The sequence below is a fragment of the Eulemur rufifrons genome, chromosome 8 (genome assembly GCF_041146395.1).
Source record: "Eulemur rufifrons isolate Redbay chromosome 8, OSU_ERuf_1, whole genome shotgun sequence".
NCBI lineage: Eukaryota > Metazoa > Chordata > Mammalia > Primates > Lemuridae > Eulemur > Eulemur rufifrons.
Genome location: NC_090990.1, coordinates 96,227,425 through 96,283,169, shown reverse-complemented (window position 1 = coordinate 96,283,169; position 55,745 = coordinate 96,227,425). Strand labels below are relative to the sequence as shown.

Here is a 55,745-nt window from a genome sequence, read left to right as displayed (position 1 = left end):
GCACGCCCTGGTCCAGGGAGGCCGCCCTGAGGATTCTGGCAGCCGGTACCCACGACTGACTCTGGGACCCTGCAGAGCTTGTGTTTCAGGTGCTCCCTGTTATTATTAGTATCGCTATTACTAATGAGGATTGTTGTCAGTATTAACACCGGCACATGGATTCCAGGACCCAGGCAATACTACTTCTCCTCCTCTTTCTCCACTTCCTGGACTCCTTGCCTCCTCCCCCAGATGGTGAGCTATCTCCAGATTCAATCCCAAGGCTTCATTCTCCCTGCTCCATCTCCCTCCCCGTGGATCTCCCACTGCCTCAGCCACCACACTGCACCCCTGTGTGGTTAGATCTATGCTTCCAGGCCTGCCCTCTTGTGGGACATGAAATTGTATATTAGTGACATGGAGGGCTGAGGACCAACCATTTGCTGAACCCCTATTATGTACCAGGCTCTGTAACAGCCACATCACACAAAATAGCTCTATTACTAGTCCATTTTACAGATGAAATTGAAGTTTTGGGAGCTTATTGGATAACTATAAACCCAGGTCTATCTGACTCCAAAACTGACAACTTTTTCCTTTGCATATGTGAACAGGGCTAACCCATAAATATTTATTACAAGTTTTCTTCATTCCTCCCTCAAGAAACCCACGCAGGAGTCCCCCATCACCTCAAACTCAGCCTTCATGGACAGGAGCTCTGCAGTTTCGCCCCATCCTCCTCTGCTCAATTTCCTGCCTTTGTCAAGGCTTCAGTCTTCTCCCTAGTGCTCAGTGCCCCAACTGCCCAGGGCAGTGGAGGGCAATGGCCTCAGAGGGTGACAGAAGGCCATCCTGTCCACTCCACACTGCAGGCACAGTGACCACACCCAAGCGCCTCCAGATTTCCCAACCTAGCCACCATCCCCACATTGCCTGTGTGGTCCCATGTTTCCCATGCTCCTTCCCTGTGGCACATGCTTCCTAATCCAACCACAAGGAACTGCATGGAACCAGTTTTGTTTCCATGTACCAGGAATAGCTGACATAATTGCTCCAGATGGGCTAGATGGATGAAGAGTACAAAGTCCAGAGTAGGGGTTTCCCAGGTTCCCACCAAATCAGGGGAACAAGCCATGAGGAGGCACCCCTGGGAAGCTTCGGGGACAGGGCTAAAGTTCTGATCCAGCCCCTGCCTCCAGGCAGGGCCCAACCAAACCCACTGGAGTCGAGTAGTTTTACAACTCTGGGATGACAATGATTGGGTAATGCTCCAAAATCCCTTGTTTCCAATGAAGCAGAAAAAAAAAAACTAATCCCTCCCCAGAGTCACCACAGTCTGCCTACAATGTGATCAAGCACCATGCATGTAATAGTTACTGTAAGAGGAGTACACGGAAGAAAATCCCCTTGGATTCCACATGACTTGTAGTCTTGAGAACAGGAGGCTTAAAAGAAGATGACTAGAGGATGACTTCCTAAAGCCTGGGGAGGAGAATCAGAGAAGGAACTGAGGCAGTGAGGACTCACTAGAGTCTCTTGAAAAGATTTCCCATGCTGCATGGCCTGGGAGACAAATTCTGAGAAATTCTGTGGATGTCAACTTAGGTTTCTGATGGGTAAAAAAAGAGTGACCTGGAACCGAGGAAATATAAATTATCTAAATAATTTTTCAGTGACCAGAGGAACTAGAATTCAGCTCCTGCAACGCTGGAGAGAAATGCAAAAGATGGAACTAGGAAGTAGAATGGAGACAACTGACTCTGTGTGTGCTATTTATGTCTCTGTAGAAAAATAGAGAAAACTCAGGACTGTACTTGAGATTCCCACCCTTGAGGCAGCACTTGTGTGCCCAGCCTTCTGTTTGCCTGGTGACATGGTCTGCCCAATTTTGCAAGCCAGTTGTTAAATGCACCCATTATTAGAAAGTAAATTATGTAAACTTGCAATTAAATAAATTATATTAAAACAAAGATGATACCTAAAACTCACCACTTCCTGATTATTTTACTACAGCTCACTATCATCTAAGCAATTAAGGTTATTTACTTCCTCTTTTGTTTCTATCTTGTAGAAATACTATATATGGCATGCTGCAGAACAGTTCTCCCAACTTGTGCCCGTGATATCATGTTGGTAGGCTGATATCAACCATAGCCAGAGTATTAACATCGTGGAAATTGGCAAATGCTAGATCAGGGTTTCTCTGCCCCCACTCTACTCCCAAAGCCACTGTCAAACATTTATCACCACAGGTGTCCTCCTCCAGCACTGAACAAGGTTCATGCAAAACAAATGAAGAAAAAAGACCAAGGTGTCCCTGAAACAAAATCACTGAAGCAGAAACTTCCCTCCCTCATCACCCTGGGATGGTAAGTACATGATGACTGTGATCTCAGGCTTGGATTTAGGACTTCCCTGGCTTCCCTGTTGACTCACCCTAACAGGAAATTATTCTCAGAGTCCCTCTGAAATCTCTCTTGCTGCTTTTTAATGAGCTTTTTTGCCAGAGCCTCAGTGTTCCTACCTCTCCAAAAGTGGCTGTGTCAGCATGGCTCCCTGGTTCCTGGAACGGGGAAGATGATATCATTCAACACAACCTACATAGCCAGCTGGCTGCCTCTGTCGCTCACCACCTTGCAGGAGGCTGAGCTGGAGGCTCCTCAGACTGGGAGCGCCCTCCCCAAGTCATCCTACTCAGTTCCCTGCCTTTGGGCAAAAGTGTGCTAGGCACAATGCCCTGCTGAAGATCTAACTATCTGTGAACAAGTCATCTTATAGGTGCTCATAAATGTCACCAAGTGAATGAAGGGATGGATGAGTCCTGGAGATCATGCTGCCCCCCCCCCATTTAATCCCCTTTCCCCTCTACCTCTGCCCATCCCCAAGAACCCCTCCACCTCCCCAGGCCCCAAGTCATTTGTCTCTGTTTCCCTTTGTCTCATTATCATCTCTCATTTCTCCTCCCAAGCTCTACGAAGGCAGAGCTGGCATTGCCATTACCCCTTTGCAAATACCCAAGTCATCTCAAGGGTTTCTTAGGTATATATTACCAGTAGGGTTCACAGCTTCCTAAACCCAGATACTCTGAAGCCCATGCATACCCCATACTTCATGTGGCCCTGGGGTAGGAGCAGGAATAATTAGAAAGATGAGCTTCTCCTTAGGAGAAAAGAGACAAACACAGAAGAAAGAGTCTGGGCTCTCAAACAGTAGGTGGCTGAGGAGAGGTGAGCAGAACTTGTGACCTTGAAGTACTGTGCTCTTCTGAAGACCCCCCAACCCCTAGACCAGACCAGTGTTCAGTTGTGTGCCTGTTGCAGCCATCCTTTAGGGAGTACAACCACTTGGTTGTATTGGAAATGTGATGCTCTGGGCTCCCTAAAGTAGAACTTGGACTAAGAGATAAAAGCTATATGAGGGGAAAAAAATATATATGAGGACAAAAACTGGGTTCAAGAGAGGAAATAGTCTATTTAATATTGACAGTCAGAGGCCAAATGGCCTGCTTTGGGAGGTAGTGAGCTGCCACTGGAGGTATTCAAGAAGAGATTGGAATATCCTTTGTCAGGAATGCTGTAGAAGGAATTCAAATATCAGAGAAAGAGCCTGATGTCCTGGAGTTAAACATGCCTAGATTGAACCTTGAATTTACCTTTGTGGCCTTGGTCAAGATACCTAATCCCTAATCCCTCTGAGTCTCAGTTTCTTCATCTGTATAATGGTGATATTGCACAACCTCATAGGATTAAAGTAGGGAATAAATAAGACAAATTATCAAAAAGCATGTGGCACTTCGTGAGTGCTTAGTAAATGCCAATCCCCTTCCCAGTAAAAGGGGGGCTGGGTTAGATGGCCCTGAAGGTCTTTTTACCCACCAAGAGTATGGCTCTGAAACCCTCTCTTGCTGTTGAGAAGGAAGGCATACATCTGGGAGAGAGAAAGAAGTCAGGATTAGGTAGATGAGAGGAGAAAGAAGGATACTGAGAAAGTTAGGGAACATTTAGAGGTCATCCTTGATAGTCCCCTGTTTCTTCTCTTCTGACCTTCTACAATGAAAAAGGAAAAGTAGGATTTGGGATTTAAAGTCCAGCCCGAGGGGGTCTCAATTTCCCCATCTGTATAGTGAAGGAGTAAGATTTTTTTTTTAAGCTGGACTTCAGAGTAATAATTTTGAGCTTCACTTCATTATGCTCAGTAAACACAGCTCACCATAAATCCAGCCAAGGTCTTTCCCAGCAACTAGTATAACCATATAAACAGATTAACACCTGCAGGCAACATATTTCTACCCATGGACAATCTCCTGGCCTGGGAGAATGAAGAATCAGCTTTATGTGACAATGAATGTGAAACAGCAACAATATCATTCAAGTGACACAAAATTAAGGGGAAAATATGAAGGAAAAAAAAATCAAAGACACATATATACATACACACACACACACACACACACACACGCACAAACAAAAATCCAGAAATCTACCAGAAGAGTAATATTGAGATCTTGAGTTTCGTAGAACTAAATATAATATCTCATATTTCCAAAAATTGTCCAATGTATTAAAATGGAAATATTCCAATGTCACCACAGACAGATATAATATCAACAACTTGCAATTCTCCCCAATAATTCATTTAAACCAATTTAAGGACCTAGAGTACATTGAAAACATCCACCAAAATATTCCAGAGTTAAGTGTAAACAAATAGTATGGAATAATCAAGGAGGAAGGCCAAATAAAATCAAGACAGGCCAAACATATGAAGCACAAGTCCAACAAAAGGATTCTGAAGGAGATCTATGCTAATTTGTAACATCCCTTGTACAAGGAACCAAAGTGGAATGGTAACACAATCCAAATTTTATCATGGAAATAAGAGAACCCACACTGCTTTTCCTGATCCATGTCTCCTGCTAGACATGAAATTACTGATTTTAGGAACTGTATCCTTTCAACTCTATTTTTGCTACCAAAGCACAAATGATCTAACATAAAATATATCTTATATATAAGATGGGAAACAGACAGTCCAAAAAACTCAGATGTAAAAATACCTACCCCTCTCGGTCACTGTGTTATCCTCATCAGCTCATCAAATACAAAATCATTCACATTCATCAAATACTCAGTTGAACTACGGGGCTCTTTCTTGAATTTTCAGCACTTAGTACGGACCTCACTGACTTTTTAAGTTTAATCTTGCTCAGCAAAGGAAATAATCCAGCCAAGTTTCTTTTACTAACCATTTCTATTCCACATTAGAAATTCTTAAATCATAGGCAAGGAGGCATCGTTTTAGCAAAGCGTATTCCAGTGACCAACAGAAGATGTTGGATATGGAAAGACTAGTAGAACCGTTTCTTCTTGTCTGCAGCCCCCAGCTTCCTATACCACCCCCTCATCCCTTTGTCAACATGTACATCTAGAATACTCCCCATTTTAATTTGTTTGCTTAATAAATATATCACTTGCAACTTTATCTCAAATATTGTTGTTTAATTAAGCACTCCCCATCTCACTTACAAGAGACTTCTCACTCCTATTAACTCACAGTGCTTATTGTTTTCCACTTTTTTTTTTTTTTACCAGAAATGACTGAAACATCCTCAAAAATACGTTGTAAATATGACAGGTATTAAACAAAACAAGTGCTGGTAGATACTAAATTACTCAACTGACCCCTATCTAAGAATGGCTATTTCAGAGTGTAAGAGTATGGAGTCAGATATCAGATAGGCCTAGATTTTAATCACAGATATTCCATCACAAGGAAATAACTGTAAACTATCTAAAAACTTGTTTTCTAACATAAAAAATTTAGTAGTGCTGCCACATTCATTCACTTAGTATTTCTTAAACATCTACTGTGTAATGGACTCTGTGAAAGTCGATCAATTTGACAACTTGAAAAAAAAACCCATAAAATTAATTGTCCTAAAACACCAAGTCCACGTGAAGGGACTTACCATCCTAACCGTGTTCCATAATACATGCTCCGTAAGTACTATTCCGCCTCTTTCCTGGACATCACTTAGAACCCTAGAACTCTGGTGCTTTTTTAATGTAAGCGGTGGTAGTCTTATTTTAACATGTCCTTGTTTCTGTCTTGCCAGGCGCCTGCGCGTCTGTGATTCAAGGACAAGTTTCCTTTAAGCTTTCAACAACACACAAAGCCTCACTAGAGTTTCAGAGCACATTATTCTCAAGAGCAAATCTTGGCTTGATGTGGAAACTTTGAAGACTTAGAAATGGCAGGTGTATTATTGCACTTTGCCAGTTCCTCGAATATCCGTATTTTATTTTCACAGAAATTCTGAGCTAATTTTTTTTCTGTTTTCTACACTTCGTAGGTTGTTTAAAGGAGTCAGATTAGATGGCCCCTACCGGCCTGACCGCTAGGGATCTAAGAAGAGGAAGGTTGAAGATGGTGCAGGACTGTGGTAACAGGGGCAACCACCGCCCTCCCCACGGAGCAGGGCCCTCCGACCCGCGCCCAACCTCGTGCAACATGGACAGCCACCTCAGTCTCAAGTCTTAAAGTTTCTTTATTGTGCTAACACTGCTGCTTCAGAGCTCAGCTCTCACACACTGAACCATTCATTCCAGACCCCTACCCACCGGCCCGAGGCCCTCTGCTTTGGCTGGGGACACCGGGCTTCTGGCCTCAACCGCTCTAGGACACTGACTCCGCTTCCTCCACCCTCCCTCATCCCGGAGCCTCCGGGCTTCGGGGTGCGGTGAAGGCTCCAGACCGCCTTCCTCTGCCCTCGCCCACCCACTCCCATTTGTGGAGAGGAGGCTTTGCCTCCCCGAGGGAAATGCCTTCAACCCCCAGCCGCCGGAAGGCCGGGGGCGAGCGAGGTCGGCACCAGCCCAAACGTGTCCCCAGCTGCGGGCAGAGAGCCCCGCACCCTCCTCCCGGCCAGGGCGCAGCCTGGCGCGGCGCAGCACGCGCGCTCACACCAAGAGACCGTCCTTGCACTGCAGCGGCCCCTGGGCGCAGTCGGCCGTCTCCACGCCCTTAACCTTGACGTAGATCTGGGAGGGGCCAGCTTCGCAGGCGGCGGCGTTGGCTGTGGCTGTGCAGGACGCTAGGGCCACGTCCTCAGGGCCACTGCAGGGCGGAGGCGCGTACTTGCGGCGCAGGGAGCGGCTGACGTTCTGCGTCGGGTACCCCAGGAGGTGGGTGACGCGGCTGCTGCGCCCGCTGGCCTTGCACCCGGGCGCCACGGCGTCCTCTCTGTGGAAAACAACAGGCGGGCGAGTGAGCGGGCTCCTCCGCGGCGGGGCGTGGGCACGGCCTGGGCAGAGCCAGAGGCTCTTGGCAACCTCTTGTCTCCCGCGCCTCCCTCCCCTTGCCCTCACCTCTTTCCCTCGGCATCGACCTACTCTCCTTTCTGCTCCTTCCTGAGCCGGCGCCCACGCAGCTGTCCCCGGGGGCCACCATCCCCATCCTCCAGACAGGGCTGGTCCACACGTATCCGGACAGCCACGGCGGACAGCCCCATCCAGGTGCCCTCCGATCCCTTCTGATGTTCTGCAGAACCACCGCCTCTAATAGGCAGGGAGCCCTAGGGATCCGGAACAGCTGCTTTCCCTTTCCTTCTGTCCCTAACTAACCTGGCCTGGCGCGGGCTTGCGCTCACGCGCGCTCTCTCCCCTTCCCTTCTCACCTCCTGCCTTTCGATCTTCTCCATCTTTCCCTCCATCCCCGAGGCACTGCAATCATTAGCACTGCTAGTCCTGTTCTATTTTTTATTTCTAGTTTGCTTCTAATATAAATTATTAACACTATTATTATTAGCTCTTTTTAAATACGCTTGTCAGGTTCTTACCGGCACAATACAGGGGAAACGTGAAAAAACATAGGCCCTGCCCTCCTGGAGCTTACAGTCTAGACAAGACAGAGAGGTGCGTAGGCAGGAGGGAAACGGAGGGCAGGAGAGCAGAGGTGAAGACTGGGAAGGGGAGAGACAGAAAAGCCATGCGGCGGGTGGCAGGTCAACATGCTGCGGTCCCAGCAGTCCGTGGCGATGGCGAGCAGGATTGGGGCGGGGGTCCCAGCCGGCCGGTGGCAGGCAGGGGTGAGACGGGCAGGGCGCCGCTCCCCTGCCGCACAGCAGCATGCAGCATGCATCAGGTTTTACCTGATCTCATTAGCCAAGTCGCCGCAGGCCCCTCCGCCGACCCCGCCGCCGTTGCTGTAGCCGAAGGCACCGCGGGGGACGCCAGCCCCGGCGCCCCCGCAGCAGCAGCACACGAGCCCCCAGATGCCCACCGCCAGGCAGGCCAGCGCGAGCAGAGAGCCCAGCACGGCGCCGATGATCATGCCTACACGCCGGGAGTCTGCGGAGAGAAGGGGAGGCCAGTCAGGTTTCTCCCAGCCTGACCGGAAGGTGCCAGGGCAGGGGTCCGTGGGAAAAGGGGAGAGGGATTTGCGGGGTCTCCAAGCCCTGGGACACCCAGAGAGGAGGATATAAGGAGACGCAAGTTAACCCCTTGTGCCTGCATGTTTTTCCCAGGGCTTTCGGCTGCTCTAGGCAGAGGCCTATAGACCCATGGCAGTGGAAAGGCGGAGCCCGCTGAGGCTCCAAACTAGAGCCCAGGTGCCTCCGCCCCAACTCTCCCAGCTACCAGGCCCTCAGAGCTGCTGCACCCACCTGAGACCTTCACCTCCACCACACAAACGCTGTAGCCCACTTGGTTGGCCACTGTGCACTGATACAGCCCATCATCAGCTCTGGAAACATCCTTCAACACCAGGTCACCGTTGTTCAGGCCTGAAATTGAAGCAGAGGGGCCTGGTCTCTGAGATCTCCCACCCCAGCCTCAGCCCCTGTGAGGTGGGAGAAGGGACACCCACTCTGGAAGGAAGGAAGGTGTATGCATGCGTGTGAGTGCACCCACGTGCACACCCACACACAGGTCCTCTCCACTCTCAGGGTGATTCACCCTCCTCCTGCTAAGACAGAGACAAGGAAGGACCCCTCTCCCAGAGACACCATTGGTTAACTCTGTGACCATAGGGAAATATGTCCCCTCTCTGAGCCTTGGTCTCCTCCTTTGTGCAGTGAGGACAGGGTTAGACCAGAGGAACTCTAAGGTCCCTGCTAGCTCTGTTATTCTTTGTTTGACTGAGTGTTATTCAGCTTTTCTATGTGCTGGGAGTTTACACACCTGCCTCATTGAATCCTCACATGCCCCTGAAAGGTAGACATTAGTATTCCCTTTTCACATATGAAGAAATCAAGGCACAGGGAGGGTAAGCCATGCTCTTTCCATACTAACCACAGTGCTTTTGACTGACTCCCACTGTTGGCTTCTCTTCTTCCCTCAATAGCAGCTGCTGGGACAGGCCCGCAGGAGGAGTCTCCCACAGGGGTTCCAGGTTTGACTTGGTGCCACAGATAACCCAAGGAAGCCCCAGTAGGTCCCAGAGTCTCTGATCTTCTGCTTGTCCCCACTCTGCCCTCGCTGGGGCTCCCCTCACCTTGAGTCATGGAGCTGTGGAAGGACTCCTGGTAGGAGAGCTCAGAGTGGAAGCTGTGCTGGGAGGCGTAGGACCCGGCTCGGTAAGGGTAAGCGTGCCCACTGATCTTGGCCCACTTGTAGGAGAGGGGCTGGGAGCCCCCATTGGCAAAGCACTTCAGCACCACGTCGTTGCCATATGTCATGTGGCCCTCAGTCCAGCACATGGGTACTGCAGGGCGTGCTGCAAGGAGACAGGCAATTGTGAACCAGGGCCCAGCTGAGAGGCAGGGCTGAGCTCAGAGTGGCCAGGCTGCCTTTGGCTCTGAAGCCTGAGGAAGGGGAGCCCAGAGGAGTCTGGCCATACCTTGCACAGTAACGACGACCTTCCGGGTGGCCATGGTGGTCTTCTTCACCCTGCACTCATAGGTAGCTGTGTCAGATACCTGCAGGTTCATGAGGTTGATGGAGGCATCGTACTGGCTGGGGTCCGAGGCTGCAAAGCGGACCCTCTGCTGCAGATGGGGGAGGTTGCCATGATTGATCCTTTTGTCCTGGTAACTTAAGAACTGTGAAGAAGAGAGGAAAACAGCTGGTGATACAAGCAGAGCCAAGGAGGACCATGCAAGTTGGTGCTTTGGGAACTTCACTGAACATCTCTGAGACTCAGTTTTCTCAGCTGAAAAATGGGAATTATGATGCCCATTCTTACACAATAGGTGAGATCAGGTGAGGTCAAGCTCTTTAGAAAGTATAAGATCAGGCTGGGAACTTCTTGAGGAGCCATACCTCATCTTCCCTTTGGAATGGGGAGGGAGGAGGTGAACCGACCGGCTGGCTTGATTCACAATTGCAGACCTCTCATCCCTGTTGCCCCATTCCCTGAGAGGCTTTGGGGGAAGTTCAAGGTCTTAGTTTCATTATTTGCCCTCCTTCTTCCCTAAGGGTGCTGGCTGCCCAACAGGCAGACACCGTGAAGTGCAGGGTAAGAGGACCCCGTGCCCAGTACTCACCACGTTCTCCCGATGTGCGGGGTCCGAATTGACCTGCATCCACTCGATGTCCAGCCCACTGGGACCATAATCCTCAGGGTCCAGGATGTAGGGGCAGCCCAGCCTCACATTGTCACCTTCCGCCAGGTACAGGACCTCCTGGCCATCCCCGTTGATTCGCACAGCAGACAGCAGTGCTGGGGGCAGCAGAACAGCAGGGTGAGTGGGGGCAGAGCCAGGGCCTGAGGAGTCAGCTTTAGCCCCTCCTTCCCCATTCTCTGCCCCAGGGCTCAATGGGGCTTCCATTGGCAGGAGGGGCTGCTCTGTGTGTGTGTGTGTGTGTGTGTGTGTGTGTGTATGAATCGCTATAGGCATGTCTGTGTATACTTGTGTTGCATGTTTATTCATGTGGCAGTGTCTGCATGCTATGGACACATATATATTCTATGATTGTGGAGGTTTGCATCTGAATACTGTTTGCATCTGAATACTGAATAGCTGTTATATACGCTTATATGTATACATGATTGTGTATGTGCATGTATGAGTGTGTACACTGTGTGCTTATCAGTATTTGTGCCTGCTTATGTGTACTCTAAGGATATTCATGCACATGACCATGTAGGGTGTCTGCTTATATACTTACATGATAGTATGGGTGTGCTGGTGTGTGTGTGTGTAGGCATGTGGAGCACACAGAACTGTTAATGCTCTGGTAGAAGAGCCTGATTGGTCAAATGCCACTTGTCTGGGCTCTGCCTGGGCTGAGTGAAATGCTCCTGTCCAGAGGCAGGAGGATGGATACAGTGGCTTCTGAGGTTCCTTCCCAGCTCAAGAAGCAGAAGACTGAGTGAGCTGTGTGTGGCTGGGTATGACAGTGTGTGTCTGTGGCTATATGCCTCTGTGTGGTATTGTGTGGTGGTGTGTGACAGTGTGAGCCTGCCTGTGTAAGTGCTCACAGTGGTAGTGTGTGCCCGTGCATGATAATGGGCAGGTGTGACCGGGAGCCTAGCTGTGTTTGTGTGACAGTGAGTGATGGTGCATGCCTGGGACTATGGCCACAGGTATCTGTAGGACAACGTGAGCCTTGTGTGATGATATGTGGCATTGTGGACTGTGTGTCCTTCCCCTCGTGTGATTGTGTGGCTAGGGTACAGCCGCCCCCACACGCTCACTCCCATTGAGGCCCCTCCTGCCACTGAGTCAGTGGCAGGCAGCCCTGGGGGAGGAGCCAGGATCCCAGGATCCGGGAGCTCAGGACTGAGCTCCTCTCCCTCCCTACCCTGCAGCCCCAGGCAAGCCGAGCCCCAACCGGTTGGACCTAGAGAGGGATAAGAAGGGGGCTGTACCCAGGGCCCCACCCTGGGCACTCTGCCCTCTGCCTCCCGGGCCCCTCAGCCAGTCTCGCTCCCTTTCCATCTGCTTTCCTTTTTGAGTCAACATGTCCTTTGGAGTCCCAGCCCCAGGTCTCACCATCATTCTCTTCTGTCCTTCTCTGGCTCGAGACCATGGTCACACTTAGAGAACATCTCTCTCTCTCTTTCTCTCTCTCTCTCTGTCTCTCACACACAATTACACACCGTCATAGGCAAACAAATTGACACACAAACACACTGTTACAAGCCTTCAAAATGCAGATACATTCCTATGCGGCCCCACCTTCCTACACACACAGACACTGTCAGATCTATGCAAACACAGACACGCATCTGCACACAAACACAGGTACATATTAATCCAAAAGACATGCCCACTGCATGCTCATATAGTTTCTATGTGTGTATGTTCACGACCAGACATATCTGCAGAAGCCCTGCTTGGAAGGCTTAGCCGGGCTCTAGAGAGGCCAGCACAGACCCTTCTAACACCAACACCTCAGGGGTTACTGAACTTACCCCCTAGGAACCCTGCTTGGGCTGTCAGCCATGGCCTAACCCAGCTAAATTCCAGTGTGACCCAGAGCACGCAGGCGGCAGCTGGGGTCTAACGGGACCAGTGATGCCTCCTCCAGCCCCAGGCCAATAGAACACCAGCTCATCCCTGAGATAAGGATCCTGCTGCCATGTGCCAGATCCTGGGGCGGCACGGCAAGCCAGGGAGAGGTGAGCCAGAGCTCAGCTGGGAGCAGAGGCTCCACCCTGGGGAAGCCACTAGAAGCAGCCCACACAGGGAGGATTCTTTCCCCATGCCACAGGTAAGTATTCAGGGAGAGGGCTTGGGAAGAAGGGGCAGGCTGGAAGAAATGGGCCTCCACTCTGCACTAGGCTGAGAGTTTCTTCAACTGTCCCTGGCCAGGGAGCCTCACCCAGCTTTTCCACTTCCTTAGACGTTTTCTCAACCTCCTCCCAGAGTTCCAGCCTTTCTGCACCCCCTCCCTCTCCCTGGGAGGTTTTTCCTGGCGTCTCACCTGGCACTGAGGAAGTACTTCCAGGGAACCTGAGAAAGAGAGAGGTTGGGGAGAGGGAGGAAAGCCAGGGTGGAAGAGAGAACTGATGGGGAGACTTAGGGAAATAGGGGGACCGGGTGAGTCACAACAGGCTCTTGAAGGAAGAGGACAGTGGTGATTAATTGTCACCCCACAAAAGCACGAGGGCTGGACGCCTTCTACGAGGTGTCACCACAATAGTAGTGTCTGCTCTCGGCTTGTAAATCGCTTCTGAATTTTCACGCTGCCTCCAGAACTCCAGAGCCTCTCTCTGGGGCAGAAGGGGGGAGAAAAGGCGGCTTCCACAAAGGGTACTGGTGCGTAAAGCACGCAGCACTGAGTCTGTCCTCACACACCCGTGGACACACAACACACACACAGAGGTCGCGGGTCCCCACAGCACAGCCGGAGCTTCCTGAGTGGGCTCTGCCAGGCCGGCTCTCCCTAGCCAGGGAGCAGGTGCAGCTGTTCTGCCAGAAATGCCATCGTTCACACACACACCCGCACACCCACGTACACATTCACGCTCACACAAAGGCCGAAAATGTTCCCCCTTTCTGCACGCCTCCCCCACAAATCCAGACCAGGTGAGCACGCAGAGCACCAGCACACACCAGTGAGCCCCACAGGGCACATGGACACATGAGGGTCCCCCCACAGAACTCCACACCTCACACATGACCCAGCACAGGCTCTCCCAGGGAGAGGGCCCCCAGCAGCGTCCAGACCCTGTGGCAGCAGGCCAAGGGTGGGCAGTGCCTGCCAGGGCATCTCTGGGCACCTTTGAGGCTCCCCTGTGAGCCCTTTCTTCCCCTTTCCCCACCCGTCTGGCCTCGTGCTGGGGGTCCCGCCCACTGCCCAGCCCCGTACCTGGGCTCAGGCACACCAGTAGAAGATGGAACGCTCCTCCTCGAACTCCCATGTCTCTGGGCTCGGGGTTTCCTCCACCTGGGCTGGGTAGCCTGTGGGCTGCGGTGTGGGTGTGAGGGGGCTGGTGGAAGGAGGGGGAGCCGAGGGCCCAGACACGGCCCAGGGTGGCAGGAAGGTGCAATGAGTGCCGGGCTGGGGAGCAGCCGGAGTTATTTCTATGGAAGGGAGGGGGCCTGGTCCCGCCTTAGGGAGGAGTCCCAGGAACCCTAATTAGCAGGGTGACAGGGTGGCCTACCCAGGCATTACCCAGCCCTTACCCAAGCTCTTCCCTGTCCCAAGAGTGGCGCAGGGCAGCCAGCGGGACTTGTAATTAGGCACCTGTTAAACTTCACTTCCTCCTGACCACGTCCTGGGGGTGACAACAGTCACCCCATTTACAGCATCCATGAGCTCCCCTCACCACTCATTTCCTGCCTCCTTCCCTGGAGGAAGTGAGGAAGAGGACGGAGAAGCCAGGCTTGTGGAGGAATGGTGGCCACGCCTTGAGGAGTTAACACTGACCCCAGGGCACAGGTGCCTGCCACCCCCTTCCCCCGTGCAGGCTCCAGCATCCAAGTCCCACCCTTGCCAGCATCCCTGACCCTCCAGGGCCCCCCACTAGGTCGAGATCTGTGAGAAGGGGCACGAGGGAAGGAGACATTTCCCCCATGCTGAGACCTGGGGCTGGAGGGGAGGCCCAGGCAGATGAAGGGGACCCAGGAATGACCCACCTGCCTTTCCCCTGAGGCCTCTGGCCTTTCAAAGGGAGTCAGACTTCCTGAGCTCCAAGAGGAGGGAAGGGGTGTGTTCAGGAACAGTCTCCCCCAGATGTCCCCTTGGACTCCAGGTCACCCCCAAGTGTGAAGGACCCCTGGGAGCCAGGGGTGTTATGGGGGACCCAGGGTGTGTGGTGGGAGTGAGGTGAGTGTGTGGGGTGGGGGAGGGAATGTTGGAGAGAACAGTGCCAGGACTGGGGAAGGGCTGTGCCCGAGTGTGTGCACCCTTCACAGGGGTGTGCGTGTGCAAGGCAGGCAGGGTGTCTGTGTGCCAGGGAGTCTCTGTTGAGGAGGGCAAGCCTTCTGTGTGTACTTCTTTAAGGGGTCACTTGGTGTCCTGGCTTCTACGCACAGGAACAATAGCCAGGCCTTGAATGAACTGGGTCCTTGAGACCCAGGACCCTCATAACCTGGCTGGTCATCAGGGTGACTAAGCCAGCACAGTCGTGGGCAGGCTGGAGCTGGGGTGGAGATGGTCCTGGTGGGCAGGGGGAGAAGGTAGAGGGCCAGCCTTTGGTCAGCCCAAGGGGTACAGAACAGCCTTGTGTCTCCCCTGGACACAGTGATGGGGCTCAGGTCATGAGTGGCCCTGTTCAATAGCCCACCTTCCTCAAAAGAGTCAGAGCCCGTCCCCCACCCCTGACATTGGGCACAGGAAGGGCAGAGGGGGAAGAGTCTTGGGGAGTTATGGGCTCAGGGATGCTGCCAGAGCCCACCCCTTTGGGAAAAACAAGACAAAACAGTAAGGAAGCACAAGGAGTCCACACATCTCTGCATTCCAAACCCCTCCACCTGAACTCCCAACAATAGCAGGCTGCTTTGGGGCCAACCAGATGTACACGTGAATATCTTTATTTCCTTATTTATTTTGAGGTTTATGGGATTGTCCTGCACCCTCTGGAGAGCAAGGATCATTATCCCCATTTTACAGATGGGGAAACAGGAGTCTGGAGAAACATGAAGAGTCAGCCCAGGTGATGCTGCTGGGGCTAAGTGAGGGATACCCAGGCCTCCTGGCTCCCAGTCCAGAGTGGTACAGGAAAAGGGCTCAGTGATCCTGGGTTGCTAGAACCACTCATGAGAAAAAAGTGTGGGAGGTCAGTGGTGGGTGGAGGGGAGAACAGGTGGGGCCAGGAAGAGTGAGACTGAGAAGAAAGGAGTGAGGTTGTGGTACCACTAGACTAAAGTGCAGGCTTGAGGGTTGGGTTGGATTCTGGACTTGGCCCAATGTTAGAGCCAGGGTGAAGGCTGGAGCTAGAGTGAAGCTTGGGGGTGGCTGAAATTATGAATGAGGTTGAAATCAGATTTGAAGTTGGGATGAGAGTTAAGGATGGGATTTAGGGTTAGAATTACAGCTAGCACTGAGGCTAGGGTTTATGGCTGGGATTTGTGCTGTGATAACGAATAGGGTTTTGGTTTCATTTACAGCTGTGCTTGGGAATACAGCTGGGGCCAAATCAAAGGCTGGGTTAAGATTGATTTAGGAGCGGGGTTACAATTGGGTTGGAGATGAGTTTAAGATTCAAGCTAGAGTAGGCTGTGTTTAGGGTTAAAACATGGGTTAAAGATACGTGAGCAGGGGGACTCGAAGGGATCAAAGATGAGGTTTTATTTCTGATGTAGAAAGACCTGGCCTCCATCTGCTAAATGCAGGTTTGGCTAGAATTTTCAATGCTTAGCTCAGGGAGAATACCAGTGGCGCATGTCGATTAGGGTCCCCACATTTGGGGAGGGATCCAAATGTGCCCGAGCCCATCGGAAGGGTTTGAGGCGACATAATCCCATAACAAATGGACGCTCTGAAGTCCTGCTCCTCTCCTAAAGCTCAGCACCTGGTCAAGCTCCAGGAAAGGCACTTGGGGAAGGCATGCAGGGAGCTACTGGCAGTGAGTGTGGCTCTAACACCAAACTCAACTAGAGGATGGGGTCTGTCAGAGGGAGTCTACTCGGGGTGGGGGGTCTAGGAGATGGGAGTTGGGGGAAACTGAGGGCCTGCCTACATGCTCCTAGAAGAACATCCACTTCCAAGGGGACCATGAGGGGAATCTCTCCAAGCCTGAAAAGGCAGGGCACCATTGTTGCTCCCCCTTGACCCACTGAGGGTTAATTGCCACCTCTGTGCAATTTGGGCCTATAAAAGAAGCTGTCAGCCATCCTGCCTTGTGCCCTGAGTCCTGCAGGGTTTTTTGTTTGTTTGTTTGTTTGTTTGTTTGTTTTGGGTTGGGAGGAGGACACTGGGGTATCAGCTTAGTTCCCATAGCTTAGGACCAGCCCACAGTCCCCTCCCTCTGGGGCCAGCCCACAGCCCGTGTTTCTCTCTGGGCCTCATCTTCAGCAGAGGAAGCGGGCCCCCCTCCTAGGAAGCTCCCTAACCCAACTCCTTCCTCTCCTTTTTCCACACTCACTCTCCACCCCAAACATCCCATTTCCCTGCCCACTTCCTTTTCAACCCCATAAAGGCCGGGACAGATTCAGGAGACTACCGGGGCTCCCTCTGTGCTCCCAGGGAGAGAGAAGGGAGAGAGAGTGATCAGTTAAGGGACAGAGACAGAAACAGAAACACACATGGCATCCAAATGGCCTGTCCAGAGGTCCAGAGAGAGACAGAGGAGGCAGGGGGCCCAAGCCATGATCTGGGACCCTACACACAAATTTCCAAAGAGGCCTCTTGCTTTCTCCTGAGAAATCCATGACTCTCCAGGGAAGAATGACCCCAGTTTGGGTGGTATTTTCTTCTATTCTAAGATAAAAAGAGGAAATCAAAGACAGATGCCTAGAAAGGAGTAAACAGAGACAGAGGAGGAACGAAGAGCAGGCCAAGGACCCAGAGAAGCCCAGAGACTATTTCTGGGATGGGGTGCAGCCCAGCCCCAGGACCCCCAAAGTCCCCTCCACAGCAGCTCTACACAGCCCTTGTAAGTCCTTCCCCCCACCTGCCTGGACCTGCCCACCCAACTCCTCTCCCTGGGCTCCCCAGGCTCAGGTGCAAGCTCCCCAGTTCCCCTCCCTTGGCCTTTTCTGAACTCCCCACACACAGCAAGCAAGCTCCTCAGCCTCCTCCCCCAAGTACCTGCGTAGAGCCCGGCTTACCCCTTGTGACACTCAGGGAGAAGTTACTGTGTGGAGGAGACCTCTGAGGAGAGAATGGGAGCAGGAACTGTGAGCACCTACAGATAGACGGCGTCCTAGAAGGCTCAGAGAGGCAAACAGTCAGAGAAAGGCCAAGGAGCCATGCACGTGCTATCTTCCCCCGCAGCTGTCAGTGAAGATTTGGACTTGGAGGTCTGCCAGGTGAGGCCAAGGCTGTACAAGATGGGTGGGGGCTCAGAGTGGCACAGGTGGTGTGATGGGAGCTTGTAGCATTTTGACAAGGAAGTGTCAGAGCCAGTAACAGAGAGATGAGATCCTTGTATGAGGTTACATTTGAGAATGTGGGTTGGGGTTAGAGACTGAGGCTCAGATCAAGGCTGGCGTGCAAGGGCTTTGGACTCAGGCAACTCAGGGACTCCCTGAGCCCTGCTCAGGTTTCCCAAGCCTCAGTGGCTCCTACTGGTCCACATGAGGAGAAGGCAGACCCCAGGAGGGAGCCTAGATAAATCCAAACCTCTCCCATGGAACAATGTGCTGAAGCTGACCCAGACTCACAAGAGCAAGTGGCACAAACATAGTCCCCACCACTAAAAGGAGTGGCCCAAGCTACCACTACAGCAGCAAAGCACAAGAGCAAAGGGAGTTGACTGAATGTTATCAATGAAACTGTTAGACAAGAAGAAATATCTTGCAAAGAGTGTATGAATCCTGATGACAAACCTGAGGAGGAATGAAGAGATCTCGAAGATAAAATGTTGTCTGCACCTCACCACGATCAAGCACGTCCTGCAGAACCTTCATTCATTGGACAAACGGCTGGGCTTTGTGTAGGCTCCAGGGGAAATAGCAATGAAGGAGACTCAGTCTCCATCCTTGCAGAGCACCCCTTTTCTGTAAGGGGAAGGGGTACCTAGCCCACACCCATGGTGTGAAAAGATATGGTCATATGCGCAAAGCCCCTGACCTGGTGGCAACAATGTTTAAGCAGAGATCTGAAGGATAACTAATGATGTGCTAGATGGAGAACTAGGGACAGAGAGAGGTGACAGTGCTATTTCAGTGCTTGGGAAATAAGCCAGGCATTCAGTGACAGCTGATGATTATTTTTGGACTGAGGAGGGAAGATGCTTGAGAACTGAACCTCGGGACCTTCTACCCAGACCATCAGACCACTTCCCTGGGCTCCGAGCCAGGCCCTTGGGATGGATTAGGCAACTGAGATTGATGATCCTGGACTGTGTGTCTGTCTGTGTGTGGAGAGATGAACTCATCTCTCAGGTCAGCCCCAAAGCTCAGAAGTTTCTTAATATTGAGTCAATATATGTATTCCTGTGCATCCAGCATGTGGATGAATTAATCCACGTCCAATGGGACTTTGACCTTTGAATTTGTAGAAATAAAATTCGCCTTTGGGTTTTGCCATCTGGATTCCCCCGATACCTATCCACAGAGGGGAACTCTGGTCTCCTTTGACCCTCAGGGTGGCCCCAGCCTGCCTTGCCCCCATGGCTGTTGCCCAGGAAAGTGTGTGGGTGCTGGCAGGCATCAGAATGAAGCTGGTGTACGTCTGGTTCAGAGCCTTCCCCGCTAAGCCCGTCCCCGACCAGCCCTCGCTCTGCCCTCCGTGTTTGTTTCCTGTTGCCTGGACACAGGATAGAGAAAGGAGCAAGGGGAAGGTGGTGCCAGAGGGGGTGGGGCTGAGAGGCAGCACAGCTCTGTCTGCAGGGCTGGCAGGGACTGAGGAAGTATTAACCAGCAGGACAGCTACAGGCCCAGCCCGAGGAGTAAAGCCAAAGATTTCCCACTTCTCCAGTTTCCTCCCTCCAAGAACCTCTCCCTGAAATGTTCAGGAGAGCCCTGTGTTTCCAGGACGACAGGCACTTCCCCGCAGGGTCAGGCTGCACAGCAGCCGTTGTAGGAGATATCGGAAGGGGTGTCGTGTAAAAAGAGCCTGGACTAGGCCCACACATGGGATGCACAGGAATACATATATTGACTCAATATTAAGAAACTTCTGAGCATCAGGGCTGACCTGAGATGGTTTGGTATGAGGTAGTGAGCACCCTGTCTCTCAGAGTGTGCAAGCTCAGACTGTCCAACCATTTGACGAGTTTACAAAGGCGATTCAAGCAGCAAAGGGTCTTTGATGCCCCTTCCAGCCTGGAGATTCTGTGATTTGGTTCTCATCCCCACTAGCCCAGAAACACACAGCCTTTCCCCAGGGACCATGCAGAAAACGAGCTCATTAGCTCTGGGCTGTTTCTTCCAGACTCCAGGCCCTCTGCTCCCCACTCCCACTCACCCCCTTTAAAGCTACCTGACATCTTAACCCCATTCCTGTCCAGCCTCAAAGTCGTCAAAGGTCATTGAGATGATGGCCACCCCTCTCCAAGTGGACATGAGTGACAATGCAAAAAGAAAAGCAGAGCTTGCACCTCTGGGAGAATATCCCAGCCGGGAGGGGTGTGAGGTATGGGAGCTATAACAGAGAGAAGGTCTGAGATATTTAAAGCCAGCCAAATCAAGAATACCTCAACGATGCTGGAAATGAGGACCTTCCAGGTAACCCTGGCATGATTTCCCTGGACGTATCTCGGAGCATGGTAAAGGAGGCAGGTCACTGTAGGCTGCAGCCTAGGATGGGGAAGAGACCTCTGGTCTGGAGCAAGCTGTCCCCCTCTCGCACAGTTGTCCCCCAAGCTCCTACTCTGCAAAAGGCATAGTTAGGAGGGGCAAGAGTGAGAAAACAGAGTGAGGAACTCTGTTTCTGGGCCTCCATGGCCCCTGCTCCCAGACTTCTTGTCTGAGACTCCAGCATCTCCTCTCCACCATCACCTAAATAGCTGCCTCCCATCCTCACCCCAAAAGCCCTGTCTGTCTTTGAACTCTTTCAGCCCCTTTCATCCAAGCCTAATCAAAGTGATTTTACTGAGACAGAGTAATGCCCAGCTGTGACCCAAGTCACAGATGGAGGTTCCAAGGCTTTCAAGGGTGGGAGAGGACATCCCAGTACCCCACTGAGTCAAGGACAGTGTGGCTCAGCCACCAGTAAAGGCTACTGAGTCATACCCAACTGGAGCTGCTTCTCCAGCAGGTGCAAAGGTTCTGAGGCCACCCCCAAGCCACAGCAGAGTGTGGTGTGGGCAACAGGCACATGTAGGCAGGTACAGCATAGAGCCAGGGGACACGTGCCTGGAAGGCAGGTGCCTGCAGATCTGACTCAGTGTTCCAAAGTGGAGCCCACCCATGGGATTCTCCAGGCTGACATTGCAAGGGCTAGAAGACCCCAAGGGCAGAAGACAGGGAGCTGGGAAGTCCTCCAGGAGCCAATACGTACTTTTATGCATACAATAATGTAAAATTAAGATATAAAGGAATCAGATACCTATGCAACGAAGTCAATAATAGCTTGGGCACTTAAAAAAAACCCTTAGATCAGCAAAGATAATGCACCAAACTTCACTTCCTACTTAACTTTTGCAGCCTCCCAGACACCGCTGGGCTGATTCAGTGGCTTGGAGGGGTGCATAGAGCTCATTTCCACCTCTGAGCATGAGGAGGGGAAAGCTGAAGCCTCTTTAGCAGAAAGCACCCCCACTGAAGGGCCAACCTCTAGCAGCAAGATTGAGCCTGAGGGCCCACTAGAGTCCTCCAAAGAATGCCCATTTTCTCTTTTCTTTGTCTGCAGGCCCCACTCCCTCTCTGCAAGCTGGGCTCACACAGTCTCCTGATGGCTCTGCCACCACTATCATGTAGCCTCACCCCATGTCCCCCCACCTTAAAACCAGAGGACTTCTCTTTGTGATTATCCCCACTGCCATTCCCAAGTGAGAGGGGTAGAGAGCTAATAAAAGATGCCCAGATGCAGCTAGCTGGCCTCGGATCCCAGCTGCCTTCCTGGCTCTCAAGAGTGTCCTGCTTCTAGGAACTAGGTCTCCGCTGATCCAGGCTAGTTCTGGAGTCTGTGGAAGCCTGGGTAGGGCTTCTCAGGAATCCTGAGAGAAGAAATTGAACCTCTCTTCCACTTTATGGGCCAATTCCCAGACGGAGAATTCCTGTTGAGGGTGGAAGGGGCAACTCTGGGAGCAGAGCTCTCTGAGATTCTCTCCCAAATCACCTTTACTTGCTCAGAAGTGGCTATATTCTCCCTTCTCTGAAGCTAGACCTTTATTTATGCAACCTATAACTGCCCTGTGTCCAGGCCCTGTCAAGACAATCTCATTTTTAGGCTTTGAGATCTCCCAGGCCCCATAGACCTGCATTTTCAACAGCAGCATCTCTGGTCAAATGCTAGCCTTGCATTCAGCCTGTGAACTTAGCCCATTTTTGTATACTCGGGCTCAGAAGTGAGTAATGTGTATGGAACCCCCTTTCTCCTGGACCCCACAGGGGACACATTTTTTCCAGCCCTGAGATGGATGACATAGGTGTGAAGCTGGGCAAATTCCAGGTACCCAGGCTCTTTCTGGCTTTCCTGGGAAAGAAAATCCCCTGAAATAGGTAGATACTTGTCCCTTGGCCGCTGCAGGTATCAACAGAATGACAGGTGATAATCAGAGAGAACCCAAGCCAGTGTGCCCGCTGCAGAAGGTGTCAGACTCCTTGGTGGCAACGCCATGCCTTCTTCTAGGAGGGGCACCACATCTTCCATGACCCCCAGGGAGGAAGGTATCAGCTTCCCTAGGCAGGAGAATTGCAGTTCAGAGTGCAGAGCAGGGAAGGTGAGAAAGCCTGGTCCTTACACAGCTGGAGCGGCTGCCCACCTAGTGGGGTGGGGCAACAGTTTCCATGGAGACGGTACCTGAGGAAGCTGCGGCTGTCCTGAGGGAGAGGAAGCACAGGAAACAGCTTGCCGACTCTCCTTGGGCCTTATGAAAAGAGGACTCTTGCCTGAGGCCCTCGTAACCTGGCGTTGTAAACACCCAGGATGCCCCAGCAGCTGTCCTCTGCCTCCTCTCCTGCAGGAGCCATTGAGGAAGACAAGACTGGGCTCCGGATTTGAGAAATGGAGGAAACTCCTGGGGTGGGGTGGGCAGAGGGACACCATGGTGATGGCAGCTAGACTGGAGCCCTTTCCCCCAAGACACACAAAAACTGGGAAGTGACTCCAGTCCCAAATGGAAGCCTGATAACCAGGGTCCTTCCAGAAAGGCTGAGCTGATTCTAAAAGTACAAGAAATGTGGTGGGGAGCAGTGGGGGGAGAAAGCAGGAGCAGACTGGCACAGGGGAGAGGCTGCTAGGAGGGGGCACCCAGGACTGACCACCGCCCGTTCACTGAGTGCCCAGGAGGTACCTGGCATGTGGTAGGCACTTGGAATTTGAATAAGTGAATGAATGAATGAAGAGTAGTGTGGGGCAAAGTGAGGAAAGTTAAAACAGACAAAAGTGGCTCTGGGGCGCCCTACCTATGGGAGTGAGGTGGCCGGAGGAGAGCCTGGCCGTGTGGGGTGGGCAGCTGTGTTTGGGTAAGAGTGCAGGCCCCAGGTGCGCCTTGTGGGGGATGGGCTGGTGTCTGTTGCAGCACTACCTAGGGTTGAAGGCCCTGGCAGGAGAGGACTGAGACAGGTGGAGTGAGCTCCAGGTTCAAACACCACCCCCTCCACAGATGTGGTCTGAGTCATGGGTGTGAGTGCAGCCGGCCCAGTACCTCCTTCAGCTCCACCCAGCCCAGCCCTGGCCCCAGCCCCTCTGTGAGAGAGCATCTCTAGCTCTGCCTTAATGCCCTGAAATGCCTCTGGCCTGGGCATGGGCTGGAACAGAGACAAGACTGTGCTGAAAGTGGACATCCCAGGGGATCACAGAAAGGCCAAGGGACACCAGGACAAAGGGACCTTCTGGCTTAGGAGCGATGTTCATGGGAGAGCATCTTCCCATTCCCCAAACCCGAGCACCACGCCGTCCTTGCTCGACGCCCCCTCACTCGATGCCCCCACAACCTATTCTGCGCCACCTTCACTACCCTGTAGCAGCCACATCCCCGCAACAAGGACGCTGAGCTGCTCCTTAGAGAAGTAGAATAGATTTAATCTGTAACTGTGAAATGTCTAGGTAAGCGGCAACTATGGCCCCCAGAGACTGGGCAGAATTTGTCCCCCGAAGGCATGCCAAGGGTCACGGAGGCCCCCCTCACTTCACGGAGGTCACCGGCAGGAGGTGAGCTTTGCGCTCAGCTTCAATGCAGTACTTCTCAGGAAGGCCAGTGGCTCTGCAGGATAACACCGGGCAGGTGTCAGGGGAGGAAGCAGGCTCTGGGTGGGATTTACAGAACCCTGCTCCCACAGTGCACACCCCAACATACTCATGCCAAGGCTCCCGCAATCCTGCCAGGGAGTTCCCAGATAGCCAGGAAGACCCCGCCCCACAACCTCCTGCTGGAGCCTCCTACAGAGGGACAGACTCCAGTAGGGAGAAGGGCCCTCCCTGAGCACCTCTGCCATGGCCCCTCCGCCCGAATCCCACACTTTCCCACTGCTCTGCTGGCTCTTCGGGGAAGAAGAGAGAAGCTGGAGGAGGAGGGGATTCCAGCACACCTCAGCTCTTCAAGCTTTTTCCTCTTGATGTCATCAATGCGTTCACGCCGCTTCTGGGCCTCCTCTTTGAGGCGCTGGCCCTCCTCGAAGGTGGCGATCCGGTTCTGCACCTGCTTCTGCTGGTTCTCGCGCACCTGGCGCCGGAGCTCGTTGGCATGCTGTAAGCGCCCTGTGGCCTTTTTCTCCTCCTCCAGCCGCTCCTTCTCAATCTGCTCTCTCTGAGCCCTGGTGGGGGGACACAAGGGGTGGAAGGGGCTAGGTGGAGCTGGCCCAGAGGAGGAAAGGTGCTGGGAGAGCCTCTTGGGTGGGCACCTCTAGTGGACACGCTTCAGAGACCACAGCCCTCCAGGCTCCGGCCCTCTTCTGTCGCTGGAAGGTCAGCCCCAAAGGCAGCCACTCTGCATGCTCCCATTCCTATCCAGCCAGGACCAGCTTCCCGGACAAGCAACTGTATGTCATGCTTAGAAGGGCCCCAGGCTTGGTTTCATGCTCTGCTGTCACTGTTGTGAAATTCTTAATAGTTTTGAACAAAGGCCTCCATCACATTCTTATTTTTCACTGGGCCCTGCAAATTATGTAGCTGGCCCTACACCCAGGGTTTCACCCCCTGGGAGCTATTGCTCCTACTCTTCCCTCATAACAATGCATAGTTCCCCTCCAGCTTATTCTAAAATAGCTCCTTCTCTCCTCCCTTCCTCCCTCCCTCCCTTCCATCCTTCCTTCCTTGTTTCCTTCCTTTTCTCACTAACAATAATGATAACATTAACAAAACCAACAAAGGGATGCTTGGAAAGTTAAAAGACATGGCCAAGTCTGGAATGCTAGCTCTACCTTGGTTGCTGGAAGAAGGAAGGAGCTCAGCCTGAGATCTCTCAGCTCTCTTATTGATCCATCTTTCCAAATTCCTCTTAGAAACCTCTTCCACAAAAATACTTCATGGACCCTGACGTCAGGGAGAAAATTGCTACTGGCAACCAGATAGACTCAGAAAAAACTCAAATGAAATGCATTCACATCTCAGAGGAAACGCAGTTATAGGCCATCTTGAGCTAGCATCTAATTTCTTTCTCAGCATGATCAAAACAAAAACAAAATGTAAAATCATCCTAGGCAGGAATCATTTACTGTTCTCCTACCCTAGGGTCACTCATACCCCAATAAAGGTAGCAAAAACGCTGCTTCACTTCCTCATTTCCCTCTAGCCGTCTTCCAAGAACCACCATAAATGGGGTATCCTCTCAACTGCCAGCAACTCTTTCCGCCATGCAAACATCTCCTAAAATTCTACACCTGCTGCTGAGCCTTCCCAGTTTATCAGATGAAAACTGCTGGCTTCCTTGTCGCTCTGTAGACACCAAATCCCTACTGCCCAGACACGTCTGTGAGAGCAGGAAGATGCTCCTCTTCACCTGGCCATTTTTTTCCTATGTGTAGAACAGTTTTCTGTTGTTTCACACTCTTCTGAGTGGAGGGGTAAGTGTAGAAAAGGGGGCCCTATGTGTGCAACTAGAGAGCTCCTGGGGTAGTAGGCAGATAAAACTCCAAATGGGGAAGAACCGCATTCCACGGGGCTAGGGCAGTGATCATGGGGCCTGGCTGCATAATAGAATCACCTGAGGACTTCCAAAAATACTGATGCCTGGGCCTCACCCCAGGCCATTTAAATCACAGTTGTGGAGCTGGAGCCTGGGCATCAGTGTTTTCTGAAAGTTTCCAGGCATTTATAAGAACCACTGGGTAGGATAGGTCAACTCTCTCTGCTTAGTCAACAAGCATCCCTCTGTCCAGAAACAGGAAGTCCAATATAAGCCACACAGGAGGCCATGCTTTTGAAGTAGAAAACGTTGAATTGCTGGCTGTGGCAGAGATGCTCCCAGCGTGAAGACATGTACCTCGGTGGTCACGTGACCCTAGAGACACTAGGTCTAGATGCTAACCTAGAACAACAGGTGAAGTTGAACTTCTCCAAGGGGGTTGATCTAGCTTTAATAACTGACTAATGTGTCTGCTTCAGGCAAACAGAGAAAAGGAGAGACAAATGAGTCAATAGTGAAAGTAGGACTTTAGTTTCATTCCACTAATATCTATTAGTGCCTGTTAAAGGCAACAGATGTCCAAGGGCATGGAGGCCAGGGAGCAGCAGGAAGACATCTGGAAAGCAGTATGGAGCCCAAGGGCAGGATCTTTGGGGGAATTTAGGAAGCTGCCTTCTCCTCCAGGTGTCCGATGACCACAGCACCACCCTGAGGGCAGGGAAAGCTATAGAGCCAGTGGGGACAGGCTGGGGCCCACAGTCCAAAAGAAGGTTAAAAAAATGTGGCTCTGGTGAGGATGAAAGCTCCTGCAGATCTGCTCTGCCTCTGGCTGGGGGCTGGGTAGCCTTATCTGGCGTGCAACTAACTGAGGCATTACCAAGAAGAAAGACCTAGAGCATGTAGAACAAGAAAGCTGGGCTGCACTGTTCAATCTCTATCTGAGCATAATTCTACAATTTTATATCCCCCTCCCACCAATTCAAATTTCGTTTGGTTTGTTTCCTTTTGAAAAAGTTTGATCTTATATAGAATCCGAACCAGGGCAAAAAGGGACTCATTCCCTGTTAGGCCAGGAGAACACCTCCAGGTCTGGTGGTGGCAGATCTGATTGGTAGAAAACAGAGCAGAGGGGGAAGGCAATAGCAGCTGCTCTGAGGGAGGGGGCAGAACAATGAGAGATGTGAATGCTTAGCCTCCACTTATGTTGAAATTATCATCAAGCAAATAGAGAGAACTATAGTAAAAGAGTAAAAAGCTGCCAAGGAGGAAACATGGATTTAAAAGGTGAGGTCCACCCAAACGAGAATCTCTAACATCCTTCCTCTGGAATGGGCAAGAGTAGTGTTTTATTAATTTCTAATTCCTCCATGGCACCTAGCACAGAGCCCTGAATTTATGTGCTTAATACATATTTTTCAAAGGAATGGCAAAGAGTTCTCTTAAAGTCCTGCTCTGGCGATTCACAACCCTTAGTGTCTGAAGTTCTTCTTTCTAACTTTCCTAAAGCTCTCATGCTGCACTTTCATCCCTAATTTGCAAGGGAACATGGGAAGGGGCTGTGGAGGAGAAGAAACCAGATTTATATCTTTATTTATACCTTTACTGCTTTAGGTTTAATAATCCCAATAATCTCCATTTCCTTAAACACTTCCAGGTGCTATTTTCCAATTCTCTAATCATAAAATTAGTGGTTCGAGTGGCTTTGAAATAGTTTAACCAACCATCTAGTTAGAATGATCCCACCAACCCAGTCGAGATGGGTGAGCATCTCTCCATTAGCATTCCAGAAAGCTTCTCTCTATCCGACATGGGCCATCCCTGCTACAGTACAAGGAAAGGAAGCCAACGTTCCCAGGCCTGTCCTACCGAAGAATCCTCTCGAACTCATCCCGGTCCCGTTGCACCTGAACAGCCAGAGTGTGCTTCTTGAAAGCCACCTGTTCCAGCCGACTTTTCCGCAGTTTGGCCTCTGTTTCCATCTTCTTCTGCGCATTTTCCTTTTCTTTTCTACGCCACTCTCTGTCTGCAACCTCCTGATTGCGCTTGGCCCGCAAGGCATCCTGGGAAAGCGGGGTGGACCAGTGAGGGCACAAGATAACCTCGGGTGCAGGCCAGGTGCCTTCAGGAAGACACCTGCTTACAGCCTCTGACACGGTCTGCTCTGAGAAGCACCATGAGTTTCTCTGGCAGCAAGTTATTCTAGGAAAGAATAAATGGAATCCCGTCATAGGACTTTTGGGTCAGAGGATACCCTGAGGGGTCATCTTGTCTTTCCAGCCCACTCATCCCAGTTCTTTCCCTGTACCTCAGACACCTCCAGGCAGTCCTGCAATTGCTTCTAATTTTAAAAACGGCTAATGATGGAGATGCCACAGTTTCCTCTGGTGACACATTTCATCAGTTAGTTAAGGTTGAAAGTTCTTCTTTAGTCAGGAGCCAGAAACTTTCTCTTCAACCTTAAGCACATAGTGCACTGCTCAATCCTTGCTGCCACAGTCACTGGGATCAGGCCTTCCCCTCCCTTCTCAAACCACTGAAGTCTAGATAACTTGCCTGCTCTCTACTGTATCTCCACCCTGGAGGCCATTTCACAGGCTTTCAAAGGAATAGTCAAGGGAATGGGAGAGGCAGAGGGAATCCGAAACTAAGCAGGTACCTGTTCTGCCTGGTAGTCCTGGGCTTTCTCCTGCATGGCCCTCAGGCGGGTGATCTCCTTCTCTTTCTCCCTCCGGATTCTCTCCTGCTCAGCCTCAAACTCTGCTTCTCGAGCCTGCCGGAAGTAAAGGCCTTGTAGAATAGTTTACATTGATCCAGCCTTGCAGAGAGAAACGAAACCCCTGCAACAGACTTTCCAATATTTTCCCTCCTACTTTCTGACTCCTTTTGAAATAGGGAAAAATGAATGAACAATGCATGCACATAAAAACAATTAGCATTTGTAAAATGATTCATTGTTAACAAAATGTCTTCCCATGTATTTTCCCAGAAAGACCTCACAACATCTCATGAGATAGATAATATACATGAGGAAACCGACATTCACAGAGATTCAGGGTCCTGCCCAAGATCCCCCAGCCAGTAAACTACCTAGCAGGATCTGAACCCAGGTATCCAGAGCCTAGCTTTCATACTCCTTCCACAACATCACAGACAATGTTTAAGTTGCAAGGCCACTGGGCCAAATAATAACTGTGGCTCCCTGCCTGTCTTGCAAAGTACAGCAGGTGGAAGTTATGGCATTGGTCCCTGGGCAAACGGGCAACCCTGTCTTGGGCAGTCCCACAGGAGCCAAGAGATGCCTAAAGAGTGAACCATCAAAATTAGCTCCATTTCCACCTCTCTGAAAGACAGGCATATCCCTAAAAGCTTCCCAACTGCCATTCTTGAGCAGTTGTAAAACTAATAATGCAGGTTGGGTGGAAATGTGATCTTTCCATAAAGAACCTTCCTTGGCCCTCATTCTACCTGCTCTGATTTCTGTGAAGCCCAGCTAGTTGCCTGCTTGTGTGTTGGGCACAGCTACATGTCAAGCTGCTTCCTCTGTCCACCTGGCCCTAGATGGCACAGCAGGGAATTCTGGATGCTTCTACAACCAATCTCTGCCTGTAGCTCTGAAGGGGCAGCCCTGGCTGGAAGAACAGATACCACCAGGAGGTCAGAGAAGGGCTTGTGGTATACCTAGATACTTCCAGTGAACTGCGGACACACCCAAGTGCCTGATCCCTTGGCCAGCCTCTAGCTTCTCCCAGCTCCACCCTGACAATGTCCTTGTATGAAGACAAAACATATTCCTCTCCTTCTTAGAAGTCCATGGTAATTCCTCATCATTTCACCCTTCCAGCTCTGCTCAAGATATGGGACACCCCCAGCAACTGCTCTCAGCTTTCCATCACTTCACTACACTCATTTCTTACCACGACCAAAACACTGGCTGCTGCAGCCAGCAAATCTGTTCACTAATTCCTACACATAATTAGCTCATGATCACCACCTTCACCCTTTCGGGGAAATAGTGGTTGAGTTCCAATGATGTACATGGCATTATTCTAGGTACTTTCAGCCTAGTCTGATAGTGCAGCAGTCCCCAACCTTTTTGGCACCAGGGACCAGTTTCATGGAAGACAATTTTTCCACGGATGGCTGGGGTATAAGTTGGTGGGTGCAGCGCTCAGGCCGTGACATGAGTGATGGGGAGTGGCCATAAGTACAGATGAGGCTTCGCTCACTCGCATGCCACTCACCTCCTGCTATGCAGCCCCCCCAGTTCCTAAGTTTCATGGAAGACAATTTTTCAAAGATGTGGGCAGGGAGCTCAGCAGCCTGGTCCCTAACAGGCCACAGACTAGTACTGGTCCATGGCCCAGGGGTTGGGGAACACAGTGAGAGTGGACACACATTGAAGCATCCCACGTGTTTTAAATCAATCAATGACTACTTCACAGGATTGTTGTAGCGATTAAGTAACACATGGAAAACACTTAGCACAGAGCCTATGCACAGACTGCTCAATAAACAGTAGTTATATTATAAAATAGCAATAGTTATTACGTAGGAACCATCTCTGTCCCCAGTCCTATGTTCTTGTTCTATTGCCTGCATATCCCCAGCATCCAATAAGAATACTAAAGCCAACAAACATCGCTGAGCTGGTTTGTATTAGGCATAAATAGGTATAATAAATAAAGATGCCTTTTAAAATACACACACACACACACACACACACACACACACACCTGCCCTTCATTACAACTACTGTAGAGGGGCATAGAGAAGTAGGATGTGGTTTCTGTCATCATAGAACTTCAAAGCTTGCAGGGGAGACAAGACCTACACATGAAGAGTTTAATAACTTTCCTGCCACCTTGAGTACTTCCTCCTCTTTTTATATAAATTCATGTTCACACTATCTAAACCATGCTTAAAGGCCTTCTTTTACCCTCTACTCCCCACAGACCCCAATCATTTCGTTACTTGATGTTACTCCAGCTTGAGTCCACACATTCACGGGCTACATCCATCTGTGACTGTTGCAGGTGGTGCTCTCTGCTCCACCGTGCACTTGTTCCTGTAGGTTCTGCAGCAGGACTGGGAGAAAACTCTACTTCCTGAGTCTAGGACACAGTACAGGATGCCCAATATAGGAGTTTCCACAGGAAATTTATGGGGCAGCTGACTCATCACTGGGAGCGTAATTATCCAAGTTATGAGGAATCCACAAAAACCTCCCTTTCACCAATAGTTTTACTTTTCTTCCCTGCTTGCATATGACCCTCATCCCACCTTCTACTCCAAGGTGTTAATGAGGATAATAACACACTAATTTGGGTGTTCTTTCTAGGCTGCTCTCTGTTAACAAACAAGTGGACTGGCCAAGAGGAAGAGAAAAAGAAGCCAGCCCTCAAACTAAGGACATGCACTTTCAAATGAAGGCGTCCCTCTCCCTGTGACAGACAGTCCATTCATGGCCAGAGGTCCCAGGCATCAGAAACCAGGTCCCTACCATCTTCTTCTTGGTGAACTCCATCACCATCTGGTCTGCCAGCTTCTCCTGAGCCAGCAGCTCTGCTTTTTGTTTCTGGTTTTCATCATTGATGCGCTTAATCTCAGCTTGCATCTTCAGTTTTTGCTGGTGCCTTTGTTCCAAATCCTGCCAGCAAAAGAAAGAGAGCCTGAGATTAGGAGGAGGCAAGACAAATGCTACTGGCATCTAGGGATAGACAGACATGGATGGAGGCAGGGAGACGAATGAATGCGGCTTGCAGTGTAGCTTCCACCACTGTCCTTTGTGAAAGCTGTTCTGTCAAAGGGCGTCAGTGCCCTCGTCTACGAAATGGCCTCTTTACAGCTTTCTTCCAGCTTGACTCTGGGCAGCCCCCGATGCTGTTGGTCTCTGTAGCCCCACTCAGGAAGTGGGGCTCTGGAAGTTCCGCACAGCTTCTCCCACTTGCCAAGCTAAATCCTATCCCTGTAGCTCTGCTCACACCGCCTCCCTCGGCTTTCAATTTCCTTCTCCCATTTAAACCCAAACTTTCCATCTCCATTCAATAGTGATGATCGAAATAATAAATACTGCCCTTAGTGAGTACTTTCTAATTTGGGGGGCACTCTACATAGCCTATCTCTAATACCCAAAAATGTCCCCAAACCCTGAAATGTAGGCCTCGTTATCTCTCTTGTTCAGATGAAGAAAAGGAGGCCCAAAATTGAAGTGACTTGCCCACAGCTACACATCTAATAAACTCCAGAGCCAGAATTTTGAAACCTTGTCCTGTCTAAAGTTTCAGGCTTCTCTGGAAATTTTACTTGGTTGCCCCAACTTTCAGTTCTCTCTTCATTTCTGAAATCCCTCTGCACTTAAGGTGGTGCCACAACTCTTGGGAGGTGATCATACATCCCCTTGTAAGTCCCCAATCGTTTCCTATGTGTTCACTCAGTCCTAGCTAGAGGGCAGGGACCTTGTGTCACACTTCCTCTCCTCCCCAACAGCATGTAACCCAATGCAAGGAAAACAGCAAATATTCAAACTATTGCCAAATGAGGCAGGGCAGGGGGACCAAAGTGAGTGGCATATAACAAAGAGAAGGGAAAATGGTGTTAGACATAGAGAAACATGTCTCTGTGAGTGGTGGAGATCAAAGTACCAGTGTGACCCTGAGCAACAAGATCTTTCTAAGAAAGGAGTCCCTGCCTCTCTCAGCCCCTGGCTTTCAGAAGCTCACAATGCTCAGACCACTTCCAAGCCCGAGCATATCCTCAGGTCACAATGCAGAGGGGCAACAGAATCTTGTGCAGCTGCTCCCACCCCAGTCACCCCCCAGCCGCCCTGGACTCCTTGCTTCAAACCCATCATCTCACCCCACCTCCCACACTGCTTCTAGCTCCTTCCATTTCTTCAAAGATTAAATCCCTCCCTGGACTTCCAACACCTCCTCAGCTGGCTTTTGCCCTAATCATCCAGCCAAGGTGACTCTGCCTGTGTGTCATCCTCTAGGGCTGGCTCTCCACCAGTTTGGCTCACTGCCCAGTTCAGGGATCCTTCCTCCAGGAAGCCTTGGAACCAGACAGCACGGCAACTGCCCGCCTCCCGGGTCCATGTGCTGTGAGTTGCAGGCTTAACATTCTCTCACTCTCACTGTGCCTACTTCTCTGCTCACTCCACTTTTCCTGTCTGCCCCTCCAACTCTCACACTCCTTCTCGCCTTTTCTCTTTCTTCCTTTCCTTTCTAACTTCTTCACACAGGTTTTAGGCCTGCCACTGGCACCCCAGGAATCATTCAATCCCACTGACCCTCAAAGCTAAACAAGCTACTGACCTCTGATCCATGACCCATGTATGAACATGTATTTATTTACTTACTTCTTTGCCTATTTATTTCCTTTTTGTTGTTGTTGTTGTTTTGTTTTTGTTGGTTCATTTCATTTCCAAGAAACCAAAAGACTTTCTCTGTCTCTCATCTTTGAAAACCTTCCCAAGCAACCCCGGATAACCCTCCTTCACTCTTCTCCATCTTGCCAGCAAGGGGGGAAAAATCTGCCCTTCGCATACCCTGGGATGGTGAGGCAGGTCGAAAGCTGGGGAGGCACAGGTTTCTACCCTAAAATTGCCCAATAATACTTCCTGGAGACTCAGGGAGTGCCTGCTAGAAGGACATTGAAAGGACAGTGACACAACATCAGTGTAATGGTGTTGACTCACTGACTCCTGGGGCCTCTGGATGAGCCCACCAGTTGCCACTCCCCATAATCTAGTGGGATTTTCCAGTCTTCACTTCTCACCCCCTACCCTGCGTGTTTGCCCCATGCCTCTCCTTCCTGGCCCGTTCCCACTCTTTTTCCAGAGCCAGGAAATGAAGGAACACAGCCATGTCCTTCTGTCTGTCATCTTGTCCCCCCTTGGTCCCCTTGTCAGGCAGTTCACAAGGCTGCGTGCCCCTCGTCTTCTCCAGCCACCAGATGATCATCACCCCACTCCTTGAGCAGATCTGCACGCTGCAGGCACTCTGAGAAGATGTCCTAATTACAAGTCAGCCCACCTGTGGTACCAGGGCTCCTCCCCCATTCACCACCATCAAATGCACTGGCTGATGACAACTCCATCATCCTTAACGTGGGGAGGGGGAAATAAAAGAATACATGTTCCACAAGTTAAATGACACCATAAGGAAACAATCTCACACATCCAGAATGAGGGGCATTCTTCAAGCCAACTGGCCTGGATGCTTCAAAATACCAGTGTTATAAAGATGAATTAACGAATAAACAAATGAATGAGGGAACTCTTCTAAATCAAAACAGAGTAAAGAGACTTAAGCAAATGCAATGTGAAAATCTTGATTGAAGCCTGGTTTGGAAAAAAGAAAACAACCAAAAATACATTTTTTGAACAATTGGAGAGATTTGAAAGTAGATTAAATATTAGATGACACTATAGAATCAATGGATTAGAGTTTTTGATGGGGGATGTGATGATGGCATTGTTGACATGTGAAGGAGTATCCTTGTTCTTCAGAGATGCAGGATGAAGCATTTAGTGGCAAAGTGTCAGGGTATCTGCAACTAACTTTCAAATAGTTTAACAATAGATAAAATATGCATATACATCTAGAAAGAAGCAAGCAACTAAGGGAAATCGTTGACAATCATTAAATCTAGATGAAAGTTTAAAGGTATGGTACAAGGCCGGGCGAGGTGGCTCACGCCTGTAATCCTGGCATTCTGGGAGGCCGAGACAGGCGGATCGCTGGAGCTCAGGAGTTCGAGACCAGCCTGAGCAAGAGCGAGACCCTGTCTCTACTAAAAATAGAAAGAAATCATCTGGCCAACCAAAAATATATAGAGAAAAAATTAGCCAGGCATGGTGGCGCATGCCTGTAGTCCCAGCTACTCGGAAGCCTGAGGCAGGAGGATTGCTTGAGCCCAGGAATTTGAGGTTGCTATGAGCTAGGCTGACGCCATGGCACTCACTCTAGCCTGGGCAACAGAGGGAGACTCTGTCTCAAAAAAAATAAATAAAATAAAATAAAAAATAAAGGTATGGTACAATTCTTTCAACTTTTCTGTATGTATAAAAATTTTCAAAATAAAAAATTGAAAGAAAAAAATAAATGCTCCAAATGCCTGCCATGTTCCTCACTGTGCTAAGAGTTTTTGTACATTGCAACAGACCAGATAAGGTAAATAGAAGAGGATTTTTTAAGTCTATTTAGTTTGGGCAAGTATGTCATCATTCCTTTTGCAATAGATATGGCTACTAATTTTATTTAGGCTAACAGGAAGAAAAGGTTTGGCTTCACAACACAATTAATGACAATGGAATGCTATGTACTTTGAATGAGGTAAGAGCAGGAAGGCTGGAACTAAGATATTGCTACTGTTCGTCTGCAAGGTGTGTAATATCCCTAGGTAATTGAGGGAAGACTATAAAACATCCCTATGTTTACTTGTGCAAAGCATACTGTCGTATGTTTCCTGTATGTGTCCTTTCACATCAGTATATCAGTCTTGGACCCCCAAGTCCCCGGGAGGCAGGAACAATATCTCTCCAATTCATTGCTCACCCCCCAGGATGACACTGTGGTGAAATAAATGTTTAACATGGCAATAAAAAGTTGATAGTGATGATATTGTGAAATGAGCATATGCCTGACAGAAAACCAGTCAACACCCTGAAACCCCAAAATCTTGGAGGGCTTTGTTGCTGCTGCTGGTGACACTTGGCATTGTTTGTCTGGACTGTTACCCTTAGATCCTCCTCTTGGAGCTGTTCCATATACTCCAGCATCTGCTCCTTCTCCTGCTCCCTCTGCTCAGCGAGCAGCGATCGCTCCTCCTGGTTCTTTTCCATCTGCTCCACAATGTGCCGTCTTCCTCTGGGAAGGAACAGTGCCACAGTGTCTTAAAAACCAAGGGTTCCTGTCTATCTGCTCCAGCCTCCACCCAAATAACCCCAAGATGGGAAGAATCACAGGAACAATTTGACAAGTGCCCCTTAAACACTGATATGCTTCAGGGACCCGGAACAAAGTCCTTCCCTAGCATGTCCTAAAGGGTCAGCCCTCTTTCTTCTGAGCTCCTGGTTCTAGGGCTCACCTTTCCTGAGATTCCCTTCTCCATTTGTTTGCCCAAGAGTTCACTCCACATCATAATATATCTTCTCCCTTCCAGTATGTAGAGTTTCTGAAATCCTACCACCTCCTAAGTCTTCCCAGAGTAATCGCAGGAAGCTAGCTTCTTATGCTAGCCTCCCAGAGCTTCACAGAGTTAAAAAATATATATATATATATATATATATATATGTATATATATATATATAGTCCAGAACTTTTAATTCCTCTAGTGCTTCTTCTCTCACTCTTCAGCTTGTCTTTCTACCTCACCTCCCACGCCTGGGTTGGTTACCACTTTTTTTATATTTAATCTCACATTTGAAGACTGTCAGCTGCTGGTAGACAGGGCTGAGTCTCAGGAAGTCTCTCCACTTAGCAATGTCCCAGCTTAACAGCAAAAATCAAGGCGGCCAGGTTCTACAAGCAGTGTTGCTGGGACATTGCTAAGCAGAGAGACTTCCTCAGACTCAGCCCTGTCTATCAGCAGGTGCATCCAGCCTGCTGGATGCAAAGGAGCAAAGGCTGGAAGAATGGGAGAAGACACAGACCAGGGTGAGAATCAAGGGGAAGGAGCATGAGATTCATATTCAGACAGAGCACTTGAACAGCTGCATGACTCCAGATGAAATAAACAGAAGTAATGAATGAAGGAGTTACACAGAAACAGGTTTGGAGTTGCCTAATGAGGCAGAGATGTTTTTTCCTTCACCAGAGCTATTTATGCAGAAGATGGACAGCTACTTAGCCACTAAATAAGCTTTTACTGGGAGCCTCCTATAGTCTGCCAGACGTAGCCTACTATAAGTCATCTCTATGAATGGTTCAGGAGAACAGAATACAGTTGGAGAGATAAAGGTGCTATTCAGTGTGGTATGAGGACTATTTCTAGAGGTAACTCATGGACATATGGTTGGTACTTTAAGTCTAGACCAATATGATCCTATGATTCACCTCCTCTGGGACTTTTCCTTCCCTGCAAAATGAAGAGGAGACTGAATTTATTCATTCTAACGTGAATTAGACACCTACTACAGGCGAAAATACTTTGCTAGGCCCAGGAGCTACAGAAATAATAGTAAGATGGGGGCCCTGTCCTCAATGAGTGTACCACCTAGCAAGGGTCAAGAGTGACAGGGCACAGAAGAGGAAGCCCCTAATCTGCTTAATGAAGTGAGAGCAGTTTCTCAGGGGAGGTGACAGCAAAGCTATGTACAAGGGAAAGAGAAAGAATTTTCCAGAGGGAAAAGGAAAGAGAAGGGTATTTCAAAAACAGGGAACAAGAAAAGCCATGAACTTGTGACAAGGTCTAGTATGTTGGGGGAATGGGGAAAGCGTAGAGAGGATGGCAGGAAGTGGTGAGAAATGAGACTGAATTAAGACCAGATTGTGAAGCATCTATTAGGATCTTAGAAATAAGCTTTAAAAAGTTCTGTGATTCTATGTATCACTTTATGAAGGTTTTGAGATTACAACAGGTGGTGATAATGACCATCTCTAATCTCTTCCCTCTTTGCTAGGCTACATGGAGTGGCTTAAAGAGGGAGATGCCAAAACCACATCTTTACCGTACTCTTTCCTCCCTCCTCTTCCTGTCTCTTTCCTCCTGCCTTTGAATGGATTTCTGCCGCTCCACTTCCATCATCTGATCCAATCGCTTCTCCTCTGCTTCCAATTCTTTTTGAATCTGCTGCTTCTCCAGGATTTGGGCATCCCGGATGGCATGGCATTTGGCATTGAGGATGACCTGGAAAGTGGATATAACAGTGTGGCACTAAGCTTGGGGGTGTGGAAGTTTAATGGGGGAGAAATGGAAGCAGAATACTGCCCTGCTGAGTGTGCAGGAGATGCACATGGCTATGCCCAGTCTGGAGAAGCAAGAGCATGCTTATGTTAACCCCTCAACACAGCTCAGCTCAAACATTTACTGGGCTTCTACTAGGTTCCAGGGTCTGTGCAAGGAGTGGCCTGGAATAGTATCTTTCAGGGTATTGAATTTTTTTTTTTCTTTTTTTGAGACAGTGTCTCACTCTGTGGCCCTGGGTAGAGTGCAGTGGCATCATCATAGCTCACTGCAGCCTCAAACTCCTGGGCTCAAGCAATCCTCTGGCCTCAGCCTCCTGAGTAGCTGGGACTTCAGGTGCTCACCATGATGCCCAGCTGATTTTTCTATTTTTTGTAGAGACGGGGTCTCATTCTTGCTCAGGCAGGTCTCAAACTCCTGAAAACTCAAGCGATCCTCCCACCTCAGCATCCCAGAGTGCTAGGATTGCAGGCATGAGCCACCGCGCCTGGCCAGAGTATTGCATCTTAGTGTTTGCAGGGTAATGGATCACTCTTTGGAAATATGATGAAAGCTATGGGCCCTCTCCTCCATAAAATTCAATTACATAAAATTACACATAATTTCCATAACACTTCAGAGGTCCATGAGTCCCCTTAGAGACCCATGAACTCCAAGTTAACACCCCTTGTTCTATTCCTCAGGGAAGTTAAGACACTCTTGCAGAGGCCAAGCCACAAAGATTTTTAAGCCAGATGAGCCCAACACAACACAAGAGGGGATGAGAAACCATGGCCCCATCAATAAGAAACAGAAAGTAAAAGCTTTGGAAAATAAAAAGAGGTATAAGTAGAGAAATTTACCTGAGAGACAGAAAGTGGAGATGAGGGATTAGAGAGTCAATATTTTTCATTTGGTCAGGAAGTGAACCCATGCAAATGAGTTACAAAATAGAATTCAAATAAGCCTCTGATCTTTACACGCTCAGCTAGAGGAAGCACTCTGGGTATTTCAAAAAGCATCCAATTGCCTCGACCACCATATGTGGCCAGAATTCAACTAGCAGGATAAAAATAAAAGTAATACCTTCACATCTATTTATCAATCAACATTCCACAAAGGCTCTCCTGTATATTAGCTTATTTAATCCTGTCAATAATTCTGCTAAGTAGTTTCACCACCCTCATTTTACAAATGAAGAAAGTGAGGCTCAGAGAGGGCAAGTGACTTGCTCAAAGTCACACAGCAAGCAAGTATCAAAGCCAGTCCTCCCTCTGATCACAGCAACTACCATGGCAGGTGCAGCTCTTCCCCAACCCCATCCCTGCCCTCACCAGTCCCTCTCCTTGTCCAGTGTGTGAATAGGAGGAGTAGGAGGAGGGAGTGGCAGTGAGCCCCAGAGGAGGAGGAGACCAAGAAACCCACCTTGTTCATGTGCTTGAGCTCCTCCTCCTGCTCCATTCGAAGCTTGCTGGCTCTCTGCAGGAGGTTCTGGGCCCGCTCCTTGGCCACCTCCTCCAGGTCGCTGAGCTTCTTGTTGTTCCTCCACACCATTTCCTTCTGTTTCATGATCTGCTTGCGTGTCGTCACTGCATCCTAAGGGAGATCATTCAGGATTAGGGGGGGGACTGTTCCCCATGCTCTGTGCCCAGGGCGCTTGCCTGGCTCCTGCAGGTGACCCAATACAGTGTTGCCTCAGCCCATCATGCCATCTGAACCAGAAGCTCCACTGCCTGGCTTCATTCTCAGCCCTCCCCTTCGCCCCAGTTGCTTCCCTATCCCATCTCAAGTATTTCTCTCTGGCCTTGCTTCTACAACATTTCTCCATTAAGTACACATTCATGCCTCATGTTAGGGTCCCCTAACTAGAGTTCCCACGGCTGTGACAAAGTGGCCTCCCCCCAGCACATTTCTATTCTGCCACCCATCCGCAGAGGTGAAGGCTTAGAGAGGTTAACTACCACGATGGCTTCCTTCTCCTTCTTGAAGGCCTGCTCCCTGGCCTCGAGCTCTTCTCTGGTCAGGACGTGGGATGCCCATTTGATCCGCTCAAACTCCTCAGGGCTGATGATTAGGGACTCCCCAGAGGGATCCTCCTTGGGAACACTGACAAGGAGTGAACAGTCAGGGAGAGGAGGGGGCAAGCTCTCTGCACCACCTCCAGGCTTCCCTGCTCTCTTCCCCTCCCCACATCATGCCAATGGCAGGAGAGACTACAACTGTGCCATGGGTCCACTGGAGAGAAGGGGTTCCAAGTGAGGGTCAGGTAGCATTGCAGGTTAAAAAGAGACATTTGAAGTCCCTCTTCTCCAAGGTCCAGTTCCTACGTTACCTTCTCTGTGGCAGCTGACACCCTCACCTATGTTCTCGAATGCCCCCCACAGGCCCAGTACATCACCTCCTGCTCTGAGCCCCCACCACACCCTGCTCACACTGCCTGCATCGTGGTCAACTGTGCAGGGTCTGTTTCCTTTACAGACCTCTTCAGGACACAAACTCTGGCTTAACCACATTGGTAGCCTAGTCTCTGGCACAGTGCATGGCACAGAGGGAGAACTCTAAATAAAGTTGTTAAATTGAACTTTAAAAATAGATTAATCCTCCAGGATGACATAAAAAGGGCCAGGGAACACCAGCCCAGGTTGAAATGGATGCTAGTGAGAAACCTAAGCGTCCCTGTCCATCCAGCCTGGAAAGAAGCTTTGAACCCTAAATATTAATTAAAATCTCTGATCAACAATAGCTGGAGGCACATCTATAGACCCCTCCTTTCTAGCTGCCCAACCCATTCAACAAACCAATAGCTAATTATAATGATTACAAGCAAATAACTTACATTAAAGATGAGGGAGGGAGCAGTTGTGGGGTGAGAAAAAAGCTGTTTTGGGGTGAGGCGATTTAACAGGTGCATGGCAACAGGACGCAGACAGTCTGAGACAGGAAGTGAAACCTCGTCTAATAAAACTAGTGGGAGGAGGAACCGGGAGGCAGACAGAATGAGTGAGTGGATTCGGTTAGGGGCTTGGCCAAGATCTTGTCGTTCACTGAGCAACGTGGCCCAAAACAGCCTGGGATTTGGGGTGACCAGGGAGTGATCTGAATCTAAGACAGCAGCTCGGGCTTTCAGCAGCTCTGAAAAATAACCAGCCACTTAACCTCCAACATGTTTCCAGGAATAGAATACTCCAAGAAGGAGCCCTTCTCCTCAGGCCTCAGGAGTGGCAGCAGGGCTGGTGACCACATCTGGCCATTCGATGCCAGAGCTGACCAGACAGTGCTCAATAAGGAGCTGCAGTCAAGTGCAGCTTGGGACTGTGTCCCAGCTGTGCCTCCCCAGCTCGTGACACATGTATGTTCTGGGAATTCGAATTCTTAGCAGGTGGAGCCAGAGTAAGGAGAACGGTTGTAGAGAGTGAAGCACTAACCCAAAGGCTAAACCACTCAGCGCAGTGCTGGCTCATTGCACACTGCTGTGCTCGGCCTGACCCCCAGGAGGGGCCCAAGCAGAGGGCAACTGCAGTCAGGAAGCAGGCTGAGCTACTCCCAGAGGAACCCAAGGAGCCCCTGTGAATTTCCTCTTATGGCCTCAGAGTCTGGGAAGAAGCCAGAGGGCGAATTAGGCATCTGTTCAGTTTCCCTTTGCTTCAGATTCTTAATGCAGCCGAAAGGAAGTGACTCATCTGGATCACTTCCGCCTACCAAGGGTACTAATGGGGACTTAGCGGGGACCCACTAAGCACCTCCCCTCTACCAGTCTCCTAGAGCCCACAGTCAGTCAGAAGAAAGGGAGGAGAAAGGAGCTGGGAGTAGAGGCCAATGGCAACAACAGAAACAACAAGGAAGAAACAAGAGAGGCCAAGACAGAGAAGAAAGAAAGATCCATGAAACAAAAGGGGACAGATGAATAGGAAGGTGGGGATTAGATTGACAGAAGGAAGCCAGCCATGCTTCCGCATCTCCCTGAGAAGATCCTCCGCAGAAGTGCAGGCTGAGGGAGGCAGGGCAGGGGGTGTGCCCCAGGTACTCACATGAGCTCTCGGATCATGTCCCGAGTGATGAGCTGGATGGTCTCTGGCTTGTGGTCCAAGCCCAGGGCACTGAGAGTCTTCCCAATGGTAAGCTTATCTCGGAGCAGCACGATGGGGCTGTTGCTCTGGCCCTGGGTCAGGGGCTATGAGGTCAGAAAAGCCAGCTTAGGAGCTGGTCACCCCACTTCCTGCTGGTCAGTGTAGCCTAACTTCAAGTGTAGCCCTCCCCTGTCCTGGGCCTTCTGACCCATCCAGTGGCAGGGGAGGCCGGCGGGGGCCCAGACTGCAGGACCACTAGGAGTAGCCAGGGCCCTGAGAAAGCAGTGTGGTGCCCTCTGTCTGAGCCTGGCTGGGTGTGTTCTGTACTGACCAGCTCTTCTGAGAGCAAGGCCTCTTGTTCTTGTGCAACTACTACTCCTCTCAGGATGGGAGGGATAGTGGGAGGTGCGGAGCACGAGTGTGTGTCTATACCTAGCCTACAATCATCAAGAATAAAAATTAAGGTTTTGGTCTCTAGGTTCCCCTCTCTTCATGAAAGATTCTCCTTTATGAAAAAGAAAATATTAATAATAATCTCTCTGGGACCACACAGTGAGTTTGAAGCAATACAATTTGTTACAGGCGAATATAATCTATGGCATTAGTAATTTTTAATCCTTTCTAATGATTAATTTGCTTTGAACTCTCAAAAAAGCCATATTGAGGGAATTAGAAATAGCTAAATCCCCTGGTAGAGACCTACCCTTAAAATTTAATATGAGGATGTCAGTAAGTTGGAATTCAGCAAGAGAATACAGATTAGCTGTATGTTTGTTTTTTTTTTTTTTCAAGATTCTCTGACCTTGAAGGAGTTAGATAACAAGAAAATGAAATCACTTATTTCAGGAAATGTCTAAACACAGGAGAGAATTTCATTTGTCGTTAATGCGGTAACTGTGCTCCTGACCGGAGGCCGGGCCATGATGGCCTTGCCTGTCCTCAGACTGCCACTCTGCCCAGACAGTGCTGAGCACTGCTGCCACCTGCTGCCCACCTCCGCTTCCCAGCAGGCATGGCTCAGTCGTGCCACAGGCCACTTCTGCCCCCTACTGCCAGTTGAGAGACTTCCTACATTCTCACCCACCAATAAGGCCAAGGAAACTGGGCCGGGGACAAGCATTTTTCTGACCGCCCTGCTTCACTATCCAGCATGACTACTGGAGAACTCCACCACTTCCGAATCTCTCCTTGTTTTGATGAGAAAACGCCACATGGACCCAAAACAAAAAAATGTCTGTAAGTGAAATTGCGTCCCTTTGATTCTTTCCCTTACTGATAGGAACATTGCTGTGGAATGAGGGTCGTCGGAATGGAGAAAGAGGCCCTCTTGAACCCTCTGGAAAGTCCTCTTGGATTCACAACGAAGATGAAGAGGTTAGTGACAGACATCCCCTCTCCTCTTCCCGACCAGCCCTGCTGCCAGAGGGATTCAGGCCACCATGGGTATCTTTCTTCTCTTTCTCTCTCCGTGTCTCGTTCTCTTTTTTTCCTTCCCTCTATTCCTTCTCACCTACTAAACTTCGTGTGTATCAGAATTATTCAAAGCAATTCTCTAGCTGTCCTTTTCTGGACAAAAGGAGCTGTCGACCTCTTAGTCAGGATGACATCTGCAGGTAAAGACCTGCTCATTTTCCAGAGCTAAATAATTATTTTAGTTGGGCAACTGGGAAAGGAGGATGATTTTGTGTTGTACTCTGATGCTATTATTCTTGGATGGAGGGGGAAAGATGTTGTCATGTGTCTGCAATCTTAGCCCATAGGCCTTCAAATATTTCCATCATGGAGCTCTCACTGAGCAACTATTGCACTGTCTATGGAAGAGCCTCTCTTTTGATATTACAGCAGATATTTTTTGAGACATAGTCTCACTCTGTTGCCCCAGCTAGAGTGCCGTGGCGTCAGCCTAGCTCACAGCAACCTCAAACTCCTGGGCTCAAGCGATCCCCTGCCTCAGCCTCCTGATTAGCTGGAACTACAGGCATGCGCCACCATGCCCAGCTAACTTTTTCTATATATTTTTAGTTGTCCGGTTAATTTCTTTCTATTTTTTAGTAGACGAGGTCTCCCTTCTTCCTTGTTCCAACCTAACAACAGGGTTTCACTCTTGCTCAGGCTGGTCTCAAACTCCTGACCCGAAGCGATCCTCCTGCCTCAGCCTCCCAGAGTGCTAGGATTACAGGCGTGAGCCACCGTGCCCGGCCTACAACAGATTTTAAATGCTGTGAAGTGATGAGGAATTTCATGGGTGGAAGCAGCCAGGCACCCCTGTTTACATAAGCCCAACTTGATGCCAAACCTCTACAGCTCAGTTCTCAGAACTTCCCTTTGTCTTCAGTCTGAGAGAGTTACCTATGACAGCCAGGTGACTCAGTGCAAGCTTTGTCCTGAGCAATGGTAGTCTGGGCCACCTGGAGGGGCTTGTTGAGGGTTACCTTGATAGCTCCAAAGAGGCTCTCATCCACCTCAGAGCTCATGGCTTTGGTCCGATAGCGAGTCCTATTCCTTGACCTGTTGGAAGTGGTAGAAGAGGCGCTCAAGATGCCTCTTGAACTTAGCGGCTGCAGGAAGAAGCAGAAAGTTTATGTCATCAGTACTGAGCGGCATCCAGCCCGGGGCAGTAAACACTTCAGCCTACACTGGCAGTGTCGGGGAGTGGGGGGTGTCGGCAGAGGCATGTGGAAAAACCACTTAGGGAAAGCATCTGCGTAAACCCTGAAACATAAGGGGCAAAGAGCAACAGATGGATGACATGCCCACAGAAGCAGGAAGAGTCTCTCTGCAAGAAGAGAGCTCTGCAAGGAGGAGCATGTCTATAAAAAAAAAAAAAAAAGTTGATCTCGTGAAAGCACGCAAGTAGAATGGTGGTTACCAGAGGCTGGAGGGTAGCAGGGGTGGGGTGATGGGGAAAAGTTGGCAATGGGGATAAAGTTATAGTCAGATAGGAAGAATAAGTTCTGGTACTCTGTTGCACAGTACAGTAACTATAGGTAACAATAATGTACATTTCAAAATAGCTAGAACAGAGGATTTCGAATGTTCTCACCACAAAGAAATGATAACTGTTTGAGATGATGGATGTGCAAGTACCCTGATTTGATTACTATACAATGTATACACGTATTGAAACATCACACTACACCCCATAAATATGTACAATTTTCATGTGTCAATTAAAAACAATAAAACATTTTTAAAGGGGGGAGCATTTCCGTAGTCCCAGAAGCTGAGGAAGGGCAAGTCCCCATGCAGTATGAAAGGAAGGATGAAGGAAACAGGGATGGCAGGAGAGAAGAGCCAGTTTCTCCCCATTGTCCATCTGGTTCTGGTTTCCCACAAGGACAACCTCTTGTGAGGCATCTGGGCTTGCCTCCCCAGAAACGCACAGTGTCCTCTTTGCCTGCAATCTTCTCAGCATGAGCTCCAAGACTCTTCACAAACAACACTACCATTTGACCTCCTTCATGTCTCTGCAATCTCATAGGCTATGGCAGGGACCAGAGGATATAAAGGATGGAAAAGCACCTCACCCACTGGTTGGCATGTGGCCAATGCCTAATAAACTTTAGGCAATGGACGAGTGATTACCAGCTACAATCAAGAAAACCAGTTCTTTCTCTCCCAGGACCATTTAATGTTCATGAGTCATTTTTAACCCCCTACTATCTTCCTATTTTTGCTAATTTCCCATCTAATGAGTTGTGGGAGACGGGGCTCTTCTCCAACTACAGAAGCTGAAAACACCAGGTATTTGCCTTCCCTGCTTGGCCAAGGGACCTGGGCTTAGCCAATGAGATCACCCTGGCCTGACAATGACAGGGAACCTAGTGATGCAAGAAGCAGAACAAGGAAAACCTTTCTGACCCAGGCAGCAGTGGCAGCCAGACCCAGTGCCTGGGGTGACACTGATAAGTGACACCAGCAGCAGCAACCCATATCCGGAGTCGGCAGTGTTGGAGTGCAACAGTGCATCAGGGGCCCTTGCCAGACGGGTCCTAGGTTTTGATTTTGGCCTTGGTTCTGGCTGCAGAGCCTCTCATTGTTCCTATTTTCCAAGTCTAGTTTCCCAGCCGTGGCATAAAATCTATGAGCACTCCAAAGTCCTCTAAATACGTACCCTTCTACTTAAATTAGAGCCCTAGCTCTGTTGCTTATAACCAAGAACTCTAACTAATGCAACCTCCATTCCCAAAGGTCAGTCCAGCTTCAGCTCAGCCCCAAGAGTAGATGTCTATCTCTAGCAGGCAGTGTCTGTAAGGACTACTGGATGACTCCCGACGCTAAAGCTGATTCAAATTTCACCTTGGAGGAGCCCTTGCCCTCCACACCTCTGTAAGCTGGGCTACCCTGGGGGACTGGCCAGACACACTGGGTCTCCCCAAGCCTGAGAATCAGCAGCTGTCAAGGGGACAGGGTAGACAGGGACATGGACCTTGCATTCCAGGTCACTAAACACTGGACCGTGTTTTGAAAGCTCTCTCTGATCTGCCATTACCAACCAAACACCCCAGCACCTGTTTCACCTGTATCAGGTTTTCACAATCAATTGGGCAATTATTCTCCAGCTGGCTCTGTCCTGTACAATGAGCACTGCTGTGTGTGCCTTTCCCTCACTGTCTGGCACAGCCAGCAAAAGGCTCACAGAGGGAGTCCCCCTCTAAGTCCTCAGTCACCCGCAATATAGCAGAGCAGAAAAAACTTGGATTTATTAAAAGGTAAATAAAGCAGCCCTGAGGATGCCTAACAACAGCCTCGGAAGGGTTATTATATTGTCAGTGGTGAGCAACTGCTCCCCTTTCCACTAAAAATAGAATAAGAGGAAATGAATAGAAACTGCAGTAGTTGGGATTGAGGCTAAGCTTTGGGAATAACTGGAAAAGATAGAAGGCTTTGGATCATGGGTTCTGTACATAATTAAGGAAAAAGGTGCAGTGTCTGGCACATGGTAGGAACTCAACATGTGTTTGATGAAGAACAAAAGAATGAAACTGAGCAAGATGACCTCTTGAGGACTGCAGACCAGATTGAGACAGTTGCCTTTTGGAAATATGCCTCATTTTCCAGATCATGTATGCGGTCTGCACTGTGGATAATAACATATGTGAAAGGGCTTTGGAGTGCAGATGGAAATTATTGTTTTGCATTTGTTTTCCTGTTTCTTTTCAAGGGCCCCTGCAGGTTCTCCCTTGTGTTCAGGTGTCCACCAGGCTGCAGGTTCCTCCAGGTCTGAGACTGCATCTGCCCTTTCCTACACCCTTGGTACCCAGGTCAAGAGGAAGTCACAAGGAATACTTGACTGCCTGAGCCTAGAAGTCAGAAGAGAGGAAGGAAAACAGATGACCGCAGAAACGTGGCCACTGGGCAGGACAGAGGGAAGCTCTGAGCTCTAGGGTTGGGTGACTGAGAAAATCTCATTTGCGAAATGCTGACTTTGAAGCCACAAGCCTCACACAAGGGTTAGAATAAACAGCTTTGCCAAGAGTAACAAGAAGGATTAGGGAGGTCATTGTGTAAAAGGACTAGAAAAAATGAAGAACCAGGCATAAAGGGAAAGTTGGATCCCTCTGGGCCAGAGGCGTAGCCAAGAGGTTCTTTTAAGAGGTAAAGGGCTGGTGTTATTTTTTGCCTGACCAAATAAATATCGCCAAGAAGCTGAGCAGTGCCTAGAGAGACGCACACCTCGTCCTGCCTGGGGGAGGCGGCTCTCCTCCCCTCCTAAAGCAGGGGTTGGGGAAGCTGATGACTGGGGACAGATAAAGATGCCATCCCTGCTTTCGTATTTTCATCTTGGTGATCCAGCTGACTCCCCCTCTCTTCATAAACCTCCTGCCCCAAAAGCACAAGAATTCAGCCACAACTACCGCCTTTGTGAGAGACTCTGATGCAGAAAGACCAGCTCATCAAACGAATGATGATTTTGAGTTATAGTCATTGATACAGAACTATCTCCATAACATATTAATTTTTAAAGAAAACAAATTTTAGGAAACATAAATATTCCTGTAAAAATGTTTGTATGGAGGGGGTGCACCTAGAATGCATTACTGAAAGAATGTTCACAAAAATGTTCAACAGTAATTTCAGATGAGGCCTGTGATGTTTCTTATATTGGATAATTTTCTGCAATGACTACGGTAACTGTTTTCATGATCAGAAAAAAAACTAAAAGTGTTTTTATTTGAAAATAAAACATAATAGCAGGCCTAGTGACTGGCTCTGAAGGCATGAGAGTGCAGCCCTTCAAAAGCCACAGCATTTTATATTCCGGGATTCAGGAGGTTTAGCTCAAATCTAGCAAGACAAAGCTGGAATGGGGCTGGAATAGGTCGGTGTGGAGTTTCCCTGACGTAACTGCAACACCTGTCAACTGAACAAAAACAAAGACATGTCCTTTCCTAGATGTCCTCTCCACCCAGAGATCAGGTTCCTGCTTTGCATATTAAGTCACCACAGGCTGACAAACTCAGCCTTCAAACTCTTGGCCTGGTTCTACGTCCCTTTCTATACACTTTGGTTACCAAGAAAGTGGGGATTCCCATGCACCAGGCCCCCTGCCTTTTGCTCTGAGTGGTCCACTCAGTTATTCCCTCCCTTCACACGTGACCAGGTTGGCCATCTGCAGGATGCCACCTGAAGATGATGTTCTAGTCAGTGCTGAGGTCCCCTCTCTCCTTCTGGAGGATGTTGTGAATTATTTTTGCAAGAGTTCTGGGAGTCTGCCTAATTGTGAGCCTCATCACCACACCACCTCTTCTCTTCCCTCAAACACTCTCAAAAGCTAGTGAACAGCACCATACGCACACGCGTGCACACACATACACACCTGGCCTGCCAGAGATCACTAACTTAGACCCTCTGCCTTCACAGGTGTCCATATGCCCCCTCCTGTCCCAGCAATTTCAGAAGGGCTCAGTCAGCTGGCCAAATCCCTGCCCCGAGTGGCCTTGGGTGGGGAATCCCTGGATCTGGGTGCTCTGCAGCCCACAAGTCTAGCCCAGGTACAACTTACTCATCAATGAGGGCTTGGAAATAGAAAAATTTTAAAGCGAGAGAGAACGGGAACTAACATATTCTATATGCCCTCAGACGCCAGGCATGATGCCATGCCCTCACATACATACGTGTACTACTGTGCTTGTCAAATGCTGCGGGGAGGTGAGACACAATCAAATAAAAGGTATAAGCGAAAGAGGACCCGATTGCAACACTGCAGGAGTCCTCAAAAGTTGGGAACTGCTCTTTGTTGGAGTCTGGTTTACTTAATAATTAACAAAGCTATTCTAAAGTCCACAGAGCCCCAGAAAAGCAGTGCAGCCTCTGGGCTTAACAGGTGTCCCCAAGTACACCTAAGTAACCACCCTTGCCACCTGGTGTGCCCCAGACATTCTAAGGTTAGTTCCCACAACCCAAGGCCCCAACACCCATCCTCTGCCCTCTCCCCTCCCCTCAAGCCCAGGTCTCCCCCTCACAGCTCCTCCTAGGCCTTGTTGGCCTTCCCCTTCATGACTCTTCTAGTCCTCCCCAGCCCAGGGAACCCCAGACTTGCCAGACCACTCCCCATCTCTCTGCCAGGCCTTGCAGACCTGAGACTCTTCTCATTTATTCATTCATTGGCAAAGGTTTAATGAGTACCTACTGGGGCCCAAAGCACTGCTAACAGAACAGAAAACTGAGACACGGGGATATTAGGTGACTTACCCATGGTCACTCTGCTAGTTGGTGGCAGAACAGGTTCTATGACCGATTATCTGGCCTCCTCACCAGTGTCTGTTTCCACACCACATCCCACAGTCCCCAGCCCAGGGATGCCCCAGCCTGATGGCATGGGGGAGAGGGTTGGAGCACCTCTTTCTCCCCAACTCCCCTACTCCCTACCACTCCATCCTTAATTCCTCTTTTGAACCCCCGCAGGACTTCCCTTGCTTCTAGGAGTGTCCTCGCTCCCAGGCCTTCCTGACCCCCAGACCCAGACCCAACTTCTGCCCTCCCCCAGGCTCTCACTTTCCCCGCTCCGAACTCCCACCCAATTCAGGACACATGGGGCCCCCAGCCGAGGTTTTCTCCTCCACCACCCAGGGCCTCACCATCTCAGCCGCACGTCTGAGAGGCTCAGAGCCTCTGCCGCCGCCTTGGCCGCCGGCACCACCACCCTGGCCCTGGGTGTTGACGCGTATCCATAGCAACCAACAGCCCGCGGTCTCTGGTCTAGGCCCCGCCCCGGCCCCGTCCCTCCCAGCCCCAGAGGGTGGTTGCCTAGTGCTGAAGGTTTAGGAACCGGAACTCCTCCCTCTAACCATTCCCGCTGGTGCTGGAGCCGGAACCGTGGCTCTCGGTTGACCCTCCCCTGCACGCCCTGCTGTTCAGTTTGTCTTTGGCTGAAGTTTTTGATCAGGACCCGAACTGTAAAGGGCCTACCGTGGGCCCAGGGGGTTCTGTCAGCGGCCCCAACAGCCAGGCCCAGAGGTTTCCCGTGAGACCTCATCTAGTTAACCTTTGCCCCATTGGCCATGAGGTGCCAAGCCAAACCCAATGAGTTTAATTGCAGAGAAGTAAGCAGGATCAGACCGAAAACAAGTTTCACAATAGGAGGGAGTCGGACTAGACCAAAGAAAGAACTTCCAGCCCTGAGGATGTGCGTGCAGTCTCAGGAGCACTTCCTTAAAATGTGGGTCTCAGATCTCCAGCTTAGAATCACCTGGGAGAGCTTATTAAAAACAAAAATGTAAGCCCTGCATTTAACTAAGTCAAAAATCTAGGGCACTGACTTTGGGGAACCTGCCTTTTAACACACGCTAGTTTGTAAGTACTGTTCTGGAAAGTTTAGGAGTTTTATGATTTTTCCAATTTGGTTTGGCACCTGTACCTCTCAGCCTACAGGGACAGAATTGAACTGACCCCCAAAGACTGCAAGTTCCAGGCCTCACTAAGCCTGCCCACCCGACCAAGGACATTTTTCTCCTTCCAGCACAGACTAGCTGAGCTCTCTTGGTGGTGACTCTTCAAGTGTGTGAGCTGCTTTCCCACTCCCAAACCTTTCTCCAAATCCTCACAGCCCATCTTTCTGAAGCTTACTCCAACTTGGGCATTGAGGGCTGTTCACAAGCCCCAGGGGAATGGCGGAAGGGAGGCAAGGTCACCTCCTGCTGCTTTTAGGAGGACTCACTCCAGCAGGCTGCACATTCCTTCCCTGGATTTCCCAGCCCTTACTCCCTTTGGGATCCTTAAGAGAACAAGATGAGGGAGGAGAAGGGAAGGCCCAAAGAGGAGCACAGTCCTTGGGTGGCTTGGGACTGAGGGAAGGGACTTTTCTGTTTCTGGCACCTTCCTCATTCAGCCTTGGCATCACAGCCCCCTTCCCTGCAGCCCAGAGAGAAAAGATGAAGTAACCGGCTCGCTATGGATAAGACGCTTCTCACAGGTTTTTCAACCAGTTCTCACAGCCACATCTCTATGAGGTAGTTAGTACCCCCAAAACCAAAGAGGAAACCGAGGCCAACAGAGATAACTGTCCAAACTCAAAGTCTGTGTTCTTTTCTCAGCCCAGTCCCTCTGAAGAAAAAGTTCAAAATTAAATTGAGGCAGGAAGGAAAGGATGACAGAGTGCAGTGCAATGGCCTCCCAGGGTTTTGTTTAAATTTTCCTCAAAGCTAACAAAGGCTCTCATTTTCCTGAGCCTCGCTCAAGGCTGGTAGGAGGGCCCTTGAAAATGTGTCTACACTACACTACACTAGCAGGAGTTTCTAATCTGCTATTAATGTTGATATTTTACCTTCTTTCGTGAATCACTAATGTCCTTAATGGCATCTACAATAGTGACTCCTTTCTAGAAAGTTTCAATTTACTTTGCCCAGTTCTGTCAGAGGGATCTATCACAGCTATAGTCTTATAAAATGTATTTCTTGAATCATAAGACTTAAAAATAAAAATTACTCCTTGATCCATAGGCTTCAGAATGGATGCCGTGTGAGCAGGCATGAAAATATTAATCTCTTAGTGCATCTCTATTAGAGCTCTTGGGTGAACAGATGCATTATCAATGAGCAGTAATATTTTGAGAAGAATCTTTTTTTCTGTGTAGGGCATAACAGTGTACTTAAAATACAATAAACCACGCTATAAACAGATTTGCTGACATCCAAGCTTTGTTGTTCCCTTTCTAGAGCACAGATAGAGTAGATTTAGCATAGTTCTTAAAGGCCCTAGGATTTTCAAATAATAAATGAGCATTGGCTTCAATTCAAAGTTACCAGCTGCATTAGCCCCAAAAGGAGAGTCAGCCTGTCCCTTGAAGCTTTGAAGCCAGGCACTGACTTCTCCTCTCTAGCTATAATAGTCCTAGATGGTATCTTCTTCCAACAGAAGGCTGTTTCATTTACATTGAAAATCTGTGGTTTAGTGTAGCCACCTTCATCGATGATCTTAGCTAGATCTGGATAACTTGCTGAAGCTTCTACATCAGCACTTGCTGCTTCCCCTTATACTTTTATGTTATGGGGATGGCTTCTTTCCTTCAACCTCAGGAACCAAACTCGGCTAGCTTCAAACTCTTCTGCAGCTTCCTCACCTCTCTTAGCCTTCATAGAATTGAAGAGAGTTAGGGCCTTGCTCTGAATTAGGCTTTGGCTTAAGGGAATGTTGTGGCTAGTTTGATCTTCTATCCAGAACACTAAAAGTTACTTCATATCAGCAATAATGCTGTTTTACTTTCTTAACATTCATGTGTTTGCTGGAGTAGCACTTTTGATAATTTCCTTCAAAAACTTTTCCTTTGCATTCACAACTTGGCTAACTGGTGCTGGAGGCCTAGCTTTCAGCCTGTCTTGGCTTTCGACATGTCTTTCTCACTAAGCTTAATTTTTAGCTTTTGATTTAAAGTGAGAGGGGTGTGATTCTTCCTTTCATTTGAACACAGAGAAGCCATTGTAGGTTTATTAACTGGCCTAATTTCAATATTGTTGTGTCTCAGGGAATAGGGAGGCCCAAGGAGAGACAGAGAGAGAGATAGGGGAACAGCAAGTCCATGGAGCGGTCAGAACACACACAACATTTATCAGTTAAGTTCACCGTTTTATATGAACGCCGTTTGTGGTGCCCCAAAACAATTCTTATAGTAACATCAAAGATCACTGATCACCATAACAGATATAATAATAATGAAAAAGTTTGAAATATTGTAAGAATTACCAAAATGTAATGCAGAGACATGAATTGAGCACATGCTGTTGGAAAAATTGTGCCAATAGACTTGCTTGTCACAGGGCTACCACAAACCTTCATTTTGTAAAAAACGTGGTATCTTCAAGGGATGATAAAGCAAACTGCAATAAAACAAGCTATGCCTGTGATTCAATAAGAGAAATAGACAAATTTTGAATAGAAGAAATAGGCATTTGGATTGTGTTTGGTAATCCAATTAACAAGAAGACAATCCCATGAACACATTGGGAAAATATTAAATGTCTTGTTGATTTGACATGAAACATTGACATTGGTAGAGATTGCATAAAACTCATATTAGTACGTTAAAATGAGAACCTATGACAAAATGGTAAATTAGTGCCATCAATTCAAGGAATATGTAAGATTAATTATTGAATATTATTTGTACAACTCATGTAAGAAATTTAATACAGATTTTCCCCAATTGGATAGCAATCATAAAAAGTAACAATGATTTAACAGCAATAAACTTTGAAAAGTAAGAAACATTCTAATCTATCAATAATAAAATTGTTGATCAATCCATGTCAGAAGAAAGACTGATTTATCTTTCTATTCTCTCTGTAGAAAACAATATTATAAAATCATTGTCATATGAAGAGACATATGCAGGCAAAAAGGGTCAAACTGTATTTTAGAATTGCTTCAGGCAGTTAATTCATATAAATCTTATATTACTCTTCTAGAGATTAGAATGTTTATAGTATTTGCCAGTTTTTTAAATTTATAATTTGTAATGACTTATTTTATTATTCTAAATAAATGTTTACTTCTATAATGAATGTTGTATTGTATTTTTCTCAAATGGGGTTCTCAAAATTGCATAAGCTTCAGGCCTCACAAAACCAGACTCCACCCCTGATAAGTAGGGAGGCAACCTTTCCCTTCTCAGCAAAGCTTGGCTCCAAAGCACAGCCATATCCGGCAGGGGTGGGGGTGCCCTTACTCTCACCTCCCAACCTCAGCCAAGCTCTGCACACTCCTTCCTCACCATTCTTCTTCATCTTTTCCTCCTCTTTTTCCCCTTATTTCTACTCTTGCTTCTTTGAAGTCCTTTTCTTTCTACCTTGATCCCCAAGCTCTCACTGCACTCTCCTCCTTGTGCTCTGTCCCATTTTCAACCCATTCCCACTGCCCAGCAAGCTCCCCCCGGGGGGGGGGGGGGGGGCGAACAATGGGGAAGGTTTAAGAGGCTAAAGATGCAGGGGGAAGAGGGCAGGTCCAGATTCTCCACCCAACCCTGACAGCACCTCAGGCTGCCTGATCTTTCCTACTCCCAGAGGAGCTGCTCCCAGAGAAATCTCTGAATAAAGCCTGATTGTCGCCAGAGGCAAGGAGCCCAGGGCCAGGAGAGGAGCTGAGCACCAACTGGGAGCACAGCCCAGCAATCCTGGGCTGGCCTTGATCTTGGCACCTCCTCCTCCCCTCCCACGGGTGTTGCAGTCTTCTGGGCACTTGGTCACCCCACTGGCCTCTGAGATGCTCCCCACACTGGCTGAGGATATTTTGACCCTGTGATGAATAAGCACATTTCAAATGGGAGGAGGCTGGGAGACAAGGTCCCAGCAGAACTGTTTGGTTAAAATGAAAGTCTGGCCTCCCACTGGAGCATGTCTCCCGTCTAAGAACAGGGAGAAGGGAGACTGGTTCCCTGTTTCTTGCTCCTTCCTCCTGCCCTCTCTCCTCTGAAATCCTTTAGGAGCCTGCATTTCCCAGCAGGGGTTAGAGAAGCTTAAGCTGGTGTGAGAGAAGAGGGGAAGGAAGTGGATGGGGGGAGCAGAACCGCAAGTTTAGAGTGAGACAAGGGGTTCCACATTCCTGTGGAAGAGTCTATGTTGAGGCCGGGCGCGGTGGCTCACGCCTGTAATCCTAGCACTCTGGGAGGCCGAGGTGGGCGGATCGTTTGAGCTCAGGAGTTCGAGACCAGCCTGAGCAAGAGCGAGACCCCATCTCTACTAAAAATAGAAAGAAATTATATGGACAGCTAAAAATATATATAGAAAAAATTAGCCGGGCATGGTGGTGCATGCCTGTAGTCCCAGCTACTCGGGAGGCTGAGGCAGGAGGATCCCTTGAGCTCAGGAGTTTGAGGTTGCTGTGAGCTAGGCTGACGCCATGGCACTCACTCTAGCCTGGGCAACAGAGTGAGACTCTGTCTCAAAAAAAAAAAAAAAAGAGTCTATGTTGAGTGCGTGTCAGTGATGGTCTGTTTCTCTCGTGTTTTTTCTGAGCTCCTTTGCTAATTCCTGGCAGTTCTGCAGGACAGAGGTCCCCCACCTTCCTCTGGCCCTCACTCCCCTTACAGCTGCTGTTCCTGTTTTAAGGGTACCCAGAGACCTGTGAAAGGAATCCCATTTAGTCCTCAGTAAAGCATCATTTCTTCTAGACCTGGGTCCTAGTCCATAATGTCATCTCACACAGCCTTGAAGAAGCGCTCCCATGATTTGTGTTCCCTGGGGGAGCACAGTGAAGAAGGAAAGTGATGGCTTTTCTTCCGAGTCTGAACCCTGGCTCAGCGCTTAGAGCTGAGAGACCTTGGGTAACTTGCTTAACCACCTGGGCCCTGTTTCCTTTTCTGTGAGATGGGAAAATCACCCCACAGAGAGGTAGTGTGAGGATAACACCAGGCTCAAAAATCGATTTACAAAGTGTGTGGCTGTTTTCTTCCCTTTTCTTTCCCCTAGAGCCTGGGAATATGGGGGCTCTTTGTCCTTAGTGTAATATAATCACCTTCAGGAATCAGATCATAAACCCTCCAAGTTGCATGGACGCCTAAGAGGCTATTTCACTGTCCCCTTCTTCCTGGAGTACTTGAACTCTCGAAACTGCCTTAAATTCTTTCTAAATCAAAGTTGAGCTTCAAACATA

The 55,745-nt window shown here is 49.3% G+C and overlaps 2 protein-coding genes and 1 non-coding gene across 3 annotated transcripts; all 3 read right to left on the bottom strand.

Moving 5' to 3' along the window:
• Positions 1-4,130: 4,130 nt before the first annotated feature.
• LOC138391197 (small nucleolar RNA SNORD64) lies at positions 4,131-4,197 on the bottom strand. Its single transcript, XR_011234809.1, has one exon. It is a non-coding gene; the product is annotated as a small nucleolar RNA SNORD64 (small nucleolar RNA).
• Positions 4,198-6,508: 2,311 nt separating this feature from the next.
• Positions 6,509-13,922, bottom strand: VSIG8 (V-set and immunoglobulin domain containing 8). Its single transcript, XM_069478505.1, has 7 exons — positions 13,737-13,922; positions 10,463-10,638; positions 9,817-10,018; positions 9,472-9,693; positions 8,642-8,761; positions 8,129-8,327; positions 6,509-7,221 (listed from the first exon to the last, which is right to left on the bottom strand). Exons 1-7 carry the CDS (start codon positions 13,786-13,788, stop codon positions 6,939-6,941), a joined length of 1,254 nt encoding a protein of 417 aa, XP_069334606.1. The 5' UTR covers positions 13,789-13,922; the 3' UTR covers positions 6,509-6,938.
• Positions 13,923-23,651: 9,729 nt separating this feature from the next.
• On the bottom strand, positions 23,652-49,785 carry CFAP45 (cilia and flagella associated protein 45). The gene is made up of 12 exons (XM_069478504.1): positions 49,742-49,785; positions 44,093-44,218; positions 41,622-41,764; positions 39,555-39,699; positions 39,019-39,189; positions 37,379-37,557; positions 35,447-35,576; positions 31,208-31,354; positions 28,364-28,477; positions 27,574-27,767; positions 24,173-24,397; positions 23,652-23,847 (listed from the first exon to the last, which is right to left on the bottom strand). The coding sequence occupies exons 1-12, from the start codon at positions 49,742-49,744 to the stop codon at positions 23,769-23,771; spliced, it is 1,656 nt and encodes a 551-aa protein (XP_069334605.1). The 5' UTR covers positions 49,745-49,785; the 3' UTR covers positions 23,652-23,768.
• Positions 49,786-55,745: the final 5,960 nt, after the last annotated feature.

Coding starts and splice junctions, on each gene's coding strand:
- VSIG8 (XM_069478505.1), bottom strand. CDS start 13,788: ATGGGAGTTCGAGGAGGAGCGTTCCATCTTCTACTGGTGTGCCTGAGC. Junction 9,694..9,816: donor GGTCGTCGTTACTGTGCAAG/GTATGGCCAGAC, acceptor GTCTCCTTGCAG/CACGCCCTGCAGTACCCATG. Junction 8,762..9,471: donor CCACAGCTCCATGACTCAAG/GTGAGGGGAGCC, acceptor CTTCAATTTCAG/GCCTGAACAACGGTGACCTG.
- CFAP45 (XM_069478504.1), bottom strand. Junction 41,765..44,092: donor GCCTCTTTGGAGCTATCAAG/GTAACCCTCAAC, acceptor CTGACCTCATAG/CCCCTGACCCAGGGCCAGAG. Junction 23,848..24,172: donor AAAAAGCTTGAAGAGCTGAG/GTGTGCTGGAAT, acceptor GTTATCCTGCAG/AGCCACTGGCCTTCCTGAGA.